Source organism: Vitis vinifera, chromosome 13, assembly GCF_030704535.1.
Source record: "Vitis vinifera cultivar Pinot Noir 40024 chromosome 13, ASM3070453v1".
In the NCBI taxonomy this organism is placed as follows: domain Eukaryota; kingdom Viridiplantae; phylum Streptophyta; class Magnoliopsida; order Vitales; family Vitaceae; genus Vitis; species Vitis vinifera.
Window position 1 is genome coordinate 3,536,283 of NC_081817.1, and position 61,644 is coordinate 3,597,926.

The 61,644-nt window shown below is 33.7% G+C and overlaps 5 protein-coding genes across 8 annotated transcripts; 3 read left to right on the plus strand and 2 right to left on the minus strand.

The window, feature by feature from the left end:
• Positions 1-2,501: 2,501 nt before the first annotated feature.
• Positions 2,502-4,829, minus strand: LOC100259915 (laccase-17). Its single transcript, XM_002282779.2, has 5 exons — positions 4,681-4,829; positions 4,430-4,581; positions 4,117-4,361; positions 3,888-4,016; positions 2,502-3,783 (listed from the first exon to the last, which is right to left on the minus strand). Exons 1-5 carry the CDS (start codon positions 4,801-4,803, stop codon positions 2,678-2,680), a joined length of 1,755 nt encoding a protein of 584 aa, XP_002282815.1. The 5' UTR covers positions 4,804-4,829; the 3' UTR covers positions 2,502-2,677.
• A 3,488-nt stretch (positions 4,830-8,317) lies between these two features.
• LOC100265103 (tropinone reductase homolog At2g29260, chloroplastic) lies at positions 8,318-24,321 on the plus strand. The gene is made up of 10 exons (XM_002282719.5): positions 8,318-8,452; positions 8,615-8,822; positions 9,370-9,586; positions 9,678-9,784; positions 11,294-11,449; positions 20,646-20,698; positions 20,856-21,063; positions 21,983-22,199; positions 22,295-22,401; positions 23,959-24,321. The coding sequence occupies exons 1-10, from the start codon at positions 8,364-8,366 to the stop codon at positions 24,142-24,144; spliced, it is 1,548 nt and encodes a 515-aa protein (XP_002282755.2). The 5' UTR covers positions 8,318-8,363; the 3' UTR covers positions 24,145-24,321.
• Positions 24,322-28,383: 4,062 nt separating this feature from the next.
• On the plus strand, positions 28,384-32,187 carry LOC100247958 (protein phosphatase 2C 37). Its single transcript, XM_002282667.4, has 4 exons — positions 28,384-30,341; positions 30,442-30,750; positions 31,327-31,432; positions 31,596-32,187. The coding sequence occupies exons 1-4, from the start codon at positions 29,886-29,888 to the stop codon at positions 31,925-31,927; spliced, it is 1,203 nt and encodes a 400-aa protein (XP_002282703.1). The 5' UTR covers positions 28,384-29,885; the 3' UTR covers positions 31,928-32,187.
• A 1,262-nt stretch (positions 32,188-33,449) lies between these two features.
• LOC100242817 (methylsterol monooxygenase 2-2) lies at positions 33,450-40,276 on the minus strand. Its single transcript, XM_010660227.3, has 7 exons — positions 40,066-40,276; positions 38,200-38,337; positions 37,209-37,354; positions 36,947-37,066; positions 36,652-36,864; positions 36,451-36,531; positions 33,450-33,950 (listed from the first exon to the last, which is right to left on the minus strand). The coding sequence occupies exons 1-7, from the start codon at positions 40,240-40,242 to the stop codon at positions 33,857-33,859; spliced, it is 969 nt and encodes a 322-aa protein (XP_010658529.2). The 5' UTR covers positions 40,243-40,276; the 3' UTR covers positions 33,450-33,856.
• A 3,834-nt stretch (positions 40,277-44,110) lies between these two features.
• LOC100247843 (protein HESO1) lies at positions 44,111-60,138 on the plus strand. Of its 4 annotated transcripts, none has more exons than XM_059742189.1 (9): positions 44,111-44,443; positions 45,571-45,943; positions 47,248-47,412; positions 55,804-55,982; positions 56,061-56,156; positions 56,618-56,687; positions 57,164-57,294; positions 59,032-59,142; positions 59,247-60,138. In XM_059742189.1, exons 2-9 carry the CDS (start codon positions 45,805-45,807, stop codon positions 59,253-59,255), a joined length of 900 nt encoding a protein of 299 aa, XP_059598172.1. In that variant the 5' UTR covers positions 44,111-44,443; positions 45,571-45,804; the 3' UTR covers positions 59,256-60,138. The 4 variants fall into 4 exon arrangements, with proteins under 4 accessions (XP_059598172.1, XP_010658528.1, XP_010658527.1 ...); XM_010660226.3 differs by having other exon boundaries at positions 44,118-44,443; positions 59,251-60,138; XM_010660225.3 differs by having other exon boundaries at positions 44,118-44,381; positions 59,251-60,138.
• Positions 60,139-61,644: the final 1,506 nt, after the last annotated feature.

Here is a 61,644-nt window from a genome sequence, read left to right on the forward strand (position 1 = left end):
ATATATATTAAATTTAATGTTTAATGTTTTTATAGAGAAAAAAAATTAAATGAACAAGAAAAAACATGTCAAAATAATTTATAAACTTTAAATTGATTTTTATTTTTCTCTTCTATATTTTTTCCTTCTTATTTTCCTTTATTTTTTGGGAATCAAAATAGAATAAAGAACTTGGCTTATATCAAAATGCCAATTTATGTTTCAAAAATTATGAATTATTGTCAATGACTAGTTTAAAGAGTATCAAATTCACCATCTTAAATGCATTAGTTATCATTCTAAAAAATATTAATAATTACATTTATTGTGGGAATTTTTGACAAGGTCGCACAACAAACCTGAGTATAAAAGAGGTGGGTTCGAAGCATTCAACCCTTCACGTCTAAATTTTAGGTGGTATTTGGTTTTTTGGTTTTTTGCTGAAAGCAATTTGTTTTTAGAAATTAAGTTGTTTATTTTTATTTTTTTTTATGACTTATTATAAACTTAGGTTGTTTATTTTTTTACTTTTTCATAACTTATTATAGACTTTTTGCTGAATAGAAAAAACCAAAATATATAGTTTTTTCTAAATAGAAAAAATAACATATTAGGTTTTCTTAACTTTTTAATACTTAATAGAAATAAAATACTACAAAAACAAACAACTTAATATTTAACACTATTAAGTATTAAGATTCTATTTAGAATTAAGTAGAAAAACTCTTATTGTTAGATAAAGTTCCTCCTTTTATGGAAAAGGGGGTTTTATATTGCTTTGCGGTAGCCATGCATAGGTTTGGTAGCTTCAAATGTCGTATGGTTGTACAGATAAGATGTTGCTTTTATAGGGCCAGCATAGATGTTGGTGTCGTTCCCAACGTGGAGGGAAGCCCCCAATAGAGGTATGGTGTTGTAGGTGATTTGATAATTTTTTCACTAAATATCCTTAATTATAAGAGTCATCCCCAATGTTCCTATGTATATATGGGTAGGAAAGCTTATGCTTTGGGAACACTATTGTATCGTGCATCTTCATCTAATTAACGCCTTCCTAGTTGCAATGTCGTAACACCCGTAGGCATTGATTTCCCATGAGACATATAAGAGGCATGAATGATTGGATTAAGAAATTCTTAACTTGAGCCCATTTGAACCTTTAGTCAATGACTGCCCTTGAGGGTCCTCTGCTTTAAGAGGCAAACAAGATGAGAAGGATGGGGGATAGGGTTAGGGAATTTTAAACTTGAGCCTACATGAACCCTTATAGGATGATTGTCTTTGAGGATTCGTTGTCTTAGAATGTGAATGAAGTGAGAATGGTAAGGTTAGAGATTTCTCAACTTGAACCTACATGGACCCTTAGGCAATGATAACACTTGAGAATCCCTTCCTTAAAAGGCAAAGGAAGTAAGAAGGGTGAGGTTCGAGATTTCTTGACTTGAACTAACCCAAACCTTTAATAGTGTCCAAGATTTCTTGTCTTTTTATTAATGCTAAAAATAATTTTTTGAAATAATCATAATACAAATATCAATATGACCTTTATTCTATTAATACTTAATATTTAACAAAAATAAAATAATAAAAACAAAAATTTAATACTATTAAATTATATTTAGAATAAAGTTAAATTAAGTTTAAAAAAAAAAAAACACCACCTAAATCATAGAAAACCATAAGAATAATGACACTAGCAAATAGTTGGGTTGAGAATGCCCTTTCTAGCATGATGTTGCATCGATAATCTCATCAAGATATGTTCTTAAATAATTATAGACTCTATTATTGTAATATTTCTTACCAATGAGAGGATGTAAATAAATATCTTTTCATAAAATTTGGGAAAAATAGTTTAACTAAGATAGTGTTAGTTTTTTTTACTTAATTTTAAATAAAATTTTAATGTTTAATAGTGTTAAATATTAATAGGTTATTTGGTTTTTCTTATTTTATTTCTATTAAATATTAAAAACTAAAATAAAACCAACATATTACTTTTTTTATTTAAAAAAAATCAAATATTTTGGTTTTTTTTTAAATAAAAAATTTATAATAAATCATAAAAAAATAAGAAAACAAACAATTTAAAGTATCAAAATAAATTATTTTCAGTAAAAAGTTAAAAAAATAAATAACCTATAAGCCTTCGGAGGTATGACCCCGAAAATATCAGAATTTCATGTTACAAATCAAAGTGTCCTACTATTAATCATGCAAAGTCATTTTCTTTTAGAGTCAAACAAAGGGCTATGATCCGCTTTTGAAAATATTTTTTTTAGCATGGTCCGGAAAAAAACTCTCCATTGTGTCCACTATCAATTGAATTTGACGAAATACATGTCAAGTTTTGCTTCCAAATGGAAGTAGAAAAACGTATATATTATACTAATTCTGGTATGGGTTTTGACTAAATCAGCGGAAGCATCTTATGAAATTTTTGTGGGCTAGTTTGCTGTACATTATATGTAAGTGGCAGATTTGGGAAGGAAGGCGATGAGTGATCGATCTCCTTGGTCATCTGAAGTATTAACAGTAGCCAACATTTTATTTCCAAAAACTTCTCCATTTCATAAGTTGGGAGAAAAGAACAGTCGGGGGAAAAAACAATAAAAACAGAATAAATAAATTACAAGAGGGAAAAATGGAGGCATCATTTGAGGCCAGGTTGGGAACAAAAGAATTTTGGAAGACGAGGTCAACACTTGGGAAGGTCAGAGGGTGGAGGAGGCAGCTTCTGATTAGGCATTTTGCCATCCTTTACTATCCAACCCATCTTCAAACCCCAGCTTGTGTGGACTTCCAGATGGCAATGCATGAGCCATACACCTGGATTGTCAGCGAGGAAGCGAATAGCTACCCAACCGCCGGACGGCACACCTACTGTGTTTCTTTCAACAGGATCTACGAGATTGAATTTGGAAGGGTCCTTCTTAGCATCAAAGTTCCCAAAACCTTGACCAACCACAAAGAAATTGAAGCCATGAAGGTGCAAAGGGTGGCTTTCAATTCCCAGAATACTTGTATCCTGTAGCACCAACTCCACACTCGTGTTAAATGGAAGCACTACCACCTTAGTTCCGTTGCTCACCATGGTGTTGTTGGGTGGTGTCCCTGTATAATTGAAAGGAAAGATTGGAGTGGCTGGAAAATCTGTGGTGTAGACGCCATTGGATTGCTGAAAAAAGTGTGCTTGAAGGATGGCCGTGGTGGGTAGAACAAAAGAGACATTGTTAACCGAAGCTGAAAACATGGTGCTATTATTGGGTCCTTGACAAGTCTGGTTCTGCGGGCAAGGGTTTGTCCCCAGCCCAACCGTGAAGAAAAATCGCTTATCAACCTTTTGAGGTACATTAGCAGGGAACTGAGTGTTTGCTAAACTGCGGAGTTTGCGGGTGAAGTTGGCTGCAAAGGAAGTGTCATTTAGAGGAGGGAGTGTTGGTTTGAAGAGTGGAAGATTTTCAAATGAGGGGGCAGAGGGAGAGGATTTGGGTGGTGGTTCATAGTGGAGGATTCCGGCGACAGTGGAATTGTCAAAGGTTCCACTGCCGGTGGCATAAGGGCGAGCAGCCATGAGGAAGGTGGCATTAGGGAAGTGGGGTTTGGCCTTGAGGAGTAGGTTGGTGGTTTGGCCAGGAGTGATCAAAATTGTATCGGTTTTAAAGGGTTTAACGTAAATGGCATCCACATCAACCACTGTAAGGGTGTGGTTGGCAATGCTGAAGAAGAGCTCATCATTGAGTGCAGCATTGATCAATCTCAGGAGGTATGTCTTTCCGGGCTTCACCTTTAGCTTGAAAGTGTCTGGGCAATGTGCAATACAAAATCAATGTTAAATACTTGCGTATGCATAGAATGCTGCTTAGTAAAGATATATACATGGATGATGGTGGTTAAGAGCGAAGTACCTTGAGCTGAGCAGTTGTACAAGGGGCCAGGGAGGCCGTTGATGGTATAGCCATCAGAGACATTGGGGCCACCTCCATTCTGTAGAGCCTGGGTAATGACTGCCTCCGGATCCGTATTCCACCATTCTCCTACAAAATAATACATTCGAAATGAACTTACACAGTCACACAGATAATGAAATGAAAATAAGAAGGATCTGCCAGTAGTCAGTGATATATCAATGAGTACCGAATATGATCGGAACTTCCTTGTAAGGTTTGGCAAATGGGTAAGGCACATTTTTCTTTGGAAAGATGATGATAGGGCCATAAAGAGTGGATCTTAGCCATGAAATATGAGCATGCCAGAACAGGGTTCCCCTTTGGCCAGTGATGGTGAAATTGTATACATAGGTCTGGCCTGTTTGAATTGGGCATTGAGTCACATACGCAGGCCCGTCTGCCCACCCACTTCTAAGCTGCCGAACTCCATGCCTGCAGTTTGCAGAGTCAGTAAAGGCAGAGAAGATGATAATGATGAGAAAACTAATAGGCCTTCGTACCAATGAATGGTGACATTGTTCTGAACATGATTAACCACCTTAACAACCACACGATCCCCTTCCCTAGCAATGATGGGAGGCCCTGGAAACTGCCCATTCACACTTACGATGCTCTTCGTGTGGCATAGCCTTGTCACATTCTGCAACTCGATCTACGAAATATTCAAAAGAAGGTTGAAGAAAATTATAACCAATCAATATTCCAATCACTCAACTATAAGTCTATGACCTAATAAAAGAAAATTATGTACATTGAACTTGTAATGCCTAGTGATGCCAGAACCATTGGCAAGCTCGGGAAGGTACCACAAAGAGTTCAAAACTAGGAATAGGACTTTGAAAATTGTTGTTGATGGAATAAGAGAAGCACCCATATTTCTTTTGAGCGCAATGTGGAACTCTCAAGTGGCTCCTTGATGAGACTCATGGAGGGCTGTGGCATTGCTTATATAGAGATGGTAAGGCGTGTTTGGTTGATTAGGTGATGAAATCATCTACATGAAATAATAAAATGACAAAGAAACAATGAACCAAACACGTACAATGACAGTGTTGATCCGACCAGATGTTGGTCAAGTTTAGTTTTAGAGTGTTTTCGAAGGCAACATATATATTTCTGTAAGATTACATTTGACCTTCTTCCTCTTCCCGTCAACCTTCCTTCGATATGGTATATAACACGTACATGCATGGATTTAGGGACTTAATGGGCTTCTCCAAAGACCAATTTTCAACAGAATATTTCCTTGATATGCAAGTTTTAGTGGTTGAGTGCTTTGAAGTGTGTCTGTCACTGGTAAAACAGACAGAAGCTTGAGATTTGTTTTCAGTGTTGTTGAAGTAAAGTCTGGTAAAAAATTATTTCTGTGAAACTCGGTGCAAGTGGGTAATGTTGATGGCCTGTCAATTCTCATTCTATTAGCTTAACATTTTGGTCTTATCATCTTATAATTTTGCAGTTCCATGCATGCATGTGGCATGAAATGAATGCCTTCATGGAGAATATAAAGAGAATGAAAATGGGCATTTTCTTGGGTGCTGCTTTGTTGAAGGTGAGAATAATGGAAGGCAATCATCTCTTTGAAAATTGTTGTATAATGACTTCTCAGTCCCATGTATTTGTGTCCATTGTTTTTTAAAATAGTTTTCAAATTTTTAGAATAAAAAACACGAAAAACAAATTAAGCAATTAAAAATTATTTTCTACTTTTTATTTTTAAGAACAAAAAAAATGTTTTCAGAAAATATATTTTAGTTGTTTTTTATTATTTTATAAGAGTTGTTTTAAAAAAAAAATTATACAAACATGTAAAATGATTAAAAATAAAACATCAGGTAAAAAATTATTTTCAAAATATTAAAAATAGATTAAAAGCATTTTAGGTTTCTAAATAGATATTTGTTCTATAAAAATCGAAAAACAATTTTCTAAAACCGTTCTCAAAATTATTTTTTAGAATTGTTTTCGAAAACAATTACCCAACATGCCCTTAAAAATTGTGTTGGCTAATGTTTTCAACGGTAGTTATATAAATGAGGAATAAAATTCAGTTTTGAAACTCAAAACAGTTTTCTAAACACTTATATACGATATAAAATTCCCAAATTAAATTATTGAATACATTTCAATTATTGCTCTGGACTATACAAAAATACTTAAAAACACCCTAAATTTATTTTTTTTAAATACACATTTTTAGAACAAGTTTTCAAAAACCATTTTTTTAATCAAAATTTTATTAAACATATTTTCTAAATTTTAAAAAACTATAAATATTTTTTTTTAATTATTTTTTCTTAAAAAAATATTTAACATGTTTTATAAGTACAAAAAAATAAAAGAAAGTATTTTTCTACTTTTTTTATTTTAGAAAACAAAAAACTATTTTGGAGACTAACCATTTCCAAACAGGCTCGTACCTTTCCACTATGGAAATATCTCCGCTACGACGATATAATGACCAAAAAAAATTTATAAGCATGGAATAGTTGGAACTTGGCCCTTGTTAGCTCATGGCTATACCGCTTGGCATAGCATGGCATAAAATGTCAATATATCATTAATATAAGTCCATATAAATATTTATTTAAAATTTTCCTTTGATAAATTGTTAAATTTAATGGAATCTAATGACATGAGAATGACTCCAACACTATGACATAAATTCCCTTTTTAGTACCTATTACTATTAGTAAATTGTTAAATTATATAAAATTCATGACATGAGAATGGTTTCTAGACTAAGGTAGTGTTTGTTTTGTAGCTTAATTAAAAAAATAAAAATATTTAATTTTTTTCATTCGGATAAAAGTAATTTATTAATATCAATTAATATGATTAAAGTAAATTTGTTATTAATAGATTTAATATAGTTACGCAGATTAATATCAACATGTTACTTTTAATTAAATAAAAAAAAATTAAATATTTTGAACTTTTTTATTTAATCAAAAAACAAATGTCACTTAAAGATTACGAGTGAAGGAGCTTGTGATTTAAGTGTAGATACAAGGAATGGAGAAATATGAATGTTTCAAAAGAGTCAAATATTTATATTTATAAACTCAAAATTCATCACTTTATTAATATTTATATTGTTTTTTTAGATCTTTTTCCACACAAATTTTTTCATTAATATTTTACATGAAAGAAAAGTAAAATTAAATATGTTTGAAATTTGAAATTAAATATTGAAATTTAAATCATGAATATATGAGACGTATTTAGATTATTTTATAATACTAATTTTCCTTTGATTAAAAAAATACAATTTATATCCAAAAGTAATACTTATAAAACAAAATTTTAGAAAATCTTACCTATGCTTATGAGCTTATCACTTATGTATATTTAAGACATAATTAATTTTTTTTTCTTTTTTTTATGACAATATTTTTGCAAATTTTCTTCAAATATCATAGTCTTTTTAATTTTAATATATTCTTAGAAAATTTTATTTTGTAAAATGTTAATAATAAATTCTCTAAATTATATCTCATGTTATATCCCATAGACTAAACATGATTTATGAATATATATATTCTAATTTCAACAAATTCTTAGTTGGTGCTCGAATTGAAATTTTGCTTGAAATAGAGAATTTATAAAGTTACGTTTAGTTAAAGAAATTAAATATATATTTTAAGATATCATATCTCATTGACTGAATATATATATATATATAATATTTCATTGGATACTATATCCAATAAACATTATATCCCAACATATTTATATATATACTTATATTTAATTTGTAAAATGAATAAAAACTAGTTTACTAATATTTAGAAATTGATTAATAATTTAAATTTTAGTAAACATTTATTTGTTTATTAATAATAACCATGACTGAAATATTTAAATATATAAATAAATATTTTTATATTATATTATTCAATATACAAAAAAAAATATAATTAAGTAATACATATATTAGTATTATTTTATAATATACTTTATAAATATTTTTCTTTTTCTTTTTTGACTAAAATTTTAATTTTTTTTTTAATCAAAATTTTTTATTTTTCAAAACAAGTGACATAAAAAAAATATTTTAAAATTATGATGCATAAAATATATATATATATATACTTGATGTATGAAGGATATTAAAAAAAACGGTAAATAATATATTTCATCAGTTATTATATCCATCCCCAAAAACCAAATATAAACCATTTTCTTATCCTATTTTGACCTAGCCCGCTGCCACGTCACATCTTAAGAAGGCGCAGTAATAGGCCCTATAAATATGAAGGTATATCAGGTAGTAAATGTAAATCAAAGAATTAATATCCATTTCCAGAACGGCGTCGTTTTTTGGCGTGTGAAAAACGACTAAGCCCATTTATGTGATTAGGATATCCAAATCAGCAAAAAAACGATACACATTATAACACGTCACTCAGCCCCATCAAGGTATATCTTTTCATGGCGGAGGGAAATGGCGGTTTCAGCAGCTCCGGATGGTCTCTCAGAGGCACGACCGCTCTCGTCACCGGTGGCACTCGTGGAATCGGGTATCTCTGTCACTTGCATTCCCTTTTTCTTTCACTTTCTTTTGCTTTCTTTTCCAGGAATCTGGCTCACTTTGAACTTTTTCTATATACTTTTTTTTGGTTGAACTCGAACCCATATCGCTATATGACGCTGTTTAGTGTTTTCTCTCTAATCCGTTGTAGATATGCGGTAGTAGAAGAGCTGGCTGGACTGGGTTCCACCGTACACACCTGTTCACGGAACGAAGCAGAGCTCGATAAATGCTTGCGCGAGTGGCATGCTAAGGGTTTTGCAGTGACTGGTTCGGTTTGTGATGGGTCGGATCGAGCCCAGCGTGAGCAGTTGATGGAGAAGGTCTCTTCCATTTTCAATGGGAAGCTTAATATCCTGGTGAGTATACATCGTGTCGGTTATTTGTGTTATGTGTGAGTACTGGCTGTTTGTAGAATGTCCTACTCCAAGATATTGATTTGGGTTTTAAAGGAAGAGAAGAACTATCCTAATTTCTTTGGAAATTGGCATTCAACTATATTTTACCAGCCGGGTCTTAAATTTTTGCTTTTACTGTGGGATGGCATTATGGATTTTGGCTTGTGGAGCTTAAATTCAATTTGAATTTTAAAATTAGCCCGCGAATGAAAGTGAATCCTGATAACAGGTAGAAGAGAGTAATGAAAATCCTAAGAAGAGTAGGATTCTATTTTTAATAATATTTTTTAAAAAATCCCTCAGATGTTGTGTTTCTAAGCTATGTGCCCTCTGGTGATACATTTCTTTAACTTTAAAGTAGTATAGGATAATGCATGTATCTTTCATTTTCGATTAACCTAACCTATTCACCCACTCATATTGCAAAGGGCCTTGGTACCAAAAGTAAAAATGTTTTTCTTGTTTCCTGGACCTTTTGGAGAGTCACTCATACATGTTTTGGCCCCAGATAAATAATGTGGGGACAAATATCAGGAAACCAACAGTTGATTTCACTGCTGCAGAATATTCAACAATCATGACTACCAACCTTGAATCTGCTTACCATCTGTGCCAACTTGCCCACCCTCTTTTAAAAGCATCTGGAGCAGGAAGCATTGTGTTTATTTCCTCTGTTGCAGGTGTGTTGAGTTTGGGTACTGGATCAATTTATGCAGCAACAAAAGGTATGATACTGTCATAGTGTAGCATCTTTTCTGCTTTGAAACAGGGTATGAAAAAGTTAAAAGGCTTTGTGTTCTTTTTTTCTGTGTGCAGCTGCAATGAATCAACTTACAAAGAATTTATCTTGTGAGTGGGCAAAAGACAATATCAGGAGCAATAGTGTTGCACCCTGGTACATCAAGACCTCTCTTGTTGAACATGTAATATCCTTTATCCTGCTTATGCTCTTCCTAGAATACTTCGTTTTTCTTGAGATGTGTGGATATTTGGCATGAAAGACGTGTTCTTCATTAATACTATATTATGCATTACTTCATCTACAATAGCATACCTCCTATTCCCGTCATGACTACCATAGTAACATTGTCCTGATCTAACAGCATTGACATCCTGCATACGCATATGCCTGATTTTCTTCTGCTAAACATTCAGAACCTAGGTATATATGGATAAGATGTAATTATGTGACATTTCTAATAGGTGATTTGGTGGTTACCTTTGACTGAAAACACCAATAGCAATAATCAACCACTTCCTTTCTCCCTCCATGTAGTCTTCCTGGACAAGGGTGTCCAATTTGTCTCATGAAACATGTTTTTTAAAGCATTGATACATATTTTATTTTATTTTTTATTTATAACCGAGGAACCTTTCATAGCCAAGCCCTTAGGACTCTCCATGTGGACCCAAACTTCGGGGTGTTGACCGCCCTGCAACAACTAGCACTGGGTAAATTCAGGATATCATCAGTGATAGGATTCGAATCCAAAATCATGTGCCACTTATTAGGACCACACTTCACGTTGACCAATTGGGCTACCCTAACGGGTTTAAAGAATTGATACATAGAACTATATAATATATTATACATCTAACTTAAGTACGAAAGTTACAGCAAAATTATAATGAAAATAAATAAGTCTGTATGATTACTATGTCTATGCATACTATACATACTTGTAGTTCCCTTTGTTATGAACCTTGTGTTCAACTTTCACTAGGGAACAGTTTCTCCATGCAACCCCATTTGTTAGCTTAAGATTTTGGGATAAAGAGAGTATAGTTGATTGGAAACCGACTCCAAAAGCAATTAAGAAGTACTAGTGATGCCCATTTGTTTTGACTTGCAACAAAATCTCATGCTGATTAATATCAAGATCTCGAAGAACCTACTTTTGGGGCTCTCTTGCACCCCATATTGTGTTGGTACAGCCAATCTTCCCCGGTCTTCTCCCGATATGGCACTTGACAAATACTAGCTTCTACAAACCAAGACATGACACTTTTTCTGTGTTTTCTTATTGTATGTATATGTCAAAAATTTGATTAATTTGCAATCTTGTACCTGTTCTCTACATATTTGCATCTATTTCCTAAGTTTTGTGAAGCTATGGTCCATGTCACCCTGAATTGAACAAATTTACATCATAATATTAATAAATCCTACTACTTCTTGATTGTTGATGTGGATGTTGGTATTGTATTTCAATTGTCGAAATGTCTTATAGTGACTGAGATACCGGTACTTTGATGTCATGGTTACTATAGGAAAAAAAAACAGAACATCTAAATTCACACTAGTAAACAAATAATGGGTGTGATTTCAAATCTAACAAAACCTAAGGGCTTTATTATGAAAATCCCAATTAGCAATCATGAATTGTATTCAAGTTTTTATTTTACTGATAACAGTTTTGTCTTGGTTGCAGTTGCTACAAAAGCAAGACTTCTTTGAAAGTGTAATCTCCAGAACACCCCTCAGACGACCAGGAGAGCCGAAGGAGGTCTCATCTCTGGTGGCATTCCTTTGCCTTCCTGTGGCTTCTTACATCACAGGGCAGGTTATTTGCGTGGACGGTGGAATGACTGTGAATGGTTTCAATCCCAACATCTGAAAGAGGAAGTCAGCCAGCTTCCCGGAGTAATAAATTCATTCTCTCTAAACTGTTACAACTTCCTAGATGAATTCCTTAAGTTTATAGTCTCCATTTTCCTGGTGGCTTTCAATTCCAAGAATACTAGTATCTTGTAACACCAACCCCATGCTTGTGTTAAACGGAAGCACCACCACCTTAGTTCCATTGCTCACCATGGTGTTGTTGGGTGGTGTCCCTATATAAAATTGAAAGGAAAGATTAGAGAACTTGGATAATCTGTGGTGTCCACGCCATTGGATTGCTGAAAAATGTAAAAGTTCATGTGACATTTATGTTAGCCTAACTCTACTAGATATTGCCAACCCCAAACAATCACAAGTAAAATATCTAACCAATTTATAATGTTATTGGGAGGGCTCCTACAGCAACTAAGGTTGGTGCTTTGAACGGGTAAGGGCATACTTTCGACCAAGATATTATGATTTGGGCAGAGAGTTTTTGTAAATAAACATTCTCTGGCAAATTTATAAAGGAGACAAATATTTTCATTAAAGTCAAAATAGAACCAAAATGAATAAATAAATATTCTCTTGTTCATAAATTTTCTTAATGAAAAAGACAAATTATTTAAATAAAAAAACCAAATTCTTTGAATTAAATAATTAAATCTTAAGAAATTTCAAAATTTAATTTTCTAATTTCACTTATTAATATAGGTGACTTCCTTCAATGAGCAGATTTCTTTGGATTAAAAATACACAAAATTTCACAAAATTTTCACATTATAAAAAAAAAAAAAAAAAGTTTCACGTACAAAAACAAAAAACAAAAGAAGTACTACATACATGATTTTCGTCTTTTAATAAATTCATTCGAAAACAAGTCACTTGTGATCCTCGATTAATCTCTAAAACTAAGGAATCATTTTGATTGTGGTCTTTCAAATTGTGATCAAGATGGAAGAATCAGAAAATTATATTCTTTTATAGGAAAATATTACCAAAAAGATTATAACCCACAAATTATTAATTTTAATAAATTTTTTGTTCTAGGACTTTCACAAGATTTGTATGTACATTGAGCAATAAAAAAACTTTATTTTCCATGTAAAATAAAATAACACTAAAATAATTAATATTAATAATATTTTTTCAAGTCCTAATACTAAAGTGGACAGTATAATTATTACTCATGTTTATAAGAACACGAATATTGAATTATATACTTATGAATGCAAACCAAATGCTCGTGATTACAATTTAAGTTGTATTCTTGTGAACGCATATGAATTGTGTTCACTAGGACATGAATCTCTTTACGTTGATTCAATAGTAGTTGGGTTAGAGTCATATTGTCTAAGCACGAACCAAAGTCATGTTCTAATAATTATGAACAAAGTCATGTTCCTATGAACACGAACGATGATTTGAATTATGAACACGGATAGAAAATTATCTCCACATGAATTTAGTTACAAGAATTCAATGAATATTTTATATTTTAAACTGTTTTAATCTAAACTATCGAAATGATGACAAATGTATTTCAAAAAGATATAAAAATTGAAGAAAATTCTAGAAGATGGCAGATAAAAAATTAGTATAACAACCAATACCAAATCGGTACGAATGAAAAGTCGGATCTAATCACAATATAATGTATGTGCAATTTATTTTATATGTACAATTTTTGCTTTCTTTGATCATTTTTTGTGATTTTAGCTTAAATTCATCGAAAAGACGAGTTGCCTTTTTACGGGATAAGACGGATGAGTTCGTTATTCATCTTGATATAAATTATGATAATTGGTTGGTCACGCAAAAGAAGCCCCCTTAGATTACAACTCACTCTCTGTGCCACAAATGAGTAGTTGCATGCTTGCATAGGTAGTAAATTTGTAATGACCGGGTATTTTAGACCACGTTAGAATTTCTAATTTGAAAAGTCTTCTTTCGAGTGGTGGTTAAAAAGTCAAAAAAGAAAAGTGGTTGGAGAACACGTGTTAATTTTGGATTGGCGAAATTCGAAATATTTTATGTCACGTCAGCCTTATGGTAGAAAATTTTTTAGCATCGTAGAAATTGAAAATTTCTTGAAACAAAAACGAAAAAGTGAAAAATGAATTAATTAAAATTAACTGAAACTAATTAAGTAAAAATTAAATTAAATTACTTAATAATAAAATTAAGAAAATTAAAATTTCGGATTGGTGTTTAATAAATTATTTTGTGTGTTGTTAAAAAAAATGAAGTAAATTGGAAATGAAATGAAAAATAAGCAAAATAAAAGAAATAAAAGAAAAGAATTCAAAGACTTATTTTGTTGGGCCATGGGCTTATGGCTGGGGTTAAAAGCAAAAGAATTGGGATTTTAAAAAGGAAAAGAGAAAGGGAATGGAAAGTGGCAGAAGGGAGCTCTCGCTGACTGCTGGGAAAAGTTTTTCCGTCAGATCTTTGGTCTGCCGTTTGGATGGCCTAACGTCGTCCGTTCCACGTGAAATTTTGAGGAAGTGTTCTACTCGACGCGAGGAACAATTCTACTATGGCTGATCTTGATTTTAACAATTTGATTTGTAGATCTGTAGTATGAAAACCTAACCCTAAAACTTTAATTAAATGTTTTATTCCTTGAAAAAAAATTGTAGATATTGTCGTTATGAGTTAAATAATGTTTGTGATATAAGAATTTTATTGGATGATTGAGAATATTTTTGAAATTTTTGTGATTTTGGGATTTATTTATTTTTATTAATAAATGGTTGCTTTTGGGTTGTTAAAATTATTAGAATTGTTGGAAAATTATGAAATTGTGGTATAATTTATAATTTATTGATATACGTTTTTTTTAGAATTATTGGAATATTTTTTATAATTTTATTGTGAAAAAATAATTATATTTGATTATTGAAAATCATTGAAGTTATGGAAAATTATGTAATGTTGGTATAGATTATGTTTAATTGAGCAACGCATGCCATCGCGCATGCCATGACGCGTGCCATCGCCCGTGCCAGGAGCCGAGCCAAGACACGGGACGCGTGCCACCACCTGTGTCATGACGCGTGCCACGGGGCCTTACATGGTGCCCGCGAGCCGAGCCAAGACACGCGACGCGTGCCACGGGGCCTTGCATGGTGCCCATGACCCGAGCCAAGACACTTGACGCATGCCACCGCCCGTGCCATGACGCGTGCCACTTCATCTCAATTAAACATAATCTATACCAACATTCCATAATTTTCCACAACTCCAATGATTTTCAATAATCAAATATAATTATTTTTTCACAATAAAATTACCAAAAATATTCCAATAATTCTCAAAAAAACATATATCAATAAATTATAAATTATACCACAATTTCATAATTTTCTAAAAATTCCAATAATGTTAACAACCCAAAAGCAACCATTTATCAATCAAAAAAAATCCCAAAATCACAAAAATTCCAAAAATATTCACAATCATCCAATAAAATTCCTATATCACAAACTATTAGAAAAATGGGGCTAATCCAACCTATGGTAATCACCCTAGAGGGGGGGTGAATAGGGTGATGCTCTCTTTTCGCAAATTTAAACAAGTGAATGTAAGAGACAATTATATGCAAGTATATAATAAGCAATATATAAACAATTGCATATAAATTAAAGAGTAGGGAAGAGAGAATGCAAATACAAGAGTTTATAATGGTTCGGCACAACCCAGCCTACATCCACTCTCCTCTAACTTCAATCCCGAGCTTGAGGTTCCACTAATTCAAGCTTCCAAACCAAGCCTTCAAGCAATACAATTGGATTATGGTTCCAATTCACCCTCTTGGACTTTTGGCTCCAAACACCCTTTACACTTCTCAAGAGATATCCCTCTCTTGAACAACTTCCTCTCAAGGATTTACAAATAAAAGATCTTACAAAAATCCTAGCACAAGAACTTTAACTTCAATTGATATAAAAAAACTAGGATTAAAATGTGCACTAAGGATATGCAAGTTTTAGAATAATGGTGTACTCAAAAACACTCTTCCAAGGCTCAAATATAATCAAGAAAGATTTGGGAAGGTTAAGTTTTTTTAACAATGAAGATTGGAGCCTTTTTATAGAAGAGAAAGTCAAATTAGCCGTTTGGGGGTTCGACCGGTCAAGCTAGGGGTCGACCGGTTGACTAGCCGTTAGCATTTAATGTTTGGCAGGTGACCGTTGGGCCTCAACCGAACCTCGACCGATCATCGACCAGACCTCGACCTGGAAGAGAAGGCCACTAGGGGAGAGAAAAACTTTTTGGCCTCCCTCGACCGGTACTCAACCAGACGAGCACAACCGGTCGACCAGTTCCTCAACCGGTTGAAATGGCTGAGCCATTTTTTGGCTCAACACCCAACCTTTTTCAACTTAAAACCTTTTAAAACAAGTTTAAAAGATATTTAACACAAGGTTTTAGTTGAAAACATAAAATCATCCAATTCTTAAGATATTTCAAACAATATTACTCTTGGATGATTTTGGTGCATAAATAAAAAATGAAATGCATGAAAGTCCTAGTGTACCAACAACCTTACAAAGAGATCTTATGAAACTTGGGTCTTGAAAAACACTTCTCTTTGAGGTGGTCTTCTTCTTCATGATTTCTCTTTGGCTTGATTTATCTTTGTGATTGTCACTTTGGAAATCGTCTTGCCTAATCACACTTGAAATATAATCATTAGTTCTAAACCTTGTTTTGTTATCATCAAAATCAAGATTACTCAAACTTTGGTTTCACACAAACATTATCTAGTTAACTCATAACGACAAGATCTACAATTTTTACTCAATGATTAAAGCATTTAAATAAAGTTTTAGGGTTAGATTTTCCTACCACATATCTACAAATCAGACCGTTAAAATCAAGATCAGTCATTGAGAATCGTTCCTCGCGTCGAGTAGAACACTTTCTCAAATTTTCATGCGGAACAGACGACGTTCGACCGTCCAAACGACCGGCCAAAGATCCGATGGAAAAACTTCTCCTCACAGTCACCAAGAGTTCCCTTCTACCACTTTCCATTCTCTTTCTCTTTTCCTTTTTAAAATCCCACTTTTTTGTTTTTAACCCCAACCACAAGCCCACACCCATCCAAATAAGTCTTTGAATTCTTTTTTTTTTTTATTTCTTGTGTTTTGCTTATTTTTCATTTCATTTTCAATTCACTTCATTTGTTTTTTTAACAACACACAAAATAATTTATTAAACACCAACCCAAAATTTTAATTTTCTCAATTTTATTATTAAGCAATTTAATTTAATTTTTACTTAATTAGTTCAAGTTAATTTTAATTAATTCATTTTTCCCTTTTTCGTTTTTCGTTTTCAAAAATTTTTAATTTCTACAATCCTCATAAATTTTCTACCATAAGACTGACGTGGCACAAAATTTTCAACTCACCTAATTGACTGCTCTCCAATCAATTAGTCAAAATGTTTCCGAAGTTGATTTGTTATTGTAATATTATATTTTCTAACTAAATATTATAAAGAATATTGTATAGAAATCATCTTTGTTTTTAGAGTCATCAACCTTCCTTCTATAGTATATAACAGCTTCTTTGAACTTCGAAACATGCGCTTTCCCTAGTTTATATGTGGTGTCCAAATTATTCTCTAGTTTTCAATTATTGCTAGGACTATACAAAAATATTTTAAAAGACCTTCAATTTATTTTTCTTTTTTTTAAATAAAAAAAAAACATATTCTTAGAACACATTTTTAAAAACTGTTTTTTAGATCAAAAGTTTATAAAACAATTTTTCTAAGTTTAAAAAAAAGTATAAGAAATTAAAAAAAAAAAAATCATTTGTGAAACATTTATTTAACATGTTTTATAAGTAAAAAAAATTAAAAATTATTTTTTTTTCAAAACTTTAATTTTTCAAGTAAAAAAAAATCATTTTTCTACTTTTTTAATTTTAAAAATAAAAAATTATTTTGAAGAACCATCTCCACCACAACAATATAAATGGCTAAAAAAAATTATAAGCATCAATAGTCAGAACTAGGCCCATGTTGGCCCATGGCTATACCACTTGGGCCGGCCAAACCAGCCCATAAGGCCTGGTTCTAGGAGAGCCTCGCCTGCAAAACACACCCTTAGGGCTTCGGTACTTGTTAACCCTCCCACAGTCATGATTACATTGACCCATTTTCTCTACTTTCTCTAGCATGTTTTCTAACAAGTCCAGCCAATCGACCCAAAATTGGTCATAGATCTCATGTAACTCGATTTGGATTTTGTCACCTATCCCTTACTAGTCAAGAAACATGTGATGAAGGGGACAAGTCATATACATCCATTATCACATAATGCATGGCCTAGAGTACATTTGGCACTCATTGTAGAAAACGTTTTTAAACATTTTAACTCTTGAATGATAAAAACTTTCAAGTATTAAAAATGTTTAAAACGCTTCTTAAAATCACTATCAAATGAGTTCTTAATAGTGGTTACATGGTTGAATTGTCAAATCTAAATTGAGTACTTGAAGCAACTCTACTTAATCTCATTTCTCTTTGTATCAAGCCTCATAATGAATTGTCCAATATTTAGGGTGACAAGAGACGAGACGCTCAATTATAATATTTTAATATTACTATTGGAGTAAAGCTAAAAAGTTATGGTTACATGCTTGCCTCTATAAAAAATAAAAAATGATCGAATTTTAATGTAATATTCTCTATAGCATTATAAAATGATTCTCTTTTACATATGGATATAGAAAAACTTCTCTAAACATGTCTATAGAATATAGATATGTTTAGTCCAAACATGTTAAAACCCTATGTATCTTTATGTAAATTATTTTATTTTTATATTTTTGAACTAATATTGTTTGCATTCAAGTAGCATAACAAAAATAATAAAAATCAAATTTACAAATTAAAATTAAAATATAAAAACAAAATATTACTTCAGAACTCAAAATTCATTACTTTATTAATATTTATTTTATTTACATTGTTTTTTAGATCTTTTTCCATATGGATTTTTTCATTAATGTTTTTCCTAAAAGAAATGTAAAATTAAATATGTTTGAAATTGAAATCATAAAGGTATTTAAGTTCTTCTCCAATACTAATTCTTCGATCTTTTTTATTTTTCATTAAATTATTATTTTAATATTATTTGTGTGGATAATGTTTAAGACATTATCCATTCTTTCCTATTATTATTTTTCTGCTTTTTATGTCAATATTTTTATTAATTTTCTTTGAATATCATAGTCTTTTTAATTTTAATATTTCTTTAAAAGTTTTATTTTATAAAATGCTAATAATAAATTCTATGAAATTTTCAAATAAAGTATATAAATAGTAGTCAATTGCATTTCATTTTCTTTAGATACCTATTTTATATTTTTTTCTTATTTTATTGAGGATCAAAATCATAATTTTATTATATGGTAACAAATTCTTAATTGGTGCTCCGATTGACCTCTTCAAACATTTGGTTAGGATTAGGATATATATAATCCTAAAAAAATCTCTAAGATTCTTTATTAAAATTAGATGGTAGCATATTCTGCTCTTCAATTGATCTACGAGATTCTAAGGTTATTGTTCACCAGAATGAGATAAAATAATATACTTATATCTTATAATATCATATCTCATTTAATAGAATATATATATATATATATCTTAAAATATCATTTTTAATAGGGCATAATATCTTTAGATATTATATTTGATATACATGATATCCCAAAATAGTAAATATAATAAAATATGTTATACAATGTTTATATTTAGTTTGTGAAAGAACATGAATGTTACGCAAGAGTGTTCTTATTGACGAGAACACGAGTATTCGTATTCCCGTCTTTTATGTTAACAAACACGTTCTCTAAAAGTGATATGTGTCATCTTTAACAAATTATAAAAGATGAAGAGCCTTCAAGAAAAAATAAGATTTTTTAAAACAAAACAAGTATGATTTTATAGCATATTTTCTAATTTTCCTTTTTTAATTATAAATTTAATTTTTTAAATCAAATTTGTTTATTTTACCAAATAAGTAAGATATGTATATCTCATCACTAACAATATATTATTCTTTTACTTATCTCATACTATATCCAATCATCTAAGTATTATAAAAGATTCCTTATTTAGTGAATTTTATTTAGTTAGGATTAAAATTAATTGCTATCACATATTTTATTCTATATTAATCCCTTTAAGTCGATCAACGCACTAAGGGTGCTCTAATTCATCCACATAAAACCAAAAAAAAAAAAAATCGTTAGAAAAAGGAAACCCAAAAAAACTAAAAGAAAATATTTTTATTTATTTTTCTATTAATTAATTATGTTATATTTTTTAACACGTGAGAAGGATTGTCTCACGTGGGATAGCTTCTCAAAATTTCAAGGGCCACGAGGCGTTTATTCATTTGCTGGCTCATGCTCATTTGATTTTTGATGTTAAGCCAAGTAAGATGTCGGCTACAATAAGCAAAGGATAGTTCCTCATGCACCAGTGGAGGTCTCATCCACACGGGTTGGCTTGGCCAGGTGAATTGTTGGCCCTTGAAATTAATAAAAAACTTTATTTTCCACGTAGATTAAAAAAATTAAAAATTATTAATATTAATAATACTTTTTCGAGTCATACTCGGGACTAGTGTCACACGTTGATCATTTTTTCCTGAAAAGACGAGTCACCTTTTTGAAGGATGCGTTGGATATTAACACCGAAATGAATTCAATTTTTTTGAAATATGAGTGGGTTGGTCGTGCAGAAAAAGCCCCCCTTAGATTTCACCTCACTTTCCGCGCCACTAAGAGAAGTTGCGTATTTGCCTAGCATTTTGCTATGGATTTTATTGGAGGGAGTGGGGGCAAAAGTGTTTCCAGCCGAAACCATCAACGCCAGACAAGGGATTTGACCTAGCCCACGCTGCCACGTCACATCTTAGGAAGCTGAAATACTAGGTCTATAAATATGAAGGAATCTTAGGTAGTGAGTGAATCAAAGGATCGACATCCATTTCAAGAACGGCGTCGTTTTAGTGGCGTGTTAAACACGACTAATTCCTTTTTATGTGATTAGGATATCCGAATCACCAAAGAACGATCCACGTTCCCCTATCCTCGCAGAGAAGGTATCGTATCATGGCGGAATCAAACGGCAGTTTTGGCGGCTCTGGATGGTCTCTCAGAGGCACCACCGCTCTCGTCACCGGTGGCACTCGTGGAATCGGGTATCCGTCTCCTACATTCCCTTTTTCTCTCTCGTCCTTTCGCTTTCTTTCGCTTTCTTTTCCATGATTTTGGCTTACTTGGAGCCATTTCCATCTACTTTCTTTTGATCGAACCCATATCGCTACATGACGCTGTTTTCTCTCTAAACTTTCGTAGATATGCGGTAGTAGAAGAGCTGGCTGGACTGGGTGCCACCGTACACACCTGTTCACGTAACGAAGCAGAGCTCGACAAATGCTTGCGTGAATGGCATGCTAAGGGTTTTTCAGTGACTGCTTCGATTTGTGATGGGTCGGACCGAGCCCAACGTGAGAAGTTGATGGAGAAGGTCTCTTCCATTTTCAATGGGAAGCTTAATATCTTGGTGAGTATGCACTATACCAGCCGGGTCTTAATTTTTTTTTGCTTTTACAGTGGATGGCTTTTTGGATTTTGGTTTGTAGAGCTTAAATTCAATTTGAATTTTGAAACCTGTTTATTTGTAAAGAGACTATACCGTGGGTTCTGAATAAGGACATTCGAACTGAAAATAGACTTGTGTGGTGGAAGTATCTGTATGGAAATGGGACGAACAAGTGGCAGTCATTTGGTGGAGAGACTCAGGCAGCGTTTGATACGTGGGCGTGGGAATAGGAATGGAAATAGAAACTGCCAGGGAATGAAAGTGAGTCACGATAACAGGCAGAAGAGAGTAATGAAAATCCTAAAAAGACTAGGATTCTATTTCTATATTAATGAATTTTCTACCCATTTAAAAATATTTTCCATTTCTGTTCTCAGTTCACATGCTTGAAGAGAGGTTTCAGTATGAAAACTTTTGTATATCATTTAAGATTTGTTTTTTTTTTTCTAAAAATTGTTTTCAGTGCAAAAACAAAACAAGTGAAAAAACGTGACAAGTAATAAAAAAAATCATTTTTGTATTTTTTTAAACAATTATTTTTTAAAAATAATATTAGAGAAAAAAATCCCTCAGAAGTTGGTCAAGATAAGTAATTGTGATCTGGTTGATTAAAGGAGTGTCCAAATGAAATACTCCTACTTTTGGCTGTTTTAGTTGCTATCTCGGTAGGTACTTAGTCTTATAAGCTTTTGTCCTTTGAGGTTGCCTATATAGATTAGGACAGCATGAGCTTGTGTTTCTAAGCTGTGTCATATGTGCCCTCCGATGATACAAGAGTAAACATTTTTTTTTTTTTTTTTTTTTTGAATTTTAGAGTAGTGCAGGATAATGCATGTATCTTTCATTTTCACTCATATATATATATATGTTTTGGGCCCAGGTAAATAATGTGGGGACAAGCTTCAGGAAGCCAACAGTTGACTACACTGCTGCAGAATATTCAACAATCATGACTACCAACCTTGAATCTGCTTACCATCTGTGCCAACTTGCACACCCTCTTCTAAAAGCATCTGGAGCAGGAAGCATTGTGTTTGTTTCCTCTGTTGCAGGTGTGGTGAGTTTGGGTACTGGATCAATTTATGCAGCAACAAAAGGTATGTTACTTTCATGGTATAGCATTGAGTTGGAATTGGAAACCGGGCATGAAAATTGTAAAGGGCTTTGTGTTCTTTTTTCTATGCATGTGCAGCTGCAATAAATCAACTTACAAAGAATTTTGCTTGTGAGTGGGCAAAAGACAATATCAGGAGTAATAGTGTTGCTCCCTGGTACATCAAGACCTCCCTTGTTGAACATGTAATATCCTCTATCCTGCTTATACTCTTCCCAGTTTGCTTCATTTTTCTTGAGATGACTGTTGATTTATTCAGAAAAATGTGTGGATCTGTTCTTCATTTATAGTATGTTATGCAAGCATACCTCCTTTTCCCCATCATGACCACCATAATAGCGTTGTCCTGATTGAACATCATTAACATTCTGCATGCACATATGCCTGATTTTCTTCTGCTAAACATTTAGAACCTAGGTATATATGGGTAAGATGTATTTGTGTGACATTTCTAATAGGTGATTTGGTGGTTACCTTTGAGTACTGGTAACGCCAATAGCATATGACAATGGATCTGCATATAGACAAAGCATTTCAATAATCAACCACTCCCTTTCTTCCTTCCTGTAGTCTTCCTGGACAAGGCTGTCCAAGTTGTTTCATGAAACATGTTTTTTAAAGCAATGATACATATGACTATGTAATATATCTAACTCAAGGATGAAAGTTAGTATGCCTATGCATACTATATACATACTTGAAGTTCCCTTTGTTACGAACCTTGTGTTGTGTTAAACTTTCACAGGGGAACAGTTTCTCCATGCAACACCATTTGTTATCTTAAGATTTTGGGATAAAGAAAGTGTAATTGATTGGAGACCAACTCCAAAAGCAAGTAAGAAATACTAGTGATGCCCATTTGTTTTGACTTGCAACAACATCTCATGCTGCTTAATATCAAGATCTCTAAGACCATATTCTGTGGGCTCTCCTGCACCCCATATTGTGTTGGTGCAGCCAATCTTCCCTAGTCTTCTCCCAATCATAGCACTTGACAAACACTAGCTTCTACAAACCAAGACATGACACCTTCTCTGTGTTTTTTAATTATATGTATGTCAAGGATTTGATTAATTTTCAACCTTGTAAGTGTTCTCCACTTATTTGCATCTATATCTTAACTGGTTTGTAGCTATGGTCCATATGAATCTAACAATGTTACATCATGGTATTAATAAATCCTACTATTTCCTGATTGTTGATGTGGACGCGGGTTCTGTATTTCAGTTGTTGAAATGTCTTAAGAGTGACTAAGATACAGATACCACGATGTCATGGTTACTACAGGAAAAAATAAAATAAAATAAAATAAAATAACCGAACATCTAAATGGGCACTAGTATGCAAATAGTGATGACAGTGATCATGAGTCATGACAACGACTCTGAGATATCGTAGTCGCTTACCCTTGCCATGATACTATATTAAAATCTCTAGTCCACGTACTTCTGAGATCTTACCATATTCGCTGGTAGAAATTATGGTAATACATTTTAGTCCAAAGCACATGTCAATCATCATTAACCCATCGACTTTATGGAAAGCATCCTTTGTCTAGAAGGAGTGACTCACCGTGCCATTGTCTCCTGTTGTTTTTCTTTTCTGACCCTATTGCATAAAATCTGTGGTGGAATCATGAGATTCATTAAATCCTTCCTTTACAAAAAGGAATGGTCCTGAATTGGATGATTTTTATTCAAGGTTTCAATTTACTGATTACAACAGTGTTGTCTTGGCTGCAGTTGCTACAGAAGAAAGACTTCTTCGAAGGGATAGTCTCCCGAACTCCCCTTGGGCGCCCAGGAGAGCCGAAGGAGGTTGCATCTCTGGTAGCATTCCTTTGCCTTCCCGTGGCTTCTTACATCACAGGGCAGGTTATTTGCGTGGACGGTGGAATGACTGTGAATGGTTTCTATCCCACCATCTGAAAGAGGAACTCAGCCAGCTTTCCGGAATAATTTCATTCTCTCTGGACTGTTACATCTTCATAGATGAATTCCTTAAGTTTATAATCTCCGTTTTCCAGTTGATGTTTATATTATGCTCCTACAAGTGTTTGTGAACGCTTCTTAATGAGATGTTCAGAAAAATATGCTTCATTCAAAGATATTTGTTACCATGGCACAGGCTTTGCTCAGGCGTGAGTCAGGGGATGGCTCCACTATGGCTTGTCCTCATCCATTCAAGGCTTGAAGCCTCCAGAGCACTTCCACTTCCTCGCTTGGTCTCATTTCCCTTTCACGTGTCATTGTCTACGAAAAAGACTTCTGCTTTCTTCATTCCATTCGTCATCATTTTCCCTGATTTTAATATTTTATTACTATTTTGAGATTTTCTTCCCATCATTTATTATTGTCCTTTATTACAATTTTCAGTTTGAAAATGTAAATTCAAAAAAATGATATTTATTTTTTAAAGGTTCTTATAAAAATACCTTCAATAATTTTTTAATCCTAATCTCAAATAATTTTGAATTAAATAGTTCAAGATGAAAAATGGAAATTATTTTTTCTATTTTTTCAAAAGAATTTCAAATTTTTCTTAAGAGGTTAAAAAATGAAATATGGAATAAAATATGATATAAAAGGAATATAAATGTTAATAAAATATTATCTTAAAAGGTATAATATAAATATTTTATTTATTAAACTAAAGATTATTTTACATAAATATATTTTTTATAGTAAAATAATTTATCAAACCATTTGAAAATATATATATATATATATATATATATATATATATATATATATTAAAAATTAAATTAAAATGGATAACATAAAATTAAATTATAACCCAAAAACAATTTAAGGATATTTCATTAAAAAGGTATTTAGGATAAATTTCCTATTACCATGATTTGTTTTTTACTACTTTTTTTGGTTGAACAAAAAAAATTAATGACTTTTGGTATTTAATTAAAAATAAATTATAAGTATTTATAAATGTAACTAAATTAAATATTTTATTATTAATAGGTTTAATTTAGTCATGTCGATTGATATCAACATATTATTTTTAACTAAATAAAAAAAATCAATTATTTTAATTTTTTTATTTAACCATAAAACAAACATCATCTTTATTAAATATTTATGAGGTTAAAATTATAATGTTAATATTTTTTTATTAATTTTTTAAAATGATGAAAACTGAGGCCGTGTGTTGCTCCCATGTTATGATAGATGGTTTACAAAACGAGTCATACTTTACACTCTAATGTTTACGTTCAGATGTATTAATTCTAATTGATGAAAAATGTTAATTGAATAAATTATTTGATCTAATTGATTCGTATCATTGACCATATAAATTTGTTTTGAAAAATAGTTATTGGGATGTGTAGAATATGTTTATTTATATTTTTAAATATGTTTTTTTTACGTAGATTATAACTAAAGCAATTAAAAGATGTTTAAAAGTTATTTTTTTGAAAATATTTTATTTTCTAGTTTTAAAATCAATTTTCATGTTTTTTTTTGTCTTAAAAAAAATGTAGAAAATAATTGTTAAACAAATGTTGTAAATAGGAATGGCAACAGGGTGGGTTCAGGACGGGTCACCCCCCATCCTAATACCATCCATTTATTCAAAACAATTCTCATCTCCGTCCCATTTAAAAATTAAACGGAGCGGGCGGGTATGATAAATTCTCATACCCATCCAGCCCTTGCCCCATTTAACTTTTTTTTTCAATTTTAATTTTTTTTTTAAAAATGTTACTTTTAAAATTTTTAGTTACATTAAAATAATATATTTTATAAATAATTAAATTATTATATTTTTTATAACTTATTTTTTAAAAAATATTTTTTTTATTATCTCTATATTAAAAATAGTAAAATTAAATTTAAAATTAAATTAATTTTAAAATTTAAATTTAATTTAATTTTAAAATTAATTTTATATATAATGAGGGGCGAGACAGGGTAATACCCGAACCTATCCCGAGTTTTTAAAAAAATTCTCAAACCAATTTATTAAAATTAAACTCTGTCCCATTAGGGGTGGGGCGGGTACCCGACAAAACCTGCCCCATTGCCATCCCTAGTTGTAAAAGAGCAAATTTTGACAGTAATTCTATAAAACACTTTTAACTTAAAGCATTTTTGAAAAAAAAAATAAGTATTTAAAATATTTAAAACACAACTTATAAAATTTTATAAAAATATATGTTAGTAATTTTAGGCTAATCCAAACTATAGTAATCACCCTATAAGGGGGGTAAATAGGATGATGGTCTCTTTTTCACAAATTTAAACTATGCAAAAATAAGAGACAATTATATACAAATATATAATAAACAAAATAAACACAATTGCATATAATTTAAAAGAGTTAGGGAAGAGAGAGTGCAAACACGAGAGTTTATAGTGGTTCGGCACTTCCTTACCTACGTCCACTCTCCTCAACCTCCTAACCGAGTGAGGGTTTCACTATCTTGAAGCTTCAACCAAGCTTCCAATTTCTTTACAATTGAATTATGGTTTCAATTCACCCTCTTGGACTTTTGGCTCCAAGCACCTTTTACACTTCTTCGAGAGATATCCCACTCTTGAACAACCTCTCAAGTGATACCCCTCACTTGAGAAAATTTCTCTCAAAGATTTACAAATAAAATGATCTCTCAAAAATCCTAGCACAAAAACTTTAAGCTCAAATGATACAAGAGAAACTAGGATTGGATGGTGCACTAAAGATATACAAGTTTTGGAATAATGGTGCACTCAAAAATACTCTTCAAAGGCTCAAATATAATCAAGAATGATTTGGGAAGGTTTTTGCTCATTAAACAATGAAGTTTGGAGCCTTTTATAGAAGAAAAAAGTCATACTAGTCGTTGGGGGTTCGACCGGTCGAGCTAGGGGTCGACCGGTTGACTAGCGGTTAAGAAAAGTGACCGTTGGGCCTCAACCGGACCTCGACCGGACCTCAACCGGTTGAGGTTCAACCTTGACCGGGAAGAGAAGGCCACTGGGAGAGAAAGAAACTTTTTAGCCTCCCTCAACCGGTCCTCGACCGGACGAGTACAACCGATCGACCGGTTGAACTGGTTAAGCCATTTTTTTGGTTCAACACTCAACCTTTTTCAACTTAAAACCTTTTAATACAAGTTTGAAAATCATTTAACACAAGGTTTTAGTTGAAAACATGAAATCATTGAATTCTTAAATATTTAAAACAATATTACTCTTGGATGATTTTGGTGCATAAATAAAGAATGAAATGCATGAAAATCCTAGTGCACCAACAACCTTACAAAGAGATCCTAAGAAGTTTTGGTCTTGAAAAACTCTTCTTTTTGAAGTGGTCTTCTTCTTCATGATTTCTCCTTGGCTTGATTTGTCTTTGGATTGCCACTTTGGAAGTCATCTTGCCTAATCACACTTGAAATATGATCATTAGTTCTAAACCTTATTTTGTTATCATCAAAATCAAGATTAACCAAACCTTGATTTCACAATATATTTGATCAATAATTTTCTTAAAAATACTTACTTTCGCTAAAAACATAAAAGCATTCTAAGGACCTGTTTGGTTCCTAATTTCAAAAACGGTTTTTTGTTCTTAAAAACAAAAACCATTTTTTGATAACAATAAAAAGATGTTTTTATTATTTTTTCACTATTCGTAGAATAAATTATTTTTTTGTGTTTTTTTTTTTTTTTTTTGTATTTTCTTAATTATTTTTTGTGTTTCCACACAGGTGAGATCCACCCAACCACCACATCCCCACCTCCACCCGTAAGCCCTTTCTTATTCCTTAAATTATTGAAATAATATATTTATATATGATTATAAAGTCATCAATTGTTTAAGAAAATTATAATTGATGTAAAAATTTTAAAATAGGTTATTTTTTTTAATTTAAATGAATTGTATATATAAAAATTATTTTTATATTTATAATATAAAGTTAATGAAAAAAAACACTTTATTAATTAAAAAAATAATTTTTTATTGTTTTATTTATTCTATTTTTTTTTATTAACTCAACAAAATATATTTTTTTAAATTTTTGAGAATAAAAATGTTTTCCAAAATTTAATTCCCAAACATATATATATATTTTTTTTAAACATAAAAATCTGTTCTTGTTCTCAAAAAAACTGTTTTTCAGCACAGTTTCAAAAACAGTACCCTAATACTTGCATAAAAAATATCAAGAAGTAAATCATTTTCTTTTAGAATCGATAGCACGAAAAAATTATAGACGGAGACAAAAGTGTACACCTAGAATGAGAAGTAAAAGGAATGATGCTCGTCTACATGTCTTAAAGTTTGTGGCTTTGAGCCTTTGGCTACGTTAAAGGACGATGCGGCGGAAAATTAGGTCGGATATCTCAACAAATGATAAAGACAGAGGTAGATATTATCACCTTCACCCTTCAACTTGAAACCTAAGAGTGAGAATGAGATATGTGTCAGACTGAAGAGATCACCGTCAGAGGGGTTTCGTCATACCCCGCTTTCTCAATCACGTGCCGCTGCTTTCTGTTGCGTCACCTCATTGCTTGCCAGCCCATTCCTTCCACGTGCCTACATCTTAGCGGTTGCTGCAGGTTCCGCCCCCTTCCACCTCTGCCTCCACGTTTCCGTAACTGAAACCATTATCATATTTCACATGCCTCCACATACTATTTCAAGTTATAACTTTCTCTCATTTCCATTTAAAACCACCCTTCTTTTCGTTAATTAGGAAACTTTCTCCCAAAACGTCTCCAAAAAATCCACGCCACCGGGCGGCAATTTTAATTCCAAGGAAACCAGTGCTCGAAACGTGTTCAGCGCGAACTGCGAGGATGCAGTCTCAGCTCCACGTCGGTTTTCGACACGTGTCGCCTCTACACTTTACAAACTTAAGATATTCCGCAAGCGTCAATCCACGTTGACATCTGGTCTCACACGTGTCCATATCTGCCTCGTTTCGTAGACGTTTTCACAGGACAACTGGAATCCAGAAAATAGAGAAGATGGCTTTTAATCATCCCAGAGTGCGTCCTCACACGCGATGTCGACCGAGCGGGAAAGGTGCCGAATTATGTCGGTTGCGTGTTCCCACTCGCCTAAGCTCGTGTGGTGTTCCAAATCAAACGCGAATCTCGTAGTCTAAGATCCCGCCACGTGTTGATATCCTCTATAACAGTATTATATGAGTATTAAAAGATCAAAATATAGGGGTGAGACTACAAAAGGCGAATAAGAGGACAGGTCGTCCCAGGACCACATGCGTGTCAGAAAAGACACCGATCGTGTTGCAAAGGGATTGGGCCACGTAGAGAAGCCGAAGGCAGCCTTTACACGTGGTGGACTTTGAATAGGAGAGAGAATATAGGTGGGAAGATGGACGGTTGCGATGCGATTTTTGTATTGAGAGTTGTACGTCACACCAACTGTTCATGTCGGATGATGCCCGTGACGGTGACGGGCAGCTGCCCGTAACTTGCTGGTGGCCCCCAGGTGAAAATGGAAGCGTCTTCCCTCAGTAGAAAAAGCTTCCGGGCCTCCATTTCAACGGGTACTTGAGAGAGCGTACCGGACGATCTCTGGTATCTGTTCTTTCGTTTTTCATTACCAAAATATTTATCAATATTGTTAACTGGGGTTTGCGTTGGAGCTTGAAGCCGAAGTGCGAGAGTTTTGGTTTTTGATTCATCAGGCGATTTTCATGGCTGGGATTTGCTGCGGAGTTGTTGGCGAGAGTAAAACACAGGCGGCGATTGAGCCCAGTTCCCGACCGGCGAGGCGTCGTAGAGTGGACGTACGCCATCTGAAATTTGTTGCCGGTGTTTCCGTCCCGACGCCGGAGAAGAGCCGTAAACGCCAGAAGCTAGAGGTTTATGATAAGACAGCTTCGGAGGCGGCGCGTGAGTGCGAAAACGCCTTAGAGAATTGTAAAGTGCAGGAAGACGAATCTGTAGAACTGAAAGGAGGTGTTTCTGTCCAGGTGGAGCAGGATCAGTTGGTCCAGGAATGCCCTAAATTTGGTATGACGTCTGTACGTGGCAGGAGGAGAGATATGGAGGACGCTGTATCGATACATCCATCGTTCTGGGGCCAAGACGCCCAAAATTGTACTGGATTACACTACTACGGCGTTTACGACGGCCATGGCTGCTCTCATGTAAATTATCGATCTATAGCTTAACGCTTCGTACCTATTCTTCATCTTACGATTCGCTGAAAGACTTTATCCTAATTTCGTTTTGTTTTGATCTTCGTAGGTGGCGATGAAGTGCAAAGATCGGATGCATGAGATTGCAAAAGAGGAAATCGAGAGATGTGGGCAATCATGGGAACAGGTGATGGAGCGAAGCTTCTCGCGCATGGACAAGGAGGTGGTAGAATGGTGTAATGGTCAGTGGAGCTCGAATTGCAGGTGCGAGCTTCGGACGCCGCAGTGCGACGCAGTTGGATCTACGGCCGTTGTTGCGATTGTAACGCCGGAGAAGGTTGTCGTTTCTAATTGTGGTGATTCCCGCGCCGTTCTTTGCCGTAACGGCGTCGCCATTCCTCTGTCATCCGACCACAAGGTTAGCCTTCTGAGACACGAACATCTCACTGGTTTTCGATTTTTATTTTTTGTCTCGGTTTCTGAGAACTGGAGGACGGGAAGAAAGAGAAGATGAAAACAAAATAGTAGTTGTATGCATAGGCTTCGTTCTTGAAATATAAAATTCGTCATTTTTTCTCCCATTTTCTCACCAACCAAACGGGACATAATTTTATGATCACAAATTTGGAATTTATTCTTGATCCTCCTTACTCGTCTCATTAGAGCGAAGATCTCAACACGCCGGATCACGCGTTTTTACCAAACCTCCCATCTCTGACGTGCGCCCTAGGTTGCACGTTCTACTGTGAAACGAGGTTGCGCGTGCCCGTCACGCTCCAATCCCTTGGTTTAGTAGTGGGTTTGGAACTTTTTGGAACTTTTGGTTGTGGAACACGTGGACACTCAAGTTGCGTTTGCTTTGCAAATCGCATTTTCACTGTTGCTGTGTGCATCAGTAGAGTATACACGCTTTGTAGGAGCTTATGCCCAACCGTTGGATGCATATAGATTGATGTCTTGACATTTAGACACTTTCTTTTGTTTTTGGGTACAGCCTGATCGACCCGATGAACTGCTACGGATCCAGGCCGCCGGCGGTCGTGTAATATATTGGGATGTTCCACGGGTTCTCGGAGTCCTAGCCATGTCCAGAGCTATAGGTAAGCGTCCATTTAGCCTGCCCCTTAGCATATACTCTCACCAAATTATTTTTTACTTTCTTCTTCAAACAAACCAAACCAAATACATCTAATTTTGGTAAATTAATGACTAGTTTGGGAATTGCAGTATTTGAAAGCCCAACTCATATTCATTCTTACGCAGGTGACAATTACTTGAAACCGTACGTAATTTCGGAACCGGAGGTGACGACATGGGACCGAAGCCCAGAGGACGAGTGTTTGATCCTGGCAAGCGACGGACTATGGGACGTAGTGTCCAACGATACAGCATGCGGAGTGGCACGTATGTGTCTGAATGCGCAGGCGCCGCCGTCTCCGCCGGTGTCACCGGAAACTGGAGCTGGGATAGGTGCAGGCGGCGAGAGCTCCGACAAAGCTTGCTTAGACGCGTCTATGCTGCTGACGAAGTTGGCCTTGGCTCGGGATAGTGCGGATAACGTCAGCGTGGTTGTAGTTGACCTGAGAAACAAATAAAAAGAAAATCCCAGAAATTCTGTTTTTATTAAATACTACTGGTAATGGTCTTTTGTCTTTTTTTCTACAATCAAAAGAGAGGGAAAACAAGAGAGATTATCATTCAGATGTTTAGTGGACTGCACAAAATGTGCAGAGAAGAATGAATTATACAAGTTTAAATCTTAAACTGTGAATTTGATGACCACCATGTACAAGAAAGCGAAGGGAGATATGTTTTTATCACCCTTGGAATCCATGATTAAATACCCTTATTGATCTGTCTTTTCCAGTGTTATCAGCCATTACATTTATTTTCCCTTTCCATTTTCTTAGAAAATTTATACTCCAGACAGAAGGTGGGTGGGTGATATAATTGGAAATTGAACGAGTCCTAAGAGCAAGTTCATTTCTTACGTGGAGCTCTTTTTCTTTAATTCGCCCAGAATAAAACTAAAATAGCTAAACGTTTAATCGAATTAGGGTTGAAAATTGTGTAATGATGTTCAAAAGAGGGCACCCACAGAATTCGATTAGGAGGATATCCAGCCATTGTCTTGTTTCCCCATACAAAATTTTGGAGAATGTGCAAAATACATTGAACTAGTGCGAAGTTACAGATGGTGATTGTTGTTGGGACCCTTGTGGCGTATGGATAAGCGTCATCCCGCCCTCTCAGTGGAGGGAGTGGGAGTGGGAGATACTGGGATCCCCATCCCCACCTCCAATGATTCATATTCCGTGACAGGATGTAAAGGGGTTAAGCACCCAGACCTGTTGGTCCCTGGTTCATGCCATCACCATCTCTCTCTGCTGGACTTAATTAGGTTTTGTTTGGATAGTGATGGCATTGTCCTGTGTATTTATAACAACTACTTAACCAATCAAAACTCCATTTACTTTTACCCTAACTGGCACCAAGCGAGACCATGGCCGGTGGGGAATATATACATTGATTGTGACCTATCGCTGGTCGCTCACTGGCCTTTTGTTTGGGTGAGCCAGGATTCTGTATTGCAAATTTTTGCTACAACTTGCAAAAATGGCTTCGCCCTCTTCTCAGCATTATGAATATTGACCAATTACAAAGGAGTCCCCTAAAATTAAAACAAGGTTTCATCGCAATACCCTACTAGACTCGTTGATTTGGTCCCTGCGAGGAAGCCTTTTTCGACTATTCACTGTAACAGTTGGTTGATAGCTCTTTTCTCCACCCTTCTAAGATGGCCCTCACTCTTGCTCTGGTTAACCCTTTCCATAATTCAAATTGGGATGGGTAGTCTAGCTCAATACCCAATTGGTCGATGCAATGTGTAAATGACCAATAATAATATCTCTACTGGATGGGTAAGCCTTTGGGTCAGGCAACTGGGAACTCAAAACATTCAGAACCAAGCAAAGGAGGACTGAATGCCCTCCCTTTATCTGCATTTGCTCACCGTATTAAAATTGACAGACAAAATAAACAAGTAATCTTTATGTGTTTTGATTACCAACATCGCCCATTTTATTCTTTTCATTCCTATAGAGAAAAAGGAAAAAGTGAAGCAGATGGTAGGGCATCATTTAGACCATCTGCAAAAATTGGATCCATTACATGGAAGCTTCGTGTCTAACAAAGGCAACTGAGTGAACAATTCCAATCTTAAGGGAAAAACAAATCAACCACATGAGATTTAGCATATTGAATACATGTGTTTCTTTCTAAAAGAAAGCACATGAACACAAAGTCGGGTAGCACGGGAGGATAATGACAGGACCTATGGTCTAGAGGTCCACAAGAATCCTCCTAAAGGATTCTATGCTATGGATCACTGGAAACTGTAACCTGCCTACCACCAAATAAACCAGAAGGAAAAAAATACTGAAGAGGAATAAAGCAAAAGGGAACTTTTTCTTCTATGGCACCAGTCAGATAGAAAACATTCTCTGGCATCAAGACTAATAAGCTTACTTCTCTCGTGACGTTTGATTGTTGCTGGCTTCAGCTTCATATCTCTTCAGTGCCTGCAATTTTCTGTAACCCTTGTCTGTACCAAATATCCTGATAAAGTGCACAAATGGGAGTTAGAACCATCAATGTATCAGAGAGGATTTACAATAAGAACCAGGTATCATTGCAAAAGAAGCATGTCCTGATTCTACAAATAATATATATAATGCTTCATGATCCCATAAAAAACATATAGGGTTAGATGGCAGAGGAAATCAGAAACAGAAATCACAGAGCAGGTGAAATGATGAATGTTTGTAAAGCATACTGTGGCTGATTCTAACCAAAATTCAAAAATTGACAGAAAATTTCCATCCAAATTATAATATTTTGTTAATAAATAATCTCTAGCAACATACAGGGTATGAGCAGAATTCAAATCCAGAGCCACATGGTCATAATTTCTTCAACTAATAATATTTCATGCAACTCAAAAGTTGGCATAAAGGAAAAGACAACATTTTTTCCCGAGTTACAAAATTATTTAAACTGACCTAGGCAGACAAAATATTGAATGTTTAATTATAGTTAATGGATTATCTCTAAACCATTAGATGTGTGTACCATAGTCATGATTTTCTGAATGCCACTCTCAAGATTTTCTCAGTACCTGCAAAAAATTACACTAACGGATATTTCATTCCACTCACTGATATTTTTCATGGCATCCTATGAAACTGACATGCAAAGTTTGCAAGCAATGCAGGTTTATAATTACTCAAAAAATTTAAGATTGATCGAAACTCGCTTTTGTTGTGCCAGTGGAAGCCTTAATGCAAACAATATTATTTCTAGAACACAAAAATAAACCAATTCACACAAAAGTGGACGAGGTTTTAACATGGTTCGGCCAACCATGTCTAAATCTAAGGATAAGAGACGATCATTCCAGTCATGAATATTTATTGAGATATTCCTAATAACTTTCCTTATTCTATAAGGAAATCTAATATCATAATAACATATCGACTTAGAAAATATTCTATACAATATTCTTTACAAAAAGGAATCTATACTAATTAGGATTTTTGGACACTTTTCAACAACTTTTCCCCTGTGGGGCAGTTCAAAAAGTATAATTGATGTTGTCTACAAGAACAAATAACCCAGGAAGTGATTATGAAGGATATTCATGAAAATTTTTAAACACTGCAAAATTCCCTTCATCGTTTGTAAGAAAGGAGAAGCTAATAGGGTAGCTGATGCTATAACTTACATGGGTTTATCATCCTAATTCAATTATGTGGATCAAAGGGTTCCAAATCAAGTGGAGAGTATTGTCAATAAGGGTACAAAAAGAGTGAACCTTCAACAGTGTATTGCTATAAGTTTGTTATCAATAAGACTTTCTTTCCTTCCAAAAATAAATGAACAAATTCTCAGTGGGCCAACTAGAAAACTCCAGTTCTCCAATGATCTTGAATGTGAAGAAATCAATTTTCTTGCTCCAGTCTCTGGTCCATATGACTTCCAGACAGTATAAAGAACACCTCTCACATAAAGGCAGGCAGAAGCAAAACCTTTAAATGTATAAAGGAGCATCCCCCTTATCTATCAAAATCTGTGTGTGGGGCATAGTCAGGAATCCTACAAAAGATAGAGGCATGTTCCCAATCCCACAAGAAACCAGAATGCTGCATTTGGTTTTTTTTGAAACATTGTATTGTTTTCATTTTCTTCCCTAATTTGCAAGAATGAATTAAAAGTCAATAAAGCAGAAGTTTTTGCATCCTACATGATATTTCATTAATCCTCCTGTATCCAGTAGAAAAATCGTCAATCATAAATTCAAAACTAGCTTATTATGCTCTAAACAAATGATCTAAAGAAGCCCATGCCCGTTATTCCATGTTCTCATTGTACCATGTTCTAGGGTAAGTAGCAACCAGAGGGCACATACACATCCCAACCAGCATAACAAAGTGATCCATGTTCTAGGTAACATTCCCTCTGACTCTGAGTGCCTCTACCTCTGTAGAGTAGGCCTCTGAAGAGTGTAGACCCTAAATCTGAGCCTTGATGCATTTTCATTGATCCCTAGGAAGCAATTTCAAACTATGCATGTGGACTATTGTGGCAATCAAAAAACAGAAATTACCGTCCAACAAATATCATTACTAAACAAAATGAGGTTGAATGTTCAACTGCATTTTATCTCTGAATTAAAATATCCATCTATTCAATCTAGCTATATATATATATAGATGTGTGTGTGTGTGTGAATAACATCTGAGATGACTGAAACAAATGGCATATACCATTTTCAACCAGAAAAGTTAGCATGGTTAATACAAGCAAAACAGTTTCACAGATGCAACAAAGATGAATATGAAAAACATGTCACAGCTCTACCAAAGCTCATCTTCTTCAAGTAATTTCACACAGTACAATTTCTTCCGGAAAAACTTTTTCTTTTATAGGCAAAAGGCGGATGTAGATTAATAGTGACTAAGCAAAGGGCATACCAAAGCACACATGATTTATACAATAGGCACCAGCAGGCAAGCAAATTCTTCCAGAAAAACACATGCTAGATGTTTCAAAAAATTACCAGTCCATATAAACAAAAGTTGATGAGTAGTTCCCAGACTTGGTGTACAGCACGCGGTGATGATAATCATGAAAATTAGCACTGCAAAATTTTATAGATGATCAGCACTGCAAATTCTTCCATTTATAGATGAAAATCCACACCATGGTGATCAAGTAGATTGCCAACCCAAGCAGCAAGGAAGAAGAAAATATAACTCACCCTCCATACAAAGGGATAAAATTTGAAAGGCTAAATGGAAAATGGTATCCACAATGAGCCTCAACAGTCTCCAGCACTCTCACTACCATCCATAGCCACAGGGTAAACAAATGAGGTCCAGTGATAGCAGGGCCTAGAATAGTTGCAAAGCCAAGGAACAGTATCTCAGCAGGATGAGCATATTCAGAAGTCAATCCAAATGGTGTGGCATACCTATATATCATCCAGTTACACCTATAAGAGCACTGAAGAATGAATAACAAACCAATTACTTATGTCAACCATTTTCACTTACTCATGATGGATACTGTGCACATGCTTGTATAACCATTTTGTATGTAAAATCCTGTGCCCCCAATAGAAAACAAAGTCCTCTAGGATGAAGTAGAAGAGTATTTGCGTCAGGATCACTTTCCTGAAAAATTTAGCATTCTTTAATACTCAAAAAGATGAATCTCACTGTCAATTCCTAAGGAATTGATACAGCTCAAGCATATAGCATAATGAAAATAATAATGAATGTTAAAAAATTTTGTGCCTAAATAAGAGGAATATACCAGGATGGCAATGGCAGACTACTTTGCATGCCCATGTATCTGAAGACAGGATAAGAAAAAATCATAACTGGTAAGTTTACACCAAAATGATAGAGCAATAGACGAGTGATACATTTATTCTGAGCAGCAGGAGTGTTATTCTTCGTCTGCATAAAAGCAAACAATTGTGTCAGAATAAAAAGATTCAGCCTCTTAACAATGAGATATTAAGTGGTTAAGACAAAATTAAGACAAAATTAAGACAAAGTTGATAGGTTATAATCAATGGAAACAGAAGATAGCCATGCATGGAGGCTTTTGCATCAATTCAATGGTAGTAGGCAACTAAAAAAATTATGCTCTAGAAAAGTTATTTGCCACCTAAAAAGATACCAAGTAATTGCTTAAATTTCCTTTTCCTCCTCAAATAAAATATTAATGAATTGCCTAATCCAGGTGAGCCCAATATTGGCCTGAAGCATGACCTGATACATCTAAATGGGAACATTTAAGATAAACAAGAACAAAAGAGACAGAAGAACGTTACAAGCAGTGTGCTATCCTTGAAGCTAAGTTTGGAAACACAGATAGATGAGAGCTTTTTGTGTCAAAAATGGAGCATTTAATAGAACACCGTTACTTTGATATTTTCATATCAAACCATGTCCAAATGGGAGCATAAAAATGAGATGACTCCATTTCTGTGCCAACATGATTGACTTGAGGTGAACAAAAATGTTGGTGCCACAGATTCTTCACTTCAATTAAAAAATAACAATGAAAAAAAATCAATGATTGTAATAGCAAGAATCACACGTGGAAGCAACTAATAAATATGACATTACATAGTACTTCTTTTCCAACATCTGGATCACATGGCATATTATAGATTGCAAAGCGTAGCAGCATAAGACTTGAGGGTGATAAATAATCCAAATTTGAAGAATTTTCCTATCACAGAATATAAGCATCTAATGCATATGCAAGAATTAAAGCTAGGTCAGGGAGAAACCTGGATTTTGTACTTGCTCAGGTAACCTAACCTCTCAAGATATATGAATGGAAGACCCGACAAGAAAAAGACACTTTCATGAAGAAAGAAACTTCCCAGACAAGCCAACTGAAAATCACTGAAGTGAGTGATCAGATACTGCATCACAAACACAATAGAAGAATGTTGATTAGATAAAACTTACTTCACGATGGGGAAGATTAAAGTGTTGCAGGAGGATTAAAATAAAAGAACATACACAATGTAGCTGAACATTATATTTTGCTAATCATCTCTTCTAACCATATCAGTCCAATGTGATTGACAAATCAATTTTCATTTAAACAGAACACAAGACCATTTTATCATCTTATAAGGCACAAAATATACTTCCAAGATTAAAATCCTGAAAGGATTCAGACAAGTACAGCCAGTCCAAGAAATAACTCCATCACATTAATGAAATTGAAGAAAACTATAACCTTTCAGATAAAGACACCAGTGCAGAGAAACACCACCCTCATTAAATGGTAGAGACCAATTACATAGTTTATGGTGGCATATATTATCCTTCAGAAAAATCTTAAATAATTTTTCTCATTATGCTATTAGAATTAAGAAGTAAAATATATTTGATTAGAAATTTAGAAGAAAACATCCAACCAATAAATAGGAGGTTCTTGCACACACTGTTGCAAAGCCAAATATTGTCCTTGAAAAAATGTATATGTAATTATTTTGATGAATGGAATGGAGAAAAGAATGAAGGTAGGAGGCAATGGAGAAGAAAAAGCACAAGTAAAAGTAAGCATGATGCTGCAAAAAAGTTACTAATATGTGTCACAAAATATGGTTCTAAGTCCATTGAGTACATAGAAAAAATGGAAAAGAAGTCTAGAGACTCCTAGCTCCCTATTACTATACTGGTGTACAAACTCATGAAAAAATCTTAAGGCTCCAAATTTATCGGGTTCTATTACCATGTTGGGCAGAGGTTTGGCAACAAAATGATTGGGTTACAACAACATGGTTGTGGTACAGCAATGGGATTCCTCAGGTTATGAGAAGGTAAAGTTTTATAGTGCATGTATCTTATAATCTATTCTTGAACACTGAATTATCTCTCAATATAAAGCCACTGAACCTCATTGTAGGTGAACTACCCTAAAATTTCATTCATTGTGACTGCATTATTGGTTTTGCTTTCTTTTCTCCAATTTGCTTGATTTTTCCAGCACATGATTCTTGAGTTTTACTTTGCAGCAAAACTTAAAAAACCACATAGTTCCACGAGTTTGAGTTTCTGTTTTTGATTTTGGCAACAAAAAAATAAAATAAAACAAGGGCAGCATCCATCAAGTCCTCCCTGACTGTCCCCACATTATTTCAAATCCAAACAATTTTCATGTTAATGTTAAAATTTAGTGATTTTCATTCAAATTCCAATTTCCTGCTCCAATTCCTAAATGAAACCCGGTTGAAAACTGATGCATCTAAGCTACATTTGATATCAATGGAAGATGAATGAGCATTCTATGATTAAAAAGAAAGGGAAAGTGACGAGCCACTTTATTCACAAATCACAATCAGACCCATCAATGGCTTTTCGCATAGTCAAAAACCCAAAACCAGAACTAACAAACGCCCATTCCTGAGCTTCAAATGAAACTGCCAAAAATGTGAAAAGGGAAATCAAGGACTGGACAGTTCCATAAAAAAAAATACACAGAATACAAACAACGCCTTCAAAACCCAGCCTGAAACAAGCAGTGATGAACAAATTAATATATGGGTTATGCACAAATCCATCCATCTAATCCACAGATATTCAAACCCAAAAATGCATGACGGGGAAAAAATTTTGTGGCAGGCTCTTGAAAATAGTACCTGCCAGGCAGATTCGAGGATGGACGCCATGGGAACCAGTGAGAATTGCTCCCAAAGGCACAGCAAACAAGTGAAAGAGTTATGGAACACGACAACCCCATCACAAAGGGGGTAGTCATAGTTTCTGACAGACTGTCCATGTGTGGAGCTGTTCCAAAGCCCAACACACGTTCTCATGTGGTTGGGAGTTGGGACCCATACCTTTGCTTTTTTTCCATTTTCATGAAAATCAAAGTTTACAAACATAATGATAACACCACCCTTCCGGAGTTGAGCGGCAAAATAGCCCTTTTATAAAAAAATATATATGTAAGTTATAAACCTTACATCCACATATATATATATATATATATATATATATATATATATATATATATTCAAATTAATCTCTTTATTATTACATAAGAGTCACGTAATAAAAGATTATTTTTTTCAAAAATTTTTAAACTAAAACCACAATCGCTGATACTTCAGATTTAAAATGAATCATCAATTGTCAATTAAAACTTTATTTTTAAACTAAAACTGATAATTGAGACTTCAGTTAAATTTGTTATATTTTTAAAATATTAATTTATTTATATTTTGATAAATTTATCTTTATTGAAATAATTGTATATTTTTAAGTTGTTTTATCAAAATCACAAAATATACCCACTGAATATTTATAGAGTGGAAAAAAACGTGTCTCCCTAATTGTAATAAGCACTACATGTGATATAACTTAAATTAATAAATTATATAATTTTATATCTTATTTATATATCATATAACTTTATTATTTTAAAATTATCAATTTATTAATAAATAAAATATTCATTTATTATTATATTTACTGATTTATCTAAATTTTAAAACAAGAAAAAAAAATAATTGAAACCTCAATTGATAAATAAGACTTTAGTTAAAAAATGAAATATCAATTATTAATTGTGACTTTAGTTCAAAAATGAAGTTTTATCGACTAAACCTTATATATATATTTTTTTCAAAATGACTATTTTGCCCCCAAAACTCACCCTTCCAACATTCCCTCATTAAAAAAAAAAAAAAAAAAACCGAAAAAATCTTGTTAACGACTGTATGAGAAAGTATACAAATGAAAAATTCCAACTCTTCCCCATCTCCACTGCCTGGGGACTATGTTTCCCGTTCCTTCTTCCTTTTTCTGAGAAATGGGAACCTCATAATTGCAGATTTTGGTGTGTATTTGAGCATGTAGGATGCTGGGCCTCACTCTCACAAACTAAAATGGCTCAATGAGAAAGGGGGCATAGTACTACCTTTTGGTACCAAATACCAATACGGTTAGCCTTGGAGGCCTACAACCTTTGAAAAATAATGGAATGTGCTCACCATCTGTGACTCTAATTCACACACCTCACACCACACCATCTGAGCCAGTGCACGTCTGGTACTGGTAGTGCTGACCACTCTTCTTTAATTTGTAGCTACTCTATTAGTTTTTAACTCTGAGCTTCTCTTTTCCCTTACTTTATATGTCACTGATTATGGCCATGCACGTGCTACAAAAATTAGAGGATTAAATAATCATTTCATTATTATTAAATAAATCTGGACATATGTTCAGTCTAATTATTGAAAATATGTGGGCATATGCCTGGTTTCTAAATAAAAAATGTCTTATTTGATTAATATTTTCAAATATTATCAATACCTAAATGTAGGGGTGAAATTTAGGTGAATTGGCATGAGTGTAATCCAATCAAATGAAACCCGATATAAACCAAAAATAAATAAAAATGAGGGTAAATATCAATTTTTAAAATATTATAGATAAATGAGATAATCACAAAATATTTATCGGGAAAAATGAGTTATGAATATGAAATCATTGTTGCAAATGAGATAAGAAATATTTGAGATTAAAAATAAATTAATTATTTTGATTTAATACTTTAAATTATTTACACATATATATTTAATCTAAATAATAATTTAAATTAAGTAATTAAATCATTAAATGGATTTACCAAACACCTTCTAAGCTAAATCTGGAGCAGCCCATTGGGCCCGTTTTGATTTGGGTCAGATTGAGCGAAGCTAACTTTTAGGCCTACTGGTGGGTCAGGATTTCCAATATGGGAAAAGCCCACAAATGGTTTCCAATGACTTGTGAGGTGCTGTAGAGCTTGGATTGGGCTCAATCATTTTCGTGGGGGGGGTGGTGCGTTAATGATTTGAGTGGTAAAAACCAATTTACTCTATTTGAACTCAAGGAATAAAATATCGGGATATATCGTCGTATATCGAATAATCTATAAATATCGATGATATCTCAACGATATATCGGTAATTACGAAGATATCGGTGATACAAGCAAAATATCAACCATAAATGAGAAAAAATCGTTGAAATTTCGAAGATAAATTGGATATATCGATGAAAAATTGGTAAAAAATTATATTATTATAAATAAGTTAATTTTAATTATCTTATAATTTATTTTGTATACTAATTAAATATAAAACAAATATAAAATTATAAATAAAATTATCAATATTTTAAAATAAAAATATTTTGTATCAAAATATACTAATATTTTAAAATAAAAATCATAAATATATTTAAATAACATAATTAGTAAATTTATAAAATATTTAATTTTAAATTAATAAATTTATTTTATTTTGATATTGAATTGTAATAATAGTATCTTGAGAATAAATTAACTTTGTAAAATTTTAAATTAGTATAACATTGAATTTAAATTAGTACATTTTTATAATTAATTAATATATTTTCAATTGAGGTAAGTAAATTAACTTAATATAGTAATACATTTAAATGATATAATTAGTATATTTGTAATAATTTAACTTCATAATGAGTTTACACTTACAAAATTCATATTTCTTATTAGCCGATACTATATTATACATATATTAATTTATTCAATAAAACAACTTTAAAATGTCTATTATACTTTTAATTTCATTTTTAAGAGTTTTTTCTTACATTTTTATAAGTTTTGATGAATTTTTGATTTATCAATATTTTATGTCAAAATATCCGCTAATATATCTTCGATATATCTGTGATTACCGATATTTTCATCCTTAATTGAACTCAAGCCAACCTATGGATGGAGGAGCTCTAACTTTGTCACTTACCCATCTCCTTTAATTATTTCTAATTATCTCCTTTTTACTTTAGGAATAATGGAGGGGTTCCACGCTGACTAGATTTTGATAGTGTTGTACATGAGGAAATAAAAGGTGAGCCATGTTCACACTCTGAATGTGAAAGCTTGGAGGAAATTGTGGATCACTTTTATCAATCCCAACTTGGATGGATTTAGTTTAATTCAATTTAAACCCATTTCCGAAAAAGTCTTTTGGTATCAAATCGATATATATCAAAAAACGGAACCAATCACAATCTACAACATACATAATTAGGTTTTATCGCTTTATACACAAATTCGTCCTATTGCTTTATATCGTAACCTCATCATTTGTATCATTATTTATACTTTCATTTGAATGACTTAGATTTTACCAAGTATTTTTTATGGTCGGGATGACAAATGGGGTACATATTGATTAAGTACCCTAACATTTTCTTATTGGATTTGAGTAAAAAATGAACAACAAAGCTAAAAAGATTTCAAATTTCTCAATATAGCAATACTTTTTAATAAAATTAATATAAATTTAAAATCATAACTAATTATTTGTTATATTTCATTAGATAAATTATGAAAACCATGACCACGAAATGACTAAACAAAATAAAAAAATATATACAAAGACAATAAAACTGAAGATCGAATCGAAAACCACCCAAACATGGGAAGTTCATTAGAATTTTTTTTCTTCAATTTGAAGAAAACTTTGCAAAGAAAGTATTTTCCAAAGCTGAAAACCCATTTTTTCTGGTATTGACTCCTCCATTTCCCCATAGCAATCAAAATCATAAAAGGTTTCACATGTAAATGCCTAAATGGGTAGTGCCCATTGGCAAAGTGTCAAGAAGAAGAAGATTCTGAACCATAAATATACAGAATTGACTGTAATTTGACCACTTTTTTTCCCGCCTTCGTACACTATGTATCTCCACTCATACAGGTACTCACATCGTAAAAGGTCCAAAAGAAGAGAAAACCCTTCTCACTAAGTAAAGTCATACCTATTTCTCAGTCGTTTCCTCACCCCCCCCCAGTACGACCAACCGCATGTGCTTCCTTGGATCAGGACCTTTCACTGATCCTACACCTCACTTCTCAACTATCAAACCCTAAACGGGGATTATTCTTTTGGTGGGTATCTGGGTCTCAGCTCATCCTGCTATTGGTAATCTTACGGCTGCTGGATTTTGTGACGATTTTTCGGGATTTTTTTATGGGAATTATCTAGTATGGCTCTAATTTGAGTTCTGGGTATTCCGATTTGGGTTTGATTTTGTATTTAATTCATATTTTGAAGGTGTTTTGATATTAATGGGTTCTTTAATCATTGGGTTTTGATTAAATGAAGAACAATGAAATGCATGGTTGATTGAAAATGATTAGAATTTTGATGATGAAAAGTAGATGTTTTTATCAATGTCAATACCTACATCACCATCCACAAGGTGGTTGTATGTTTGACTAATTTCTACCACTTTTCTCTATCAATGTCAATGCTCAATTGGTGTAAATTTATATTCAACTCTTGGTATGATGCTTGAAAGCAATTTCTGATCCTCCATGTGCTGAAGATTCTCCTCTTTTTCTTTCTTTTCTTATCCTTTTTTTTTTTTTTTTTTCTAACGATTTTAGATTGATTTGTGAATACGTGATATGGGAAATTAAGAACCAAATGCGAGGTTCTCAAAGATTAATAGCGACAAAGGTGAGGAGAGGGGAGTCACTGCTATTATTTTTGTTTTTTTTTGTTTTCCTTTGCCTGTCAAAAGAAAGAGTAGGTAAGTTTGAAATATCACAGGTAGAAATAAGAAGAGAATTAAACTTCATGATTGGAAATGTCTTACAAGATTTGTTATTATGCCTTGATATTGCTTCGATAATGAGCCAATCCATCGTTATTCATTTTCAGATAGAACTTCCCATACTCTTCTGTAGGTGAACTAATGATAAAAGTTAGATTAAAGAAACCAATTGCTCATAGTAGTATTCGCTGCTCAACTATATTGTGCTGTATCAGAAGTGTTCACTACTGCGATGAATTAACAAATGAAAGTAATTTATTCATGCGACTTTAGTATTGTTGGGTTTCAAGGGAAAATGATAGTCTGTTATCATTTGTATTTTGTCGGTTTTTATTAGTAAACTTACAAGTATTATGTCCACATCAAACTTTGAAGACTTCTTAACCAATCTTGCCTGATGTCCAACCTTTATTGTAGCCATGATACCTCATCTGATAGTGAAATATGTAGTTTTCCCCTGTCTTTTTTGTATTGTTGGGTGCAGTTAACTTCCATAATTTCCAACGTAGTTTACAGATGTGCAATCTTTTTCACTGCTGTCTCAACTTTCAGGTTACAGTGGTTGCTCCAAGGAGCTTCTGAGGCTTCATTTTCTTCCAAGATGCTTTTGCTATTCCATCCAACATAATGAAATAAGAAATCAGCACTCAAGTGGGAATTCACCGCTCCTACTATGTTGTGTGTATTGTGGTTGGTCAGTGCTAAGGACCACTTCTACATGGGTTTTTGACATGTAACCCACATTCAGATGCATCAGATTGCTTCACTGTTATTTAGTATTGAGAAATGAGCACCTTCAATGTACTGGAGATTGTTCTCAAGGATATCCTTCTTGTGATTAATCCCTCAAGGGAAGATTGGGCTATTCGAAATCAACTCATTGCTGACTTCCGAACAGCTGTTGATTCTGTGGAAAGTTTGAGAGGCAAGTGGAGTTGAATTTTACTGATTTTACTCATTTTGTTTTGTTTCTCAGGTAGTTCAAATTTTCAGACTCATGGTTGATAAACATTTAGAATCAATTAGCAAATCTTTGATTGCCTACAAAGTTATGAGTAGCAAAAGGTGCTAATGTTTATTTGGTGCACACAGAATGGAACGTGTTTCCATTTTGTTTTGATGGTTCAAATTCTCTGCATGTCCTCTTTGCTAGAATGGTGACATTTAGTTGTTTCTCCTGATGTTGGCAATTTTTTGAACTGCTCATGATTTTTGTATTTCACATGTTCTCAAGTATGTGAACTTAAAAGTTATACCCACTGAGTTGTTAGTTGTGACTTGACTATGGACTGGAGTTGTTGAATAACGTGACCAAAAGTTTCTAAGTGGTGAAGTGAAGAGTTTTGAGATAAAAAAGATTTCAACTTCTTGTTCATTGCTATTTTCTTAGCAACCAACTGATTCACAATGCTCTGAATATAATTTAAATGGTTCCCAATGGAGCATCCCTATCTAATTTTCAAATTGAGAAGCTTTCTGATTAGGAAACCCTTATTTTTAGCTTTCTTTCACTCAGATGGAGTCTCCAATTTCTTAAAGTTAATAGGCACTTGATTTATTTGATACATGCAATTTGTCTCTTTTCAGTCACCATGTGGCAACCTTGCTTCCCAAACACCATGCTGTGACACCATTTTGATTTGACAAAAGAAAAGAAAGAAAATAAAGGAAAAGAAAAGAACAAGGATGTCATGTCTAGGTGCAACATAAAGAAGCAGACAACTCTAAACAGAGTCTGCAGAGGCTAGTTCCAAGTAATATCTACATGACGTCAATGGATATATTCCACTGCCCTCACCACAAAACAATATGTCCAAGTTTCTTGAAGAGGATTTGGCTTGCATGGAAAATCTATGCTACAATGGGATTCAAAGGCATGGTGGAGACTGGAAAATGGAGTGTTCAAAGTATTTATATTTGAGCACCCCGAACAAAACACAAAAATGAATACTTCTTCAGTATCAGTCTTCTATATCTTCCGATTATTTCTTATAGAGTGCAAAGAGGCATAAGACCTCTCAGAGGAAGACATCCCAATAATCTCACCTCTGGTTAGTTATGATTTATGGATTGGACCTTTGGTAGAAACCTAAAGTAGGTTTTTTTTTTCCTCATGCCATTGTTGATTCATGAAGAATTTCTATCTCTTGTTTTGAAGAGAAATTGTTTCTGTTGGTTACAAACTGTTATGATTAACAGAGTTGTTTTATGACTAAACTGGTGTAACAGGGGCAACTGTGGAGCCCTTTGGATCATTTTTATCTAATCTTTACACACAATGGGGAGATTTAGATATTTCTATAGAGTTGCCAAATGGTGCGTACATTTCATCTGCTGGAAAAAGGCACAAACAGACTCTACTGGGACATGTATTAAACGCTTTGAGAAGTAAAGGTAATTTGCTTTGGATTCATGCTTTTAGTTTCTTCCTTTTATTTCCATGTTTATTTTGTACTATGATTGTGATGGTCAGAACCCTATCCAACCATTCCTCAACCATAATAGTCTGATGCCAGACACTCTCCTTGTTTCCCATGCTGACCAATCAGTGGTCAGTCCCTATGTTTTTCTTCTTTGTGAGTTAATTGGAGGAAGGAGTGCACCAATAGGGTGAAAAAACAAGAAATAGGGTAGTAGAATGGTTGGCATATGCTAAGCTCTATTGTTTGTTTTCTTATTTTCCTTGTCATTGATTGGAAATACCAAGCTGTTTTCTATCACTATCATTGTTGTTTTCCTGTTTCCAGTCCATAGCCTATCATGGCTTCAAGATTTGTAATCAGCAGCATCTCTCCAATCTGTTGTCACTGTTTTGTTTCTGTAAAATTTAGATTCTGTGAAATTTTATCATGGTCTTACTTTATTTGTGCTGGTGGAATGGGTGTTCTTGTTCATCAAAGTTGATTATTTCTTGATTGAAGTGTGTTAATCTGTAGATTAATAGCAAAATTTATTGACTAATTGTGATTGATTGAAACTTACAGCTTACATAAGCTGTAAATTAGGGTTGTAAATCAGTGATAAAGTTAGGGAGTCCTTTCTTGTTTGTATAGTTGACTAATGGTGTTGACATTCAATGTAGTCTAGAATTATTTTCCTATATTGTTTTCATATATTCATTATAAATTCCTCCATCAATACAAGAAATACAATTCCATGATTGTTCACATGGTATCTATCATAGCAAGGTTTCTGTTAAATTCATTCTCTGCTCTTGGGCCTTAATTGTCGTAGCCAAGTGCATTCTTCTTTGCTGCAGCTTTAATGATTCTTGGCCTTCATTGTCAAAATTGACGTAGCGAAATACAACCTTCATTACTGGCTCTCCCATGTTCTCTACACTTCTATTTCCTTCCTTTGCTTTTATTCGCTCTCAATATGTCTGAAATGTCTACTAATGTCCAAATCTCTCCCTCCATCCAAAATTTCAATCAAACCATAACCCACTCTTCCGCTGGTGAATACCAAAATCTCCAAACATCATTCAGGCCTAAGGGTCAGAATTATCTAGTTTGGTCTCAACTTGTGAAGACATTCCTTAAATGAAAGGGAAAGCTAAGCCATTTAGTTGGACTGGTACCAAGCCCAAAAGACCCAAAGTTTGCTACATGGGATGAAGAGGATTCAATGTTAATGTCTTGGCTTTGGAATTCAGTGCATTCAGAGATTAGTGGGACTTGTATGTTTCTCACAACAATGAAGGAGATTTGGGAGTTTGTTAAGCAATCATACTTCAACATACAAGATGCCGTTGAGATTAATGAAATTAAAACAAAGATTTCATCCATTGAACAAGGTACTTTGTTTATAATTGAGTACTATAATATCTTAAAAACTTTATGGCTTGAGTTGGATTATTATCAAAATTTCAAGATGAAATGTAGTGAAGATGCAACCATGCTACTGAAGTTTGATGAAAGGGAGAGAATTTTTTAATTACTTGTTGGATTAAATGTTGAATATGGTCAAGTTAGAATGTAGATTCTTGGAAAAGAAACAATTCCATCCCTCAAGAAGCTAGGAGGAGAATAGTCACGTTAGAAGCCTCATCGAGTAAAGGAATGGCTCTTGCTGTAGTCAAGCCGAATACCAATCAGCTGAATAATAGGGTGGCTACTAAAGAGACAAATAGGAAGAATGGGACCTCTAGATCAAAAAATAATAGAGATGGAGAATGGCGTACTTACTGCAAGAAGTTAAGACACATGAAGGAAACTGTTGGAGGCTTAATGGGAAGCCACAATCCTTTAGGAAGGGTAATAATAACCGAAACGGGCAAGCTGGACAGTTGGGAGGAGAGGCGCATATGGCCAAATCAGAAGATAGTTCTAGCCAAGAAACTTGGAATTCTAGAGGGTCTGATGGTGGAGGACTGAACAAAGAAGAAATAGAAAGACTTCGAAGCTTCTTGACCTCTCTAGAAAAGCATAGTACCTCATGTTCATTGGCTTGCTCAGGTAAGTACTCAAACTCTTATGCCCTTAGTGCTTCAAAAGACTGTTTTTCTAGTGCTTGGGTAATTGACTCATGTGCTACTGATTGTATGACCAACGCCTTTCACTGATTTACTTCTTATATAGCCTGTCCATGAAATAAAAAAATCAAAGTGGCAAATGGTAACCAAGGAACTGTTTCCTTGATGCCATCTCTTATTCCAAAATTTGTGTCATATGTTCCTAAGCTTTTGATCAATCTACAATTGATTCACCAGCTCACTAAAAACTTGAATTACAGTGTGACCTTTATCCCATCCTAGGACTGGGTTATGGGGAAGATGATTGGATGTGCTAAGGAACTAGAAGGGCTCTACTATCTTGAAACCAAAAGTGGTAACGGTGGCCATGGATCTCACCCTCATTTTTCAGAAAAAGTTCCATCCAATATAATACAAGTTTGGTTACATCATCTTTGTTTACAACATCCTCCTTTTGCTTTGTTAAAAACTACGTTCCCTTTATTGTTTGGACATTTAAATGTTAATGAATTTCATCGTGAATTTGTCAACTTGCTAAATATCATTGTATTTCATTTCCTTTTGAGTGATAATAGAACATTTAGTCCTTTTCGATTAATACACACTAATGTTTAGAGTCCATCAAGAATTCCTAAATGAGATGTTAGTAGGTTTTGAGACCATTTCTCACAAAGGAAAGAATTATACACTAGTCCTCATGTAATGATTCCCCATAACAACACAGTATTTTTTTTTTTTTTTTGATAAGTAAACGAATATATTAACGAAGGCAAAAAGCCGAAAAGCATACAGGAAGTATACAAGGCTACAACCCCTAAAACAAAAAGCAAAACAACCCAACCCCTACTTGGAAGCTATCCACTCCAAGAAACCTATAAGGGAGTTCGACTCCATATCAATGTACACTTTAGCCCAACCCCAAAAATTATACACAAACGAAGTCTTTAACTTCTGAAAAGCTAACACACCCCCTTTAAAGGCTAGCCTATTTCTCTCCTTCCATATTGTCCAAAAAATGAAAAGCGGGATGGAATTCCACACTTTTTTCCTTTTTTTCCCCACAAAAGAGCTTTTCCAACTACTAAGAACCTCCTTTACAGAATTAGGAAAAACCCACTGTACACCACACAACGCAAGAATGATATCCCACAATCCTTTTGCCACCGTACAATGAATTAATATATGATTGATAGTTTCCTCTTCACACCCACACAAAAAGCACCGGTTAGGGAATTGCCACCTTCTTCTCTGCAGCCTATCCAGTGTAAGAACCTTCCCCCAAGTAGCTTCCCAAGCAAAAAAAGCAATTTTTGTTGGAACTTTGCCCACCCAAACATTGCTATGAGGGAAATCCGCACCTTCAGCATTAGCCAGCACCCTATACGCTTCCTTGACTTTAAACAGCCCGTCCGCTCCTCCCCTCCAAAGAACCGAATCTTCCTCCAAAGTTACTCTATAATTCCTCAACTCAACTAACATATTGTCCACCAACCCCAACTCCCAATCATTGAAGTCTCTTAACAGCCTTAGATTCCACCCTCCATGACCTAGATTTTGGTCCCAATAATCCTCCACAGTGACGTTCCTTTGGGCAGCCATGGAAAAAAGGTCCGGGAAGACTTGGGACAGCAGAGCAAAAAAACTGTCATCTCCTAGAGGTAACCCAAGCACTGTTATTTCAAACGAATGTTCTTAAGTCCTATTGGGGAGAAGCAATTTTGATTGCAACTCATTTGATCTGTAGGTTACCTTTTGGAGTTTTGGGGAATAAGAGTCCAATGGAAATTTTTTCAAAGTTCTACCTTGATTTTCATGTTTTTGGTCATCTTCCTCCTAAATTATTTGGGCGTGTCTCATATATTCGCATTTATTCTCATCACCATGGTAAACTTGATCCCTGAGTATTGAAGTGTGCATTTGTTGGTTATTGTCCACAAAGAAAGGATATAAATGTTATCATCCAGAATATAGAAAATTCCTCATAACTATGGATGCCACTTTCAATGAAAATCAGTCATTCTTTTTCCGTCCTTATCTTTAGGGAGAGTCACCAAGTGAAGATAAGGAATCTAATAAATCTGAGTCATTTTTTTTTCAAGATTTGTCCTTTCATCCTACCACTGTCTCTAGTCCTACTGTTTCCTGTTCTCCTCCATTGAGTCTAACCACTGCTTTGCCTTCTAAAATCACCATGACTTTATTACAACTTGAAAATGAGGAAGCTTCTAGAAAGTCAACAGCTAAGCCACTTCAGTTCTATTCAAGAAGGAAACAGCTCATTGTAATTCAATGCACGTTCAAGAATCTGAACCGGTAACATGTCCACAAATAAATCCCACTCATTTTTCATCTGAAAATTCAAGAAAAAAGCATGCAAAATAATGAGGCTTCTTTGAGTAAAAACCTAGATTTATTGATAGCCATTAGGCTAGAAAATGTAACCAACATCCCATCTCTAATTTCACCCATCCCTAATTTCATTTCCTTTGACAAACTATTCTCATCTAATAGATCCTTTCTCTCCGAACTTAATCCCATAAAAATTCCTAAATAGCCCAAAGGACTTAGAGATGAGAATTGAAGAAAACCCATGAATGAGGAAATGAGGGCTCTTAGAAAAAATCAAACATGGGAAATTGTTGAACTTCCGAAGGGAAAAGGACTGGTTGGGTGTAAATAGGTATTTATGGTTAAATATTATGCTGATGGAACCTTGAAGAGATACAAGGCTAGGCAATTAGCCAAAGGATATATACAAACTTATGGGGTGGATTATCAGGAAACTTTTGCTCCGGTAGCAAAAATGAATACCATTCATGTGCTATTGTACTTAGTAGTTAACTATGGCTGGTTATTGCAGCAATTTTATGCTCAAAATGCTTTTTGGCATGGTAATTTAGAGGAAGACGTATTTATGGAGGCTCCACATAAACAAATGCTTAGAGCATGGTTCGGGAAATTGACAAATGCAATGAATAATATGAAGTTTCTGTAGAGTCAGAGAGACCACACACTATTTATCAAGGACTCATCTTTTGTCAAGGTAACAATTTTGATTGTTTATGTAGACAAGATAATAGTAATAGGTGGTGATATTGAAAAAATTGACTCACTGAAGAAATGTTGGCCAAAGAATTTGAAATAAAAGACTTGGGTAGACTTAAGTATTTTTTGGGAATAGAAGTAACTCATTCAAAAGATAGAATCTTCATTTCTCAACAAAAATAAATACTTGATCTGCTGCAAGAAACAGGGATGCTCGGTTGCAAACCAATGGACATTCCAATTGAATAGAACTACAGATTGGTAGAGGCTAAGGAGGACGTTGTAGTAGACCATGGGAAATACTAGCTTTTAGTTGGCAAACTAATCTATCTATTACATGCTCAGCTAAATATTGCGTATGCAGGAAGTGTGGCGAGTCAAGTCATGCATTCTTCTAGAGACATACATCTAGAGGTAGTGTATAGGATTCTATGCTATTTGAAGGCTATTCTATGGAAAGGAATTTTTTTTAGAAGAAAGAGAATTGACCTTGGAAGCATATAGCAATACAGACTAGGCAAGATCAATGGTAGATAGAAAGTCAACTTCAAGTTACTGTACTTTTCTTGGAAGGATTTAATGATGTGGAGAAGCAAGAAGTAATCACAAGCGATTAGTGGTTTGATCCATACTCTATATATTTCAACAAAGGAGCAGTTAATTGACATTCCAAACAAAAGACTGGCTAGTGATTCTTTTCAGAAAATCACAAGTAAGCTAGGAATGGAAAACATATACTCTAGCTTGAGGGGGAGCGTTGGCTAATTGTGATTAATTGACAACTTGATTGATTGTGATTGATTGAAATTTACAGCTTATACAAGCTCTAAATTAGGGTTGTAAATGAGTAATAAAATTAGGGTTACAAATTAGCGATTCCTTCCTTGTTTGTATAGTTGACTAATGGTGTTTACATTCAATGTATTTTAGGATTATTTTCCTTTATAGTTTTCTTTGTAAACCCTATATATATTCACTGCAAATTCCTCCATCAATACAAGGAATATAATTCCATGATTGTTCACAAAATTCTCAGGATTGTTTGGTAGAACCATAGAAAGGATGGTCTCTCATGGGTTGGAAAGACAATGTTTTGGGGCCATCACCTAGTATATGAGAGCTTGATGCTCGAATATGGGGAGCACAAAGCAAGTAACCCATGTGACATTTTGTGAATTTACCCTTTAGCTTTTGGGTTCGAGTTTTTGGAGCAATATGTTTCTTGTCCAAACCTATTGTACAAGACATGCTTTATTTCTATTGCAACTTACTCAATCTAATGAGGTTGACAATTATTGATTAAACATTGGCATGTTTAAGTACCTGTGCAGCCAATGGAAACCTTTCTTCAATTTGATTGGTTGAAAATAGATCAATGGTTTCTCTTAGGCCCTGGTTTTTCAATTGTTCAATAGCAAAATACCTCTTTCTCATATTGATTGCAAATTTATTTATTTATTCTTTTGATTGTGGGGAATCCACCCCAATAGTGAGACATTAATCTTGGCCATCGGTGAAGCAAACCCCCTAGTGTTATGGGCCTACCGCTCTACCCTAGACCACTTAAATATTGGGGAGTCTTGAACTTGGGACCTTTGACTCATTTCTAGATTTCAAGGAGCTTCTTGTGTGGATTGGAGTTGAAGTTTTGAACGATCTTGTTTGGTTACAATTTGAGGAACATCAATTTTAAGGGAGTGTTATGTGTATAAGGAAGTTTGGGAGAGTTGCTCTATGATGTGGTGTACAACATTTCCATGCAATTTGGAGTTGATTGACATTTTGTTGGATTTGATTAAGTTAGAATTTGATATAAGAACATTTGAGTGTGATTTTATGAGAATTATAGAATTGTGGCAGGCCTTATTAGATTTTGTATGTGATACTTATTTCCATATTTTCTCAATCCTATAATATATTTAAATCCATCTTGGGTGTTACTGATGCAATTAAGTCAGTTCTATTCTCCTTTCTTACTTTCCAATTGTCTAAGCCAATGGTACTTTCTAATTTGCTTTAACTTTGAAGATATGTCATGGTAATATCAAGGAAGAATCTGATGAGATGCTTGAGAATAGAAGTGGCTTTGACCCAATGCACTAATTGACCATTTACCCAGCCTGGCTAACTTGGATTTGGTGGCACTATGTTTGCTTGTTCTTGGTCCTGGTCCTGGCAAACCTCGAGCTTAAGATTTAGCAACTTGACATGGCTCTAGATGAAAATTTTGAGCTTGGACTTGATTTCTTGGTTATGCATGTTTTTAACCAATTTGCACCAACTTCCATTATTATATGATTATCTCCTGGGAATGCTTGTGGCATTGCCAATACTCAGTAGTACTTGGGTACTCATGTACCCAACTGTCCTGAAACCAAATAATCAGTTTTGGTTCTAATATTATGAAATCAAATAATTTTCAGTTTCATGCTGGAAAAACCACTAAGATTTAGGTCTATATTAGTTACTCCGTGAGTCTTCATCTGGTAATCTGGTAAGTAATGTATTCATGTAATGCTTACCCATTATAAGAAGAATCAGTACTACGATTAAATTAGGCATCTATACTTCACTTTTCATGGTTAAGCTAAATATATTAGAAATCTTCAAAGTAAACAACAGTTGCTCTGATATAAGATGATAAGAGATCTAAAACCAGATTTCTCTCTCTTTTTTTATTCCATTTCTTATTTATTAAATTTCATCTTGTTATTTTTGTAGGCCTTCAATTAATTCCAAAACTTTGAGTAAAAATTACAAGTAATGGCTTATTCCAAACTTTATATCTACTTGTCCTATGCCCAACAGGTACTCAATCTTTGTTGGGCCTGTTCTAGATCCAATAATTTTTCAGATGTTGGTCCAGGCACTGATAAAATTGGAAGCAGTGTTCAAATAGACTCTGGTTCTGGGTAAAGCAAGAATTGGAATGTAACTCCTGATGCATGATTTTTCTCTGATTCTTTTGGCATGTAGGTTGATCAGGACAAACTTAGCAAGTTTGTAAATTGATAATTACATCATCTTATGTGGTGCATATGCTGTAGAAAACAAAAGGGAATAATAATATAATTCCTGGTTGCTATCAAAATGACCTGTCAATCACTTCTTAATTACTTTTTAACTTGTGGTTCCATTGTTGGCCTACCTCACATAATAAAAGAGACAAGGAGCACAACGTAATATTATCAATTTGCATTCTGAGACTTAGGTGATTGTTTTTTTCTGAGTGTCTCATATTTTCATTTTGTGATAATGATTTACAGGTGGATGGCGAAAATTGCAATTTATCCCCAATGCAAGGGTCCCGATTATCAAATTTGAAAGCTACCACCCGAACATCTCGTGTGATGTTTCAATAAATAATCTGAAGGGCCAAATGAAGTCCAAATTCTTATTTTGGATCAGTGGCATAGATGGGCGCTTCCGTGACTTGGTTTTACTGGTATATTCTCATTGGAGAGGGATAGTTGTTGCTTTGTGGAAAAGGTGCTATTATTGATGCATTGACTCTCATCCACAGGTCAAGGAATGGGCCAGAGCACACGATATTAATAATTCAAAGACTGGAACTTTGAATTCATATTCTCTGAGTTTGCTAGTTGTTTTCCATCTTCAGGTGATCATCAATCACTATTTCTGTATCAATTTAGGAAATAGTTCAGATCAGGGGATATTTCTTACTGCTTAGGCTGTTTCATGAGTGCATAAAATGGTTGAACTGGATTGAAATGTCTAGAAGCAGTCAAACTGTCTACTTTTTGAGAAGCTCTCCCTTATAGCCCTGACGCAAACCAATGATGCAACTATTCTGCCAAGTAATGTAAACTGTGCTCTTTGTTTGTTCTTTTTCCCCTTATTGTGTGCTTTGAAGTGTCTGTATCTACGTCATGGTATGGTGATATATCCTCAATGTGATCTACATACTTCGACTTGTTTACTTTGTTATGTTTGTTCTTTTCTTTTCTTTCTATTTTTTTTGCTGTTGTACTTTTCTGATTTACTTGTTTTTGGTTCTGTGTGATTAATGGTTGAAACTTCAATTTAACCTTCAGGTTCTTGTCAACTGTTTTCTTACAGACATGCAGACCTGCAATTTTACCTCCACTTAAAGAAATCTATCCAGGAAATGTTGCTGATGATCTTATAGGTATTTATTGTAGTAATTTTTATGAACTCAGAGGACAACATTCTTTATTAGATTTTTTTCTCTTGAACCTAATAAAGAAATAGTCCAGGTTAATGTTGTTGAAGATCTTGCAGGTACTTATCACTGTTAATTTTTATTAATCCAGAGAATAACATTTTTTCTGCTAGTTATCTTTTTCCTTGGTCTTATAAAGATACAAGTCAGGTTATATTCTTTTAGGACTCTTACCTGTTTCCTAGTTTATGGGCTACTTTAATTAGAAGTTGAACTGTTTAAAAATATGTTGGAGGCTTCATAGTCCACAACCTTGAGCTCTAACTAAAGATATTTGGAATCAGGGTTTTGCTTTTTAGTCTGTAAAACTTAAGATAGGTTTGCATATCAGCAAAAACATCTAAAACACTCGTTGAATACTTTGTTAGTCCAAATATTGGTGACTCTTTAAACAAATCTGTTTTGAAATATGTTCCATGCAGGTGTGAGGGCTGTTGTAGAGGGACAAATTGAAGAAACCAGTGCTGCAAACATTAACAGGTTCAAGAGAGATAGATCCAGAGCACCTAATCGAAGTTCTTTGTCTGAGCTTTTCATATCATTCCTTGCAAAGGTAGCTCCATTTGCCATGATTTTTACCTTAAGAAGTAATTTATCTCTATGGGTGGGCCACAATCTCAAAGTCTCACTTGTCATAAAAATTGGTCATTACAATAATGGTGTTGTGAGGGGGTTGAGCCTTTGAGGTTGCCCGATAGACATGTATAATGAAGCTAATAGCTTTTTAGATGGACCATTCAAGTTATCATCAATGTGGGGTGTCTAGTAGTTGAATATGTGGAGTAGCAACACCTAATTTTTCACCTGCTTCTTCCAATAATATCATTCAATTTTTGCACCACTCCATTCAAGAATGGAAAAAATAAAATGTACTCTACATTAGGTGCCAATTACGCACCATGCTAGTAAGAGAATTCTAGTACAAAGGGATGATGATTTCCCTTCAGCCTTGCCTTCGTCTTTTTTCTAGGGTGGTCCTTGAGTTTTGGGCTATTGTAGGACATTTTTTTGTTTTTTGTTTTCTTTTTTATCTTCTCTTTTCTTTTTAAAGGGGGAAAAAGAAAAATCTAACTCAATCTACCCTCCCTATGAGAAACAATGTTTTCGAAAATAGTTTTAAAAAATTGTGTTTAAAAATAATTTTTGAAAATTATTCTCCAATATTTTATAAAATAAATGTCTTTTTGAGAAACTCATTTTATATTTTTAAATATATTTTAAAATAATTATATTTTCTTTTTAATTATTCTTCATACTTATATAATTACTTTTAAAACAATCATAAACAAAGCAAGCAAAAACATCTAAAAAATATTTTTTTTAAAACACTTTGTTTTTTATTTTTAAAAACAAAAGATATATTTTTTTTTATTCTTTGGTTTTCGGTTCTTTTTTTATTATAAAGAATAAAAAACTATTTTTAAAAACAATTATTAAACAAACCTTAAATTTCTTAAACTAAATTTTACATATATATATATAAATAGAAACACACTAGCTATGGTTATAAAAGACAATTCAAAAAACAGTCACAAGATGTAATTATTAAGATAATTGAAAAATGCCACCATGAGCTATTGTTGATTTATCTCAAGAATCTTAGGATCATAAAAATAAAAGAGTCTATGCATGTAACCATTCATGTGCAAAAAAAGGATCAAATTAAGAATCATTCCTTGCAAAGGTAGCTCCATTTGCCATGATTTTTACCTTAAGAAGTAATTTATCTCTATGGGTGGGCCACAATCTCTTGTTTCATGATCTGCATCTTCCCTTCCATTTTTATAATGTTATGGTTTCAAGTTTGAGAGTTTGAGCCTTTCTCACCACTTAATTCAAGTTGTTTCACATAGTAGAAAAAGTTGTTTAAAATTTTATATTCCTTTAGACCATATCCACTTTCTGCATCTTTTCAATCCCCTCTTGTTCCCCTTCCAAATAAAACAATTGTTATGGCATGTTTAGCAAATGGTCAAATAAGGTCTTTCCATAAGTAATGCAGTGTTTTATAAACTCAACTGTATTTCCAGAAACCAATATGCAGGTTTGCATTCTCTTCATATTTATCTTCTTGAAATGATAATGATAATGATAATGATAATGATGATCTGCACACTTTCTATTTATAATACACTGAAATGCCCCACCAGTAAGTAGTATTAAATGTATAGCCAATGCTGTAGGGAGCGCTTTCTCCATTGCATTGGGAGTGATCAACTTTATGCAAACAGTAGCAAGGAAGATGCTTTAGTTTGATTTTGATTTTGATTTTTGATTTTTTGTGTTGTAGTTTGTTGACATTACTTCCAGGGCCTCAGAGCAAGGCATTTGTCCATACACTGGACAGTGGGTAGACATAGATAGCAATATGAGATGGATGCCAAGAACTTATGAATTATTCGTAATCTCTCTCTCTCTCTATCTCTCTCATGTGTGCGCACACACACAAACCTCAACCTCTGCTACTGTTTTTTGTTGGTATTAATTGTTCTCCTTATTGCCTAGTTAGGTTGAGGATCCTTTTGAGCAGCCAGAAAATACTGCCAGGGGTGTTCGCAGTAGGCAGCTACAAAGAATATCTGAAGCATTTCAGACAACTCACCAGAGGCTTACCTCAGCCAATCAGGATCAACATTCTCTAATTGATACTCTAGTCAGACCACAGATTGCACAATTTATTAGAAGAGCACCCAGCAGGAACTCAAGTGCTTATGGTAGAAATAACTCCAGGACTTATCCATCGGTGCCCAATGTTGCAAACTCGCCATTGCAATTTCAAAACGATTTTCAGAATAGAAGACCTCAAAGTCGTCCCAACACGACTTCACAGAGATCTGCACCTGTTCAGGCACGTCCGAATTCCGTGACAATGCAGAGATCTATGTATACACGACCAGGCTCTTCGACTGTGCAGAGAAGTGTGCAGCAGGCAACTCAGAGTCAAAGCCAGCGAGTGTGGAGGCCAAGATCTGATAGATAGAAGGTGTTGAACGAGTTACTGTTCTCAGAGGAGTCTTTGCTGACTACTGCGGATTTTGGTAAAAAGAAATACTCCATAGTTGGTAACGTTGGCTTTCCAAGGAAAGATGCTCTATGGATGATAATATTGATGTGTTTGTGTTTTGTTATGTCCAATTTTGGTCTGCAGTCAGCACTCTCTCTTGGAGCTTGAAACTGTCACCACCCTCAATACATTATAAGAACTGTCAATTTTCTTGGTATTATTCCAATATTCCTTATGGCTATTGTGGACTTGTACATGAGAAAGAAGTGAATTGCCTCCTAAGAGCATGACATGATCACATGTTCTTGTTCTGCTTCAATATCATCATTATGCTTTCTCACTGTAATGGTCGTCTTAATGGATGTAGAAAAATAGGCTTGTTGCCATTTTGAAGACTTGACAATTCTCATTCTGAAAATCATGGTATTACAACTTCCAATGTTGACTGCAGTCTGATTATATCTTAGCACGGTTCAAGCCAACCGGCTCAATGGCGTCATCTTTGTAGATGAAAATTGTTTATCTTATTGTTTCATAATAACCTTATTGTTTATCTTTTGCATAGAATCATTCGAAAAATTGATGAAAATTGGTTTACATTGATTTCGTTGTTTCTCCCATGCACAAAGCCAACGTCTAGTAATTCTTAAAATTATGTTAAAATATATTTTATTAATAGCATCAAGTAATAAAGGGTGGTGTTTGTTTTTTTAGCTTTTTGTTGAAAACAATTTATTTTCAGAATTTAGGTTATTTGTTTTTCTACTTTTTCATGACTTATTATAAACTTTTTATTAAATAAAAAAAACCAAAATATTTAGCTTTTTCTAAATAGAAAAAATAATATATTGATTTTTCTTTACTTTTTAATACTTAATAGAAATAAAATACTACAAAAACAAACAACCTAATATTTAACACTATTAAGCATTAAGGTTCTATTTAGAATTAAGTAAAAAAACAAACACCACCTAAAATTTACATGAGGATAATTAAGTTAAAATTTTAAGTCATGCCCTATTTGTACCATAAAAGAATAAACTAAAATTGACATACCATGAGTCATGACTATGCTAAGATGTAGTTATACTTTTGTAAATTTTATTGCAAATATAATCTAAATTAAGTGAGACCAAATAAAAAATTGACTTTAATGCTTCATATTTTTTTAATGATTCTACTTTTTTTTTTTATAAAAAAAATAATAATTTGGAATTCAAAAAAGAACCCAATTAATTACAAATCAAATAAAAAATAATCTAAAATATTATTTACTTATTAAAAATTGAGTGTATATTAAAACTTGGATTAAAAATTTAAACTTTGCTTATTTTTAAATTCATTTTAAATAAAATATTATTAAGCACTATTGTTTTAAATTATTATTCATTTGTAACAAAAGAAATCAATTTTGCTTTTGTATTGTTATTATTCATATTTTATAACATATACTAAAATATTTCTTAATAAAAATTTAATTTATGATTTTATAATATTAGTATTCATATTTTATTAAAAATTACTTTTAAAAAAAAATATTTATAATTACAAAACTATTTTTTGATTTTAATAAGAATTCAATTACATTTAATTAATTAATATTTTTCACGAAAGCAAATAAAAAAATATTTTTATAAGCAATTAAAATTCATTTATTTATTTCATAAAAGTGCCATTAAAATCAAGTTTAGAAAAAGTTAATTTCGTTCACCTCCCAGTATTTATCATTAATTTAAAGATTTTATCAAACACCCAACACCTTATTTATTATTTTCATTCATCTTTCTTTTAATTCAAAATAATTCAAAATAAAGAAAGTTTTTTTGTAAAATTTCGAACTTATGATCATTAAATATGTTTAGCCCAAACATACCTTGTTAGAAAATACTAATTAATTCT

What these genes read in the sequence shown, in the direction of transcription:
- LOC100247843 (XM_010660226.3), top strand. Translation starts at nt 45,805, where the DNA reads ATGAGCACCTTCAATGTACTGGAGATTGTTCTCAAGGATATCCTTCTT. An exon ending in AAACGCTTTGAGAAGTAAAG is followed by an intron (nt 47,413 to 55,803) that starts GTAATTTGCTTT and finishes AATGATTTACAG; the next exon opens with GTGGATGGCGAAAATTGCAA. An exon ending in TCCGTGACTTGGTTTTACTG is followed by an intron (nt 55,983 to 56,060) that starts GTATATTCTCAT and finishes TCTCATCCACAG; the next exon opens with GTCAAGGAATGGGCCAGAGC.
- LOC100265103 (XM_002282719.5), top strand. Translation starts at nt 8,364, where the DNA reads ATGGCGGAGGGAAATGGCGGTTTCAGCAGCTCCGGATGGTCTCTCAGA. An exon ending in GGTGGCACTCGTGGAATCGG is followed by an intron (nt 8,453 to 8,614) that starts GTATCTCTGTCA and finishes AATCCGTTGTAG; the next exon opens with ATATGCGGTAGTAGAAGAGC. An exon ending in AGACCTCTCTTGTTGAACAT is followed by an intron (nt 9,785 to 11,293) that starts GTAATATCCTTT and finishes TCTTGGTTGCAG; the next exon opens with TTGCTACAAAAGCAAGACTT.
- LOC100242817 (XM_010660227.3), bottom strand. Translation starts at nt 40,242, where the DNA reads ATGAGAACGTGTGTTGGGCTTTGGAACAGCTCCACACATGGACAGTCT. An exon ending in GTGCACAGTATCCATCATGA is followed by an intron (nt 36,865 to 36,946) that starts GTAAGTGAAAAT and finishes GATGATATATAG; the next exon opens with GTATGCCACACCATTTGGAT. An exon ending in ACTTTTGTTTATATGGACTG is followed by an intron (nt 33,951 to 36,450) that starts GTAATTTTTTGA and finishes GCACTTTATCAG; the next exon opens with GATATTTGGTACAGACAAGG.
- LOC100259915 (XM_002282779.2), bottom strand. Translation starts at nt 4,803, where the DNA reads ATGGGTGCTTCTCTTATTCCATCAACAACAATTTTCAAAGTCCTATTC. An exon ending in AACAATGTCACCATTCATTG is followed by an intron (nt 4,362 to 4,429) that starts GTACGAAGGCCT and finishes TGCAAACTGCAG; the next exon opens with GCATGGAGTTCGGCAGCTTA. An exon ending in GGAAGTTCCGATCATATTCG is followed by an intron (nt 4,017 to 4,116) that starts GTACTCATTGAT and finishes ATTATTTTGTAG; the next exon opens with GAGAATGGTGGAATACGGAT.
- LOC100247958 (XM_002282667.4), top strand. Translation starts at nt 29,886, where the DNA reads ATGGCTGGGATTTGCTGCGGAGTTGTTGGCGAGAGTAAAACACAGGCG. An exon ending in CTCTGTCATCCGACCACAAG is followed by an intron (nt 30,751 to 31,326) that starts GTTAGCCTTCTG and finishes TTTTGGGTACAG; the next exon opens with CCTGATCGACCCGATGAACT. An exon ending in AGCCATGTCCAGAGCTATAG is followed by an intron (nt 31,433 to 31,595) that starts GTAAGCGTCCAT and finishes ATTCTTACGCAG; the next exon opens with GTGACAATTACTTGAAACCG.